A 71,220-nucleotide genomic window follows, 5' to 3' on the forward strand; every position below is an offset into this window, starting at 1 on the left:
AAATTTGTAACTACACAGTCCCCAACTCCTCATCATTATGCAATGCCTGAGTCATATAGTTGTTAATTCATGAACAATCTGGTCTTTTTTACCACAGGTTGCACACTCATGCAGTAACCGAACCATTTATCATAGCAACAAACAGACATTTAAGTGTTCTTCATCCGATTTATAAGCTTCTGCATCCTCACTTCCGCGACACAATGTACATTAATGCATTGGCCCGTCAAATGCTCATCAATGCTGATGGAATTCTTGAAATGACAGTTTTTCCAGGGAAGTTTTCTCTGGAAATGTCAGCTACCATATACAAGGAGTGGGTTTTCCCCCAGCAAGCTTTGCCTGCAGATCTCATCAAGAGGTACATCACATGTCCATACACCAAATAGCAAAGAGTAATATGAATACACTAAATACACTAAATCATTATTTTCTATCTGTTCAGAGGAATGGCTGTGGAGGACTCAAGCCAACCACATGGCATCAAGCTAGTAATAGAGGACTATCCATATGCCGTAGACGGGCTCGAGATTTGGTCTGCAATCAAACATTGGGTGACAGACTATTGCAACTTCTATTACAAGACCGATGAAATGGTCCAGAATGACACAGAATTGCAGTCTTGGTGGAAAGAAGTACGGGAGAAGGGGCACGGAGACAAGAAGGATGAACCATGGTGGCCTCAGATGCAGACTCGTGAAGAACTCATAGATTGTTGCACAATCATAATATGGATAGCTTCAGCACTTCATGCAGCAATAAATTTCGGGCAGTATCCTTATGGAGGATACCCTCCAAACCGTCCATCGATGAGCAGGAGGTTCATGCCCGAGCCCGAAACTTCTGAGTATGAAGAGCTTAAGTCCAACCCTGAGAAGGCTTTCTTGAAGACAATCACCCCTCTGCCACAAAGCATACTTGGTATTGGCTTGATAGAAGCATTGTCATTGCATACATCTGATGAAGTCTTCCTTGGCAAAAGAGCTCCTGAATGGACCACAGATGAAGAACCACTACAAGCATTTGAAAGATTTGGGAAGAAGCTAGAAGAAATTGAACATAAGATTATTAAAATGAACAATGATACAAACTTGAAGAACAGAGTTGGACCTGCCAATATTCCCTACACTTTGCTATGTCCTAGTAGTGAGCTTGGACTTACTGGCCGCGGAATTCCCAACAGTGTTTCAATATAATTCTTATCGGGCAGAGGCCGACTTAGTTAGGTTCTATGGGTTCAAGTGAGTTCATTGCTAACGACAAGAACCATGTATACATATAATAAGATTGCACCTAATAACTCTAACCATGGATTTACCTTTCGGCCAAATAAGAAGCTTTTGAGCAGTCATTTATAACTACTGGGAAGAGACATGCAGCAAACATGAGTGTAATGTTTTGTATTACTATATTCAGAAATCAGAAGGTAAAGAACTGTCTTCGACCTTTGAAGTACTTTAGGATTATATTCCACGCCGAGGATTTGTGCTTGGATATAAATGCTGCTGAACAGCCAGTAAAGAAAAAGTTCAATTTCTATACAATCATAAATCATGAATTTTAAATGAAATTTCGTGTTAAAAGGGACGAAGTATGACAATGACAAACTCCATAGGACCATAGCTATATGTCCACCATTAACTCTCAATGGTTGCAAAAGTACACTCATTTTGTTAAATGACATGAAACTGTTAGTAGAATATCTGATAGTCAATACATCTACATCATTATTCTTAAGTCTTAGAGTTTCATTTATCTTATTTTACGTTTTGCATTTGCAAATACTAGTGCTTATAATACAACACACTACAAATATAGTATAGTTTATTCTTGTTAGCAAAAGATGTAATGTTTTGAGGAAGGAAAAAAAATAGAAAAACAAGAAAGAAAAATATCAAGTAGAAATAAGATTAATCATTTCACAAAATGAATGTAAAAGTCACTCTGGCACTGCATGAGGGTGTTTGATAGAAAATGTTATAACTGTGGTGACAACATCAATTATCAATACCCCATAATTAAGAGCCCGTTCGGATTGGCTTATAAGTTGCCCATAAAATTTACATTTTTTTTTTTGAGTGTTTGGGTGGTTTTTAAAAGTCATTTTATCTTAAAATAAAGCCAAAAAATTAATTGGTCGTTTGACTTAAACATATCTAAAGTTTTAGCTTATAAAGCAAAAAAATAAGTTGATCACCCCAACTTTTTTTTTTTTTTTTTTTTTGGCTTTATAAGCTAAGCCCGTCCAAATAGGCTCTAAGTAATGAAGTTGCAAAACATGGATAGTCAAGAAGATTTTTAAGGTATTTAACACTTGTTTTTTTTACACAAATGATTTCCTGCCTGTAAGTTGTCTAAATCTCGAGATTTCCCAAAATTCATGTAGATCCAATAACTTGCTCAATCACTACCACCAACAGTGTACTGGATCATCTTGGACCTTATCCATGAGGTGTTGAATCCGAGCCGTGAAAATTTAAAAAGAGAAAATAGGTAGAAATATGTTCGGTTTTTCATTTTTATTAAATCCTTATTTTTTCTCTTTTCTTTTGACTAAATCCTTATATATAAACATCGGAAAAGGGCCTAAATTGCTCCTGAATTATTGGATTTGATATAAAATGTCCTCCGTTTATCTATCGGGCTAAAAAAAAAATGCCTCTAATCCCCGTCAACCAAATTTAAAAAAAAAAAAATTGACCTATAAAATCTCTGCACCTTATTTCTAACGATTCCCCTTAAAATAAAATAATAAAATAATTATTTATGACGTGGCCTAATTTGATTACGAATACAAAATCGGCAAATTAAAAAAAAAAAATCCACCCATGACCTATATTTTGACCCAACCCGTGTGAGAAAATCTCTACCACCACCATGTCACAGATCCAATCTGTCTTCTTTTAAAATACGATAGGTCTTCTTCTAACTTGAAGCTTGAAGTTTCGTTAATGGCTTCCCTGGAGTTATTCAGCTTTTTTTCTCAGGTTCTAAGCTCCAATTCTATGGTTATTCATGCTACCAACTTAAAAATAGTATCACCCAATTGATTTAACACCCAAATTTGCTGCACTGATGATTTTGCGATGCATCAGTGGAGTGAAGTTTTCAGTAAATCGGCACTGTTGTTCTAGTCTAATTTTTTGGTTATGGGTTTCATTGTTCTGCTTTTTTCGGTCATGGGTTTCTTTGTATGGTTTTTTTTTTTTTTTTTTTTAGTTCTAGGAATTATCCGATTTGATGAGATTAATTCAATAAATTGGTGATGAAGATGATGAAAGGCATGAGGAAGTTGAAGAACAAGGAAGATTATTGGAAATTCGATTTAGTTTATTGGGACATTTAGGCGGGGCCGGTATCGGTTTTATGTGGATCCTATTTATGGGTTGGGATTTTAATTAATTAGGTTTATTTTAAAATTAGCCAATAGAATCCTACCACGTAATAAATGAATTTTTTAATTATATTTTTAAATAGCGTCATTAGAAATAAGGACATTTATGAGCTAAAGATGGCGAGGGCATTTCTAGCCCGATATGTAAACGAGGGGCATTTTTATATTCTGATAGTTCAAGGACATTTTAGGCCCTTTTCCATATAAACATTTTGTTAATTGCCACTTTTTTAACTTTTGGGTTTTTAAATTTTCGTTTTTTAATATGGGCCCATCAATATATATATAGTAGAAATACGATTTTAAATTTCTTTATTATATTAGTGTTTGCATGGGGTCCACTTTTTTCATGTGGTAGTTTATGTTTTTAAGTTGCCCAATATATATATATCGCTTGTTCAAAATACGATTAATATAACATTGAGGTTCGTATCTAAATCTTTATTTATTAGTGTTTTATCGAACACGTTCGTGTTTAAATGGGGCCCGCGTTTTTTTAACGTTTGTTTTTTCGCATAAAAATAAAAAAATAATTTTTAAGACAGATAGGATTGAAGTGTATGCTACGGAGTCCTTAAGGAAAAACTAAGTTATGGATGGGGCATAACTTTTCCTCGATTTTGGATGGTGCCAGTTAGTTAATACCGATGTTGTTTAATATGGGGCCAGAACTTTTCCTTAATAGCCAAATTTTTTTTTTTTTAGGGGTTGATTAATATGGGGCCCAAATTTTTTTTTTTTTTTTTTTATGGGGGGGTCCACGAACGGACGACTTTTAATTAAAATAACCAATAGTAGTAAATAATAAGATAGGTATTGCTACAACTTGAAGCTTGAAGTTTTAAGCTTCCCGGAGTTATTCGACTTTTTTTTCTCGGGCGATTCTATGGTTATTTATGCTACCAACTTAAAAAAATAGTAGATTGATTTCATTTGTTGCAGCGATGATTTTGCGATGCACGGTGGAGTGAAGTTTTCGGTAAATCGCTTGCTTTGTTGTTCTAGTCTAATTTTTTGGTTATGGGTTTCATTATACTTTTTTTTTTTTTTTTTTTTTATGGGTTTCTTTGTACGGTTTTTTTTTTTTATTTTATTTTTTAGTTGCGGGAATTATTCGATTTGATGAGATTAATTGCATACTTTGATAGATGATGAAAGGCATGAGGACGTTGAAGAACAAAAGATTATTGGAAATTCGTTTTAGTTTATTGGGACATTTAGGCGGGGCCGGTATCGGTTTTATGTGGATTTTCTTAGTTGGGATTTTAATTAAAGTTTGTCTACCACGAAAATAAAGAAAAATAAAATATATGCCTGAGTAAAGTTCGCCCTCCGACATAAGTCTTTAGTTTTTCCTTAGGACCGTATATCTGTGGATACCGCATACTTTAACTCCCCACTCCCGCCTTGCGATTTTTTTTTCTCGCACGAACGAGTTCGAACCCGAAAGCATACGTTATTGTGTCGGGGGCAAAGGCTTAAAGCACAAAAGTACAAATATGAGGGGCAAAATTTAAAGACCACCCCAAAAGATGGGCAATCCGCGCAAAAAAATGTTTATAAAATCCCTTTCCGAAAATTTGATTCACTATAATTTATTCAATTTAAGTTATAGTTAATCTTATCTTTTATATTATTTGTCTTTTCCTATTTTATTGTAGTTATTTTTATATTCATTTTTATGAAAATGACAAAGATGTTTTCTTTCTCAAGCTTGCAAAATAAAATCTCCAAAATATATTTTGGAGAAGGCATCTTAGAAAATTTTTGAAATTTTTAGGGCATGCATTATACTTTTAAGGATTTTTTTTTTTTTTGAAGAAATAGGAAAAGAAGAAAATATTTTATTTCTTTAATTTAGCCAATTTTCATTTTCAAAGGGAAAACATACATTGAAGGCACGAAATGACCCGTGGTGTCTCAAAATTGTCCGGTCTTGAATGTTTGTCCTGCTTAATAAAGTTTTTTAAAAAAATGACCTTAACTTGGAAATCATTTGGAATAACTTTTGCAACCCATCCGGCATAAGCTTTTACCTATAAGGTAGAACTTGTGGTCAATTGAGCAGGCTCACTATATTGATATATCTTGAACTTCTGTCTTATAGACAAAATTAATTTATGTCCACAACTTATATTCGATGGACAACAAAAACTCTGTCTAACTAATTTTCTGAAGCACATGCTATTTTTTTTTTTTTTTTAATTTTACTCCTTCTATTTCAATTTGTTTGTCTTACTTTCCCTTTTAAGCCGTTTAAAAAAATGTCTGTTTCCTTTTTTGGCAATTCCTTAATTCAAGCTTTACACATGACATGTTGAAGACCACACGTCATTTCCAGACATTCTATATTTTTAATTTAAAACCACAAAATTTTATTTTATTTTTACTTTCTTAAACTCCGTGCCAAATCAAAATCAGACAAACAAATTGAAACTCACAGATTATTAAACGGGACCAGAACATCAAGACCCTATTTGCACGAGTTCCCTTCAAAGGTACTGGTCTTTAATTTTTGTCCCCTCAAATTGGTGGTCTTTAATTTTGCCTTTTACCTAATACCCTGGCTGTCCTCGGTTCAAATTCCGGCTCAATTAAAAAAAAAAAGAATTTTGCAAGGTAGAGTCTCGTAGCAAAATTAGGTCTATTCCGGCAAAGTTAGGCCCTAAGGAAGAGTTTTGCAAAATTTTAACTAAATAATTTTTTTTGCCTTAATGCAAATCTCTACCTTAAGGTATAAGACAAAACTTGCCTAATCAGGTAGAGTTTGAGGTAAGACTTTGCCTTGCGAATTCAAACTCTACTTTATGATTTTTTTTTTTTTTTACTTTTTAAATAAGCAAGGGTTCGAATCTGAAATTAAGAAATTTTTAGCAAAGGATAAAATTAAAGACCACCAATTTGAGGGATAAAAATTAAAGACCAGTGCCTTGCGCACAAAAAAATGCCCTTATGGAGGCCCTTTTTGTGAAAACCGCATTGAAGGGGTAGAGTTTGGCCCTGGCCTACCGACCCAAATCTTGCAAGGTAAGTTTCCAATTCGAAAAAACAGAAAAGAAAAACGTTTCCAAAAGGAAAAATAGTTTCAACGCCTCTCTACTATAAATAAAAGCGCAAAAGCGGCGCCAAACGAAACCATCCCAAAAGCAGATGAATTGGAAAACAAAATGACGGATTCTCAGAGCGATTCGAAATTCTTCAGTGTTCGAATTGTTTCTATAGACTATTACATGTCCCCTCCCCTTCCTACCTTCGACATTTGTTACAGCAGTTTCCAAGGTTTTAATTGTGACCACACGCTCCCTTCAATTGGGAACACATTTTTATGATTGTTAATTTTTTTTTTTTTTTTTTTTTGTATGTGTGTGTGAAGCAGGTGGGAGAGTAAATGAGGTGCCTGTCATAAGAGTGTATGGTGCCACTCCAGCTGGCCAGAAAACCTGCTTGCACCTTCATGGAGTATGCCCCAATTTTATCTTCTTGATATTTTTATACTAGAGAAAAAACAAGTGGAGTAATACTACTTTGGTTTTGATATATAAGGACTATTTACATTTTCAAAATTATAGAGCGTTGTCTCGCTTATCCTTCCTTACTAGTAGTCATAGTATTTATCTTTTATTTTCTTGTCCTTCCATTTCTGTTATTATTTACTGTCTCTTGTTCTTCACTTAGCAGACTGTTTCGCTGTAGTTACTGTTCCTTTTTCTTATTTGACCTGCTTTATTCCAAGCCGAGGGTCTATCGGAAACAACCTCTCTACCTCCCAAAGTAGGGGTAAGGTTTGCGTGCACTTTACCCTCCCCAAACCCCACTTGTGGGATTATACTGGGTATGTTGTTGTTACATATTCAAAATTGGGGTAACTATATTTTATTAGTTAGTGAACTTGTCACACGTTGAATTTTGGAAAATAGGGGTAGAGCATAAATTTAAGGACATTACAAGGGTAACCAACATAGATTTATAAGAATTTATAGGGAGAGAAAGAAGGATCTCAGATATATAGACTCAGGTTTTTTTTGTAGAATGACATGTTAGATGAAGATGTGCTAGCTTATTCTATTATAGGATGGGTGAAATACAGGAATGTTATAGGAGCTCTCTGTGACATGAAGGCATGTAGCAAACTTTGACAAGTTTTATGGTTCGTTATGAAACCATAAATGTCAAAAAGCATAATCTGACAAAGGTTGCAAGAAGCATAAATAGAGGACGCTTGAGATGGTTTGTATGTCTTATATAGATCTTGATGTAAGGACAGAAATCCTAGTCCACTAATATTTTTTCTCTCTTTTCCTGTTTTACATTGGCATGAAACATTCTTTGCCACCCTTATGACAAAAAGTTGTTGCCATAGTAATTGAACAAGTTAACACGTTTATACAGAATATTTGCTTTCGATTCTCTGGCTGACCTAACATACATAATGTTGCAGGCTCTGCCTTATTTTTATGTGCCATGCTCGGAGCTCTTGCTCCAATCAGATGAAAAAGGTAATGCACCTTTTAATTTCTCTCTTTTTTGGGGCCCATGGTGTGGAGAGTTAGAGGCAGGTGAAGTGGCATATGTTTGATCTATTGATGCCTTTTATTATAGTTAATCCAAAAGAATTATGTCAATTGGAAAAATACTTACAAAATTTTTAAACGCCTTGAGTTATGTACTTTGATTGATTTTATTGGTTTTTATAGTACGAAAGCGTGGGGTGCATTAGTAGTTCACATGGTCTGTAGACCATAATAAGAACAAGTTAACTTAGAATTGGGCAGGCATAATAAATTTTAGAAGCTTATTAGAGAATTTATTTTCTACTGACGTTGATGTCTCACTCTGTTTCTTCTATTTAATTTTCTGGATTCAAAATCGGTTAGGGAGCGAATGCACGAATGCTCTTGCTCTTGCTCTTGAGAAGGTGCTCAAGGTAAATACGATCTGAGTGGAGTATCTTTTAAGCATTTGATTCTACTAACTTATGCATGGACTTTTCTTAAAATTTCTTTCAGCTTAAAGGAAATGCTGGCTCAAAACGTCAACATGTCCATGGCTGCAGCCTTGTACGAGCAAGGAAATTTTATGGTTATCATTCTTCAGAGGAACTGTTTTTGAAGATCTATCTGTATCCTACAATTTTACCTCATACTAGTGATTTTTGCCGATAATTAATGTAATTACGTAGTAAACAGGCATAGTAAATTTAAAAAATCGGCATGGTCAGATGGTCCCTGCCTCTTCATTTCTCAAGCCTTGAGGTTTGTTAAATAACTCCCTGAATAGTCGTTCAGCCCGCTATGGAATGAAGCATCTTATTTTTTAAGGATGTCGAGGGTAGAGTTATTTGTAGTTTTCTTGTACTCTCTCCATCCCATTCTTAATGTGGTGGATTGATCTTTACTAAGTTTTAAGTGTAACATTTAAGAGTTGGTTGAGAAGATGTAACTCCAAATCTGAAGTACCAAAATAAAAAGCAGGTTAAATAAAATGAGATGTATAATATTTACTTGAGAAACTATTTGGTGTTGTGCTCATGTCTTTTATTATTTTGAGGTTCGCCTAGGAGTTCCTTGACAGAAATATAAGCTATCATCCACAGGATGTCTCACGCGCTGCCAATCTTCTTCTGGTACGTGTAACAAGTTCTATTACTCTAGATATTTAACATAACAGAGGTAGCAGTTGTTCACTTTCAAAAATTTCCTAACATTATGCCGTTGTGATTGTACTACGTAGAACTCTAGACAAGATATATCTTCCCATGATAAGGTGCATGTTAGTAGTTACTATGTAACTCCATGACAGTATTTAAGATGCTAATTAGGTCTATGCAATTGGATTTTTTTTTTTTTTTTTTTGGTGGCTGCCGATACACTTCCATACCAAGAAAGTAGTGGAGAAGGCCCAAGTCTTTCATATTTTCATGAGCATGCAAGAACGAAAGAAGAGCTCACTACCTGTGAGAAAAATACCATCGACATATAGAGGGGGGGGGGGGGGACAACACTCCGTAAATCTTCTGTGTCAAGCCAAACATAAGCTTATGGAATTTTGTCTTGCCTATAGCTCTTTTTCCTTTCTCTTATGTGCCAATAAAATATCAATGAGGTGTTGAACTGCATTGTAACTGAACTTGGTCAATGAATGGCCTCCACTGTACATCTTTAGATCAAATTGTTGAACCATTTTTAGCGGTTTCATGCTTTATCCACCGTTAACTAGAGTTAGCTTTTTTTTTTTTTTTTTTTTTTTTTTTTGCACACTGTGGTGCTTGGACTACACAATAAATAGTTAATCTATTCCTTGGAAAATTAGAATGTGATATATCTGCTAGCTGATGGCGAAGAAACGCCTGTCTTCTCGACACTGAAGTTTCTTTCGCTGTCTTTACTAACTTAGGAATTGGGCAATCATTTTATCTTTTCCTGTTATCATTACAATTTTCTGTTTCTTTTATGCAGGAAGGTGCAGTACTGGATAAGTCATTGCAGCCCCACGAATCTCATATACCTTTCCTTCTTCAATTCTTGGTAATCACTTTTTACTTCATGGATAGTAAACTCCTATGTTACATGCTAAAGTGAAAAGGGGTTAAAAGTTCTTCAGGGGCAGGGGGGAAAGTGTATCTCAAGCATATATTGAAGTTTAGAAGTACTTAAAAGGAGAAAAGATATGTTAAATTTTTCAATTGGGGAATGAATTTATACATCTAGTATTAGCAGCAAGTACATCTAGTGATGATCACTTGTGCATTTAAGCAGTTGACTTCTTATTTGGCTCACCTTTGTGAATATTGGAATCTTTATTCCCTTTTAGTAATTCTTTGTTGTGGAAAGGTCCACGTATCAGATGTCAAACTGAAGGGGCATGTTTCACTTCATCCGTTATTTTTATTTTTATTGTCAACTGCTGATCCTTAAGTTCAGAAATCTAGAGTGATTACTCAAAACTAAGAAAGGGAACTGTAAATCTGTTGTTAACTTTGAAAAAATTAAGTTACTCAAAGCTAAGAAAGCAATTCTGTATTGGTTACGTCCTTGGGAACTGGTTACCGGCTGGTGGCTTCTATATAAACAATTCTGTGACCTTCAACTTCAAATTCCTATTTGAACAACTTTTTATTGTTATTGATCCATTTGATGAAAGCTATTTCCACCTAGACAATTTTAGATATTCCAGGATTGCACGTTCTGTTCTAGTTGATCCCTTGCTATGTCTTCTGATTGAACCTTATTTGAGAAGTGATTAGTATGTTTGGTTGTTTTTGTTTGGCTAATGATTTTTTATTACACAAATTTGTTCTAAACAATTTTGTTGATCTCTCTTTTTCTTTTCTCTTTTGCTTTATTTCTTTTAGATTTTCGTGGTTAACTGAAAATTTCATATCAATATATGCCTTTTATTTACTTGTCTCTGTATATCATGACACTTCACTTTTCCGATTTTTTTTTAGTAGACTCTCATTGTTAATAACTAGTGATGTTGGACATGCGCTAAAGTGTGAAGATATGACATCTTAGTATCTAAATTTTTTCTTAGGTGAATATACTATACTATCTTCACAAGTGCATTAAAAATGCAGCCTTAGTTTCTAAATAGAATTTGAGATGCTTGATTCTCTCTCTAGCCTAGTTATAACATGTTCTTTTACCCTTCATGCATAAAACGTTCAGGTTGACTATAACTTGTATGGGATGGGCCATCTACATGTATCAAAGATGAAGTTCCGCAATCCAGTCCCAGATACTTTCTCCCCAAGGAAGGCTAACTACGTTGACAGAAAAGGGCCTTCTAATATGTCCACTTCCATGACTGCAGAGTTTCAGGTAAAGTGCTTTCTCACTATAGAAGATACATGTGCTGTTAGTTTAATCCGTGCTATAGTAATGGCATATAATATTGGTTACCCGGTGTCACGGGAATTTTCTCTTAGGTTGATTTAGATGGTGAAGCTTGTTTCGATACGCCAATTTGGATATCTTCTACAATTCCGGACAATTGGATGTGGAAATACTCTAGTCAGGCTGATCCTTCAACAGACCCGGATATCCCTAACATTAAGCGACAAAGTATCTCAGAACTTGAAGGAGATGCCATTGTTGACGGTTGGTTGGTTGGTTTTGACTTGACAGACAACTTTTATGTGCATGCACTTTGCTTAAATTATTAAATTCGTTGAATGCTTATGCAGCAATTATGAACCAGCAGTTGAGGTCCTATATGTCCCCTTCACAAACCTGTTCCCAAGAGAAAGTGGTTCAGTCACTAATACCGATTTGGGAGGTTTGTTAATAATCAAGTCTATTTTAGCCTATTCATTTTTCCTAATCATTCTGGTTTATGTTATATCCTACTTTCTTGTATCAGGAGGAGTTTGCAAGGAATGGTGTGCATGAAGTGGGCTTGCCTCCTGATCCTGGTAAACCACTTCGAGATGATGTCTTGAGAACACTTTCACATGGGCTTGGATATGAAGAGATTTTAATGGAATTAAGCAATGATGTGAAGGTTTCTTCTGATATGCTGCAGTCAATCAACTCATCAATGAATGATGGGAACATTGCCAATATTGGACATTGTGGCTCTTTAAATAGTATACGCGAACCATCCAGATGCTCAAGAGAAGGATTATTTCAAGATCATTGTGTGGAAAAAAGGGAGGAAACTGATGCACGTTCCAAGCAATTGTTAGCTGATCAATTGGAAGCAACTGTTTCCGTGGTACCCTCACAGGATGTGAAGGTAAATTAGGCCCCTGGTTGTCGACTCGCTCACTCTGTGCAACATGACTTTTGTTTCAGATGCTGTTACTTTGTTTACTAGGGCTCAAGCTTTGCTTAGATGTGATCTCTGGTTGGACATCCTGCGCATTTTTTTTTTTTTTTTTGCTTTACATTTCTTTAGTCTTCCAAGTAGCCAATTCTTAATTTTCCAGAATCCATATCTGATTCATATTGTTTGTAATTTAGGCTTCAGATCAGGACGCCTTAAGACTTCTAAATTGGCTTGCATCTTCTCAAGCTGCAGAAGACATAAACTCCGATGATGACCTTGCTCGGGAAACCATTTGGAGCCCTTTAATGCCAGCAACAACTATTGATACGGTGTTGGAGAAGGCAAATGTAGCCTATGAGAATGAATCTCAGAAAGAGTGTGAGGACATTCTTGATTCTGTTCACGATTGTTATTTTGAAGAATTTGAGAGGAAGACTTCTCAGTCCATCAGCAATGATCATTCATGCAGAAGTTCATCAAGTATGATGATTCCTCAGCTCGATGGCTCCAATGATGATCCAAACCCCTTTTCGTTTGTTAATGAGTCATCTGAAACACATAAAAAGCTCGGGACATCTTCCCAAGCAGATTCTTGGAATAAGGCTACTTTAGCTACCAGCAATAACCACAAAAAGAGAAAACCAGGATGGTGCTCTTTACCCATTGATTTGGCTCAGAATCTAAGTGATTCACATCCAAATCCAGTTAACACACCTAGCAGTCACATTTGTGACGAAAGAGATAGCAGAGGAACTTCTTCCCACATGAGTTTTAACAAATACCCCAATTTTCTAACGAGAAGTTTGAATGAATCTGCTAATTGTGATGTGGAATCTAGTATGATAGTTGAATGCTCTACACGTGATTTAATGAGGGTAAAAAGATCCTATCAGGCTGAGCCTCCTGAATATGGGAATCAGGTAAAAAAGTTACAACTTGGTTCAAAAGGAAAAGAAGATTCTTTTCTTTATTCAGAATCTAGTCATGATGAGAAAGAGAAAATGCCTCTTGATTCCTTGATATATCGATCAGCAATCACGGATCAACCAAGAGAATGTCATGAGAGGAGCTCATGTCTTGCACTTCAGATGCAGGCTGAGCCTGATGACATCAAAGCTGACAAATTAAATTGCCCTTCATATAGTAAGTTGCGACTTTCATCCAGCTCTCTGCTGGCAAATGCATCAAAAGATGGAGCATTTCTTTCTTCTGAAGGACCTGACATTGAGGTTGTCAGTGCATCTTCAAGTTCGCAGAATTATGGAATGAGTGGTGCATCGACATCACAAGGGATTAAAGTTCTATCCCAGCTTCCTAATGTTGAGAATAAAAAGTCTACCATTTACATGGGAAGCTGTGGATGCTGTAGTCGTGAAAAAGTTGACAGCTGCGTGAAATGTACTAAAATTTCAGATCCTGATCTTTGTACTTCTATATTTCCTCCATATTCTCGGTTCACATCTGAAACTGAAGATAGATTTACTGGTTGTGGGAAATTGCTGCAAAAGAATGTTGTAGGTTTAAGTCAATCTCATGTTGGTCCTAGTCGTTCAATATCTACAGTAACTGGTGTATCTGGTGAAGTTGAGGAACTTATAGGCATGACCTCCATCAAGAAACCTCCTAAGGTGGAGTTCACAGATGAACCTCGACGCAATGCTGAGTCTGCATGTGGTGCCTCTAGTTACCATATGGTGAACAAGAAAAATAAAACAAGGACATGTGCTCAGGATAGACGTTTAGATGAATGTCCCCCTTTCTTTGAGGGGAATTGCCTAGTAGGAGAAAAGATTTGCAATACTAATTGTGGAACAAGCAACTACGTTCATTGTCAAGAAAATGTGTTGGGTGTACCCGTTCACTATCAAAATGATGGGTCTTATTTATACATGTTGACTCCTGTATATTCACCACCACGAAGTGAATGTGTTCGACGATGGCTGTCACTTGATTCCATAGGTTCTTCTAAAATGAATGAAGTTTCAGGCCCACCGGCGTACCTGTCAACAAAGGGTTGCTCTGATAACGTAGCAGAATCACAGGGTTCTCAATCCACCTCTAGAGATCAGCCTTTGATGGATTCTGTGTCTGCTTCAGAACCTAATCCAAATGAACTTCAAGCTAAAGAAAATTATCAGGAAAGGGATAGTGTACGAATCATTCCTGTTCTCCCTGATGCAAGAATAAAACAACAAGATGAAGAGATCATTTTGAAATGTGAACCATCAATGCGTGGCTCTCAAGATCTCTCCCAGATATCCGGTCCTGATAGAAAATCAAGGCTAACTCCCTTAAGTCAAACTGGCTTTCGAGACCCGGCTAGTATTGGTTGTGGACAGCAGTTAACAATATTGAGCATAGAGGTCCAAGCAGAATCCAGGGGTGATCTGAGACCTGATCCTCGATTTGATGCCGTAAGACTTGTTGTTCTCGTTTTTCAGGAAGATGATGATCTTATATCTAATACTCATGTACTTGTACATTGCAATGGTGAATCTGTTCAAAAGGACCTTGATGGAGTATCTGAATGTAAAGTATTAACTTTCTCTGAAGAATGGCAATTATTTGTTCATTTCATAAAGATGATTAATTCTTTTGATCCAGACATATTTATGGGCTGGGATATTCAAGGTGGTTCCCTTGGTTTTCTTGCTGAACGGGCTGCATACCTTGGCATTGGTTTGCTTAACAAAATATCTCGCACTCCATCTGACTCCAATGTAGCTTCAAGAGACTCTGAAGGAGGAAAAATAAGTCATAGTTTTTCTGAAGGTGTTGCTGCTGACCCAATGTTTCATGAAGATGCTGCAATAATTGATGATGAATGGGGCCGAACTCACGCCAGTGGCGTCCATGTAGGGGGTAGAATTGTTCTTAACATTTGGCGGCTGATGCGTGGTGAAGTGAAGTTGAACTTGTACACACTTGAGGCCGTGGCTGAAGCAGTGCTGAGACGGAAATTTCCATTAATTCCTAACAAGGTGTTGACAAATTGGTTTTTAAGTGGTCCTGGACGTGCAAGATACAGATGTATAGAATACGTTCTTGAGAGAGCAAAGCTGAACCTTCAGATCATGAATAATCTTGATGTGGTAAATCGAACATCAGAGCTTGCACGGATTTTTGGCATTGACTTTTTTTCAGTTCTTTCTCGGGGATCACAGTACCGTGTTGAATCAATGTTCCTGAGGCTGGCTCATGCACAAAATTATGTTGCCATTTCTCCTGGAAGCCAACAAGTTGCTTCTCAACCTGCCATGGAATGTATACCCCTTGTCATGGAACCAAAATCTGGATTCTATGCAGACCCTGTTGTCGTCTTGGATTTTCAGTCACTTTATCCATCCATGATAATTGCATATAACCTCTGCTTCTGTACTTGCCTTGGTAAAGTTACTGCTGCGAAAGCTAATATCCTCGGTGTTAGTTCATATTCACCTGATAAAATGGTGATGCATAATTTAAAGGATGAAATGCTGCTCACTCCAAATGGTGTTATGTATGTACCCCCTAGGGTCCGGAAGGGGGTATTACCTCGCTTGTTGGAAGAAATTTTAGATACTAGAATTATGGTTAAAACAGCAATGAAGAAATTGGCTCCTGGACAGCAAGTTCTTCACCGGATATTCAATGCGAGGCAACTAGCTTTGAAGCTAATAGCAAATGTGACCTATGGGTATACAGCTGCTGGATTTAGTGGACGCATGCCCTGTGCTGAGCTCGCTGACAGTATTGTCCAGTGTGCCCGCAGAACATTGGAAAATGCAATTTCATTTGTTAACACAAATGATAGGTGGAACGCTAAAGTTATTTATGGTGATACGGACAGGTATTAGTTTATGCTGACTATCTAATTGAAATGCTTGCCAGGTTTTAAAATCTCAACAAGTAGTAATCAATATCTAATGCTTGCATTGATCTTGAAATGCCACGTTGTTTGAGTTACATGAAATAGCAAGGAGGTGTAATGTAGTGGAAAATAATTAAGAACCATCTAGTTTTATTGAAACATGGATTTATATGAAATGAGTTTATTCATGCACATGCACTTATTGGAGTTGAAGATTCTTTTTTGTCCAATCAGTCTAGTATAAAGTATAATAATTTATTTTCAAGCTCCTCTTGTTTCTCTCCGTCTTCTGTGGCTTCCGACTTTGCGCTTTGTGTGTCTTGACTGTGCTGGGACAGTGTGATCTGTAATATCTCACATGCTTATGATGGATAAGGAACAACAACAACAACAACAACACGCCCAGTATAATCCCACAGGTGGGGTTTGGGGAGGGTAGAGTGTACGCAGACCTTACCTCAACCTTTTGACGGGTAGAGAGGCTGTTTCCGATAGACCCATGGCTCAAAGAGAGATGAAAAAGCATCGGGAATAATAAACAGTAATAATAAGCAGTAATAGCAGCAAGATATGATGGATAAGGAATGGTAGTGGAATTACCTTACCTTGTCAAAAAAAAAAAAAAAGAAGAAGAAGATAAGGAATGGTAGTGGAATTGGTAACTAAGCTAGGACTGCCAGTATTTTTAAAATGTCTATGTGGGAACATAATCAAGTTCTCACTAGCATGTTTTGATTGCATCGTATGAGATATTTCTCGTTTCTACAATCATCTGATCTTGTCTGTGAATGCTACTGGAAAGTGGTGGTTAATCGTTGGCCATCAACTAGTTTTTGAAGTGTCCTGTTTAATACAAAATGAAGTTCTCAATAGCATGTTTTGACTGCATTATATGAGATATTTCTGAGGTTAGAAACATCTGATTTGTCGGTGACTCATTTGGGAGATGGAATCACAGAGAGATGTTTGACTAGAAGTTCAGAAACCAGCTTTTGCTGATTCGTTGGTCAAATCAAATGTAGTTTATTTTTTGCAATATGAAGCATTTAGAGCTTTGTTAGTGTAGGTATTTCATTTGTCTTTGTAGCTTGTCTTTTCTCCTCAAAGGACACATGATAAACAAGCTTACAACCATGCCACAGAGTTGCACCTGTAATGAACCCAAATACTGTACCATTAAAAATGGAAAAACCATGGATTCATTCATTAGACTTGATGTATTGCCTTTGATAATTTAGAGTTCATTTCGCCCAGTATTGTGTTGTTCTCATTCTTCAAGTTTAATCCAAGCTTTTGTTTTCGCAGCATGTTTGTACTCCTCGAAGGACGGTCTGTTGAAGAAGCTTTTCGAATTGGTCATGAAATTGCATCAGAAGTAACTGCAATGAATCCGAATCCAGTCACTTTAAAGATGGAAAAGGTTTACCATTCATGCTTCCTCCTTACTAAGAAACGATATGTTGGTTATAGTTACGAGAACCTTGACCAAAGCAAACCAGTGTTTGATGCTAAAGGTATTGAGACAGTACGAAGAGATACATGTGCGGCTGTGTCCAAGATAATGGAGCGCTCTTTAAGAGTCTTTTTTGAATATAAGGATATTGAGAAGGTAATTTTCATATGCACGGACCTATGTGGCTTCCTTTAGTGTTATTAAATTCATTGAATATTTAAACTGACAAAGTTAGAACATGCTTGAGTAGTGCTGTGGGCTCTATAGCGAGTTCTGCCATGTCAGGACATGTCTCTCTATGCATGATCGTACACATTTCTCAGGCATTTTACAAACCATCTTCTTTGCACGAGGCCTGTCTAAGCAGGGAAAATTTCCCGACTAGTAAATTGCATTATCACAATATTGATAGGCAAAATAAGTCTTGAGCTGATGTATCAACAGTTATTTTATACTGATATGACTGATTTCTATCTAATCTTGGCTAGAACCAGACGGTATTCAAGATTAAGCAGTCTTTTTGGTATGTGTATATGCATGTGATGTGTTCGCCGAATATTTATCCTCAATTCCTATAAATCTCTCATCCTAACCATAGCATTATGCTCCTTTAGCCTTCTAGAGCATGGAGTGTAACTTACATGGATTGTTAAGTCTTGAAGGAAATTCCTTTGGAAGCAATTTATAGAGTCCTCCAGATGAACATCGCTTACCTGCATGCACCTTTTCCAATCGGGGATGATTTGTATTATGGACCCAACTAGTTTGGATTTGGATGTAGCTGATCTTACTTATCTGTATGGTGAATGCTGTTTGTGAATCTAAGTTTGGAAGCTCTAGAACATCATTGCGAGGAAGTATTACAATAGCTCAAGCCAGTTAAATTAGTAAACTACTAGATACTCTGTTCGGCTTGAAACAGTTATTGTCGATGCCATCAAATTGATGTGTACGTTCATGGGAATTCCAAACTATGTAGTATCTTTTAATTCTTTTAAAAGTTCTTTTTTATTTGTGCACAGGTGAAATCCTACTTGGTGCGTCAGTGGAAAAAGATTATATCAGGCAGAGTATCTCTTCAGGATTTTGTCTTTGCAAAAGAGGTACGCTTAGGCACCTATTCTGCACAGGCTTCTTCACTTCCACCAGCAGCAATTGTTGCCACTAAAGCAATGAGGGTCGACCCTAGGGCAGAACCTCGGTATGCAGAGCGAGTGCCTTATGTTGTGGTCCACGGTGAACCTGGTGCCAGGCTGGCTGATGTCGTGGTAGATCCCTTGGATGTGCTTTCACTTGATTCACCGTACAGGTTAAATGACATATATTACATCAAGAAACAGATAATCCCAGCTCTGCAACGAGTATTCGGGCTCGTTCGAGCTGACTTGAATCAGTGGTTTTCAGATATGCCTCGTCCAGAGCGGGAGGCTGCTGGTAAACGTCACACATTTGCTGCAAATGCACACAGAACTAGAATTGATTATTACTATCTGTCAAAACATTGTATCCTATGCGGTGAGCTGATCCAGGCATCTAGTTACGTCTGTCAAAATTGTTCCAGAAATGAAGCTGTAGTTGCTGCTGCATTAACAGGAAGAACTGCAGTATTGGAAAGAAACATCCAACACCTTGCTGCTGTGAGTATTTTAACTCGTCTATGTTTATCTTCTTTGTTATAAAATTGATATTGCTAGATGTTGGTTTAGCACAAATGCATGGCTCCGCAAAATCTGGATTGATAATGATCCTTTCTTCTTCTCCCCTACCTGCTAATTGAGCTTCTCCTTTCTTCCTTTATATACCTATCAATAGAACAATGACTGATCCACTAAACAGAACACTGTTTTTGTGGGAAATTTCCCCCTTGGCACATACACTTTTGCTGCATCGTAGATATTCCAATTTCTTTTTACACTTAATAGCATGTTATTTCCGATATGTATGCTTATGATTATCACATCCTTCTAGATATGTCGGCACTGTGGAGGAGGAGATTGGCTCGTAGAAAGTGGGGTGAAATGCATATCTCTCGCATGCTCTGTTTTCTACGAAAGGAGGAAAATCCAGAAAGAACTGCGATCTCTCTCTGCTGTAACTACCGAAGCAGGTTTTTATCCCAGGTGTATGGTGGAATGGTTCTAACTAATGCCTCTTCTGCGTCAAAGATGAAGTGTGGAAGGGCATTTAGATATCTAAAGAACAATGTCTATACATATGTTGTACCACATTCTGTGAATCTTTTGTAAATATACATATATTTTCTTAGTAGATCTTCCAATAGTCCTATAAATTAAATTAACCCTTGTATACGTATCTGATTTTCGTATTATGGAATGTGTAATCCAAATGTTGTAAAGAAATATTTTATTTTATTTTTTAAAAAATAAAATTGTTCTCGTGTGATGCTAAGTCTTTTTGTGGGAGTATAAATCATATCGAAGAGTTCTTGCGTGATGGCAAATTGATGTTTCAAAATCCCATTCCGCTTCATCATATGATTATCATCGGATAATATTACTCGAGCATGTAGTTGGAACCCCGATGGCAAGGTAGTAGCGTAATTTGTTCAAATTTAAAGGGGCTTTGAAACTCAAAACACGGTCATCTTTAACAAAAACAAAAGAAGAAAATACTTATATTTTCTAGTACCAACAAATAAAACATTATATTACTTTTTTATTTTGAAAGCAAAGGAATAAATACCCCTATGTTTAATTATTTGGTGAGAAACAATCTCTAGAAAAGTTTCCTTTTAAGATAAAATCATATTTATAAGACATTCATCAGTTTAATTGCGTGAATACATGACGCTATAATGATAACAATTTCTAAAATTCCCTCTATAATTTTAGTGATAACATATTTTTATACTGATTTTTTGAAAGGTTAATGCTCTATAATTTTCTTTTCTTTTTTCCGCGGATTGCCCTTTATTTGGGGTGGTCTTTAATTTTTATCCTTCAAATTGGTGGTCTTTAAATTTTACCCCTCGCCTAACACCCCAAGGTTGTGGGTTCGAACTCCAGCTCAATTAAAAAAAAAGACTTTGCAAATCTGCCCAGCAAAATCTTACCTTAAGGCAAAATTTCTGCTGAAGGGCAGAATTTAAAGACCACCATTTTGAGGGGTAAAAATTAAAGACCACCCCAGCGAAAGGCAATCCTGCAAATTGCCCTATAATTTTCATTTGTTTTTGCATTTGAAGATTTTGTAAAGAATCACATCAACCCATCATGATTATAAGTAACATTTTTTCTATCTCAATTTACGTGACACTTTTCTTTTTAGCTTTTCAACCACAAATTTCAAAAAAATTCCTCTCTTTTTTTCCTTTTCTTTTAAACTTCTAATTTAGTCAAATGATGCCACAAATAAATTGGGAGGGAGTAGTAATTTTAAGAGATACATTTTTTTTTTCTTTAATGCTGTTCACTTGCAAGGGTTTAAGGTTTCTCTCCTCTTCCAATGGCAGTGAGGGTTTAACAATTTTCCATCCTCCCAATCCAAACAAAAATGGTTCTTTCTCTTCTTCTCCTCAGACGCTTATCTTCCGTTAAACCAAAACTCTATCTTTTAACGAAAACCTTCTCTTCCTTTTCACCTTCAGATGCTACCCCAAACACCACCACACCCTCTAAACCTTCTTCTTTATCAGCTCGTATGAGTTTCGTATTCGATCAAATCGACGCCATTGAAAAAGAACAAGCCGAAAAAGACCAAACCCTTCAACGTATTCGGGCCTGGCGTGAATCCAAGAAAGCCCAAAATCAAGACCCTGTTGGTTCAAGAACAGGTTTTTCTGATGTGGGGTCCTCACAAATGGAGTTGGAATCAAGAAAGAATGGGTTTTCTGATGTGGGGTCATCTGAAATGGAGTTAGAATCAAGAAAGAATGATGGGTTTGTTGTTGGTGATGGTGATGGTGATGGTGGTGGGTTGATGAGTAAAAAGGTGGAATTGGTGCATCCATGGCCCGAGTGGATCGAGTTAATGGAGCGATTGGTTCAGCAGAATTACTTTGATCATAAGAGAAAAGATGAGGATAAAATGATTGAGGATTTGGGGTTTAATGTAGCTGACGTAGCTGAAGATGAGGGTTTTGATTTTACTAGGGATTGGAAGACTGTTCAGACTGCTATTCTCAATTTTGGCAAAGATCGTTTCGATATATTAAGGTCTGTAAAGAACGAGTTTTTTGGTAGTTTATTGTTCCCATTTTGCTTGCTTGGATTGAACTTTTAGCAATCAGATGAATTCTATTGAGCTGCATCGTACTTATTGCTAAGCCATTTAACTTGCCTAGTTGTGATGCTGAGAAATGATGGTTTTCATTTTTTCCCCCTTAATTCAAGTTTACCTTAGGTAGTTATTTTAGTAACTTAATTGACTTCACTATTGGGGAGTTCTTGCTTTCTTCTTGTATGACTATATTGTGAGAAGTACTTCTAAAGTTTTGATAGATGAATGAGATCCTGAGAGTGTAGTTCATTAACTTGTGCAGTTTCCACTGTTCCTTTTCTTTTTTTCATTTTTAATTAAACATAGTTGGGTGGGGGGGGGAGGGGATGGTGGAGGGGATTACCTGATGGGGAACCGATACGTTACATGCTGGAGGTTAGGCCGCCACCAAAGTGATCCCACAGTGAGTTTTCACTGTTCTTTCAAAAGCATTGATACGGTAATTAACTGAAGTGGATTTTTTTCTTATTGTCCAAAAGGAAGCCTTAGTTCTCTTTTTTTGATTACCATCACCTTTTGTCTGCCCCTCCCTACGGTTGAACTTGGAAGGAATTGAGGTGAGATTCCTCCGAACTAGGGCTCTATGCTCTAGCTGTTTGTTAAAGGACAATTAAAGAGTGCCACGATATTCTATTGACAAACAATAACTCTTGATACATAGAGTGATTAATTTATTTCAGGTCATTGTCGAGACAGGATCTCCAAATTTTGGTTGGTTATGGATGCGCTAGTACAGACAAGAAGGTGGTTTTTTCTTCCAAGTTATTGAGGAAACACGTCCATCTGGATGAAGGAGATGTAAGTTTGGATTCTTTGTTGTAAATATATATTGCATGCCTTATCACAAGTTCTGTTATTGATTCCTTATGGAAATATGGATTCTTCATTCCCACTTCTTGTATTTACTTCTTGTTTGGGATCAATTTATATTCTTGAAGTTTTCTTTCAGAAAGTGATAAACTTTAAACTTAGCAGCACAAGATTTTGATATAGAATGTTTTTCTATTATAGTTCTTACTTCTTAGAAAGCAGTAGGCTCCAGTTGGCACGTTTATTACTATCTAAACAACCTATGGAGTGGTAATATACATGAAAAAAGTATATGTGTTAAGGACATAACTTACTAATCAGTAGTGTTCTTAAATGGTACTATTATGGTAGCATAGTCTTGAATATGAGTCTCTTTGCCTTCCTCCATCAATACATCTCCATATTCTTGGCCCATGTAAAAGAATTTACTCGTACACGAGAGGGATTTATTTTTTTCAAAAGTAATTAACTTTATTAATATGGGAATATTCTGTGTACCAAAATGTTGAGAGCCTACATTAAAAATGGTTCTTAAGAAGCACCGAATCTTCTATACAATAGGAATCCCATGGGTGCACCAAAATGAACTAGAAACAAAAGATTATTCCTCAAATATGCAAGGTCATTTCTGTTTCACCGAAGGCTCTCTATTAACTAAATAAAATTGTTCATTTTTGTAGCAGATTATGCTTTTATATGAGGCGGCTACTCAATTCCACAATATATTAGCTTAAGGTCTGTTAAGAAAAATCAAGTTCTTCACTTGAGTCACATATGAAGATGGTCTCAGATTAGCTGAATTGTTGGTAACGTTTGTCTTGGACTTGGAGTGCTTGAAATTGCATCTGTTAAGCATCTGAAGATAACCACTTCATTAGGCATAACATGGCATGAGCCAGGGTAAAGAGATGAACGTTGTCCTTTTTTATAGTGAATATTCACTATGATGACATGATTTTTTGAGTATACTATGGATCTGGGCATTCGCTATCTTTATTATTCAATAACCAATCCAAGGTATGGCATGATTGTATCAGGTTTGCAGTTCTTGCAATTTAAGGAGTTCTTGTGAAAGGGCATATTTACTTACCAATAAGGAGGATGAAGCAAGGACAATGGATGTCATGCGTGTCCTATTGACTTATGGTTTCGATGCAATTGATGGATCAGTTGCTAATGAGAGCCTTATGAAGAAGAAATCTGTAAAGACTGTTGTACGTAAATTGCTTCACGAAGTAGTCAAGTTGAGTGCTGTTCCAATAGATCCAAATCTTCCACCTCCAGTTTTTAAAAAACCACCTCCGAAGGTGAAGCAGCCACCTCCCCCTCCGAGAAAACGAGTAGGACGTGACGACATTGAGATGAAAAAAGGAGATTGGCTGTGTCCAAAGTAGGTTTCATTTCTTTTCTTCTGCACCAAGTCTGCTATCATACTTCTTTGGAAATCCATAAAAGGGTTTTCAATATTATCAAGTTGTATTTCCTGATCCATTTTAAAACTTTATTTGGACATCTATGCTGTACAAATGTCATTGTTTAGAAAGCAGTCCCAATGGACATCTGTAAAGCATTATATGGCATGATGTGCTTCGACTTGGTCAACTTTTTTCCTTTGGATGGCCCTGAAAGGTCTGCTGTGACCGGTTAATATAGCCAGCACAAAGCAAGGCTTCACCTTGATTAGGGTGAATTGCATGGTGATAAATTGTCTATCATCTTTCTTAGTTCACTCTTGACCCTTATGTCTGTTGACTTGTATTTAGGTTGTTATGACTTATGAACTTAGAGGGTCGGCTGAGAAAATAAATTGAACATAATTTGTCAAATTTAGAGTTGAAACATTGCTAACTACAAGTTACACTGTCAGGTGTGACTTCATGAATTTCGCGAAGAATACCATATGCTTACAATGTGATGCCAACCGGCCGAAGAGACAGCTGCTTCCAGGAGAGTGGGAATGTCCCCAGTATGTCCTCTACCTGCCTTTTCTTATCAAGTCTTTCTATTTTTCTGCTGACATGAGTAAATTGTTGATTCTGAAGCAAAACGTTAAATTAGCCAGGAAATAGTGTTTATTTTTGCTGTATGTATTTAAGCGCCGGAATAGATGCCTAGGTTGAGGCTTGAATCTAGTAGCAGTGGCAAGTTTAACAAGTTCATCTAGATGGGGAGGACAATTAAGAAGCAACTTTTCTGTCTTCTCTTCAATGTCCAATCATTATTCTCCATTGTGCCTAGAACAAGCTGCAAATTCTGTTTATGATTGGATGAATGCCCTGTTAAACTTGTACACTCGTTTACATACTCGTTTATATATTGATTTACCCTTTTTGTGGCAATGACAAAAACAATTATTTCCTTTTATGAATTGGCAGGTGTAATTTCTTGAACTATAGAAGAAATGTGGTATGTTTTCATTGTGAATGCAAGCGCCCACCTGATGACTATATGGTCGCTCAACAGCAGGGAAGGCAACAAGGACCCAGGACACACATGGATAAAATATCTCGCCGCCAGGATGTTTCTAATGCATGGAATTTTGATTTTGATGATGATGAATCAGATGGTGCGGACGTTGCTGCCTTCGAGAATGCAGATTCTCAGAAACGGGATGAAGGTTTTCCCTTAGATAGGCAAGAACAAAGAGATACCTCTAGGAGCAATGAAGATGGTTTCTACAAGAGCAGCAGGCCTTCAAAAGGTTACGAAACTGAATACCCTGCACCTGGGAAACCAGGGGTAGGATTTAACGATTTTGATGATGAAGAAGATGATGTTGACAGCTATGAGATAGACAGTAGTGGAGCAAACAGAAGTTCTAGAATAGATTTCTCGGATATTGAGGTCAACTCGGATTCTGAAGATATTGATAATGTTGATGACACTTTGCCTGTTGGTAGAAGGAACAGTTCCCTTGCAAGTGATGCAGATTTTAGACCAAGGCATCAGAAAGGGGCTTTTCGTGGTTCTGAGGATGCTGAAGTGGATTTTGACACAGATGACGACCTTCCAATTAAAACTAACATGAAATCTAGTCAGGTTTCTTATTCTAAACCAAGATCTAGGAACAAAGGTGCCACGAGTTTTGACTCAGATGACAATTATGGCCTCAGCTCTGACTCCGATGGGGAGGATTTCAGAAGTCAACAGACTAAAGGGAATAAACGGGGATCAAGAAGGGATTTTGGAAGGAGAAGCGGGTCCTCTAGTGAAGATGAGCCCTTCTCCGACTTGGAGAACAACAATGGCAGGTCATTTCACAAAAATAAACAAAGAGGTGGTAAGGCAGGTCAAAATGGCAGATGGGACTCATATGAAGGTCGTGGTGATAGGACAAGAGATAAAAGAACCTCTTTTAAGGATAACATGAGAACTGCCAGAGACTCACGCGGAAGCAGCAGAAGAGGCCAAGATAATGGATATAACGATTATAGAAGCCGTGGACGTGAAGAGTCATCTTATAAACAGCAACGAGGAAGAAATAGTAATTATGGTGATCGATCAGATAGTTACTTAGACGAGGAAAGACATAGGAGGCCTAGAATTAATGTACGATAAGTCTCAACTTATAGCTTATCATTTCAAGAGTTGGTTCGCTGCAGGAATAGCGCTATGGGTCTCCCAAGTGAGGAAATGACATCTTCAGAAGGGCTTTCTGGAAGTCAGAAACAGCACGTCGACTTCTGAATAACCATGATCATGTCAGCTTGGGTGTTAGAAGCTTCTTACCCTAAGAGATGAGCTACAAGTGTTTCCCTGACTGAGTGTATACAAGCTGTAGTATAAACAAATTGATTGGCGAAAGCTTCATACAAATAAGCTAACCGGAAGAAGTAATGATTCCCAGGCGATAACTTGTAGCAACCCTATGCGTGACCGCAAAGGTGCAGTATCTTCAATCTTCTTTGAAGTGTTTCATTTAGTTCAGCTGGTAATAAGATCTATGTGTCGTAACTATAGACGTTTTTCTGTAAACAATAATTTGCTAACTATTGATATTGGTCCCTGTTATTCGTATGCAGAAAGTATCCAACAGAATTACACCTGATTAAGAGATTTCTTAGCTTATCTAGTTGCCTAAATCCTATTTTATTTAAAGAAAGGTCGCAGAAATTTTGAGCTTCTTTTATTTGAATGGTATCGCTTAACTTGTTTACTAAAATGTAAAGACACCACATCATTAAGCTACTTCTACTGATTGGAATTATTACTGAAACCTATGCCTCTGGAGCCTTTACTAATTGCTTAATAGATGGTAATGGTAATTAGCTTGTTCAAACGAAGTTAAGAAAAGCGGTTAACAATTGGAGCCATTTAGAATGAATAGCTTATTGAGTAACTTCTTCTTATGCCTTAATTATAGGCAAAGCAAGGCTAGTAATTTCTATTTCATTAAAGTTGCTAAATCAAGCATCTGCATTGTAAGAGTTGCATAGTCAAGTTACCACTCTAGTACTTTTGGAGGACAAATTTATCCTATTTCAAATAGTTAAGGGGCAATATTTGTTATTCTTCGTACGAGCGGAACTGTAGACTGGAAGGGCGTTTTGGCGATGGCATTTTACAGCTACTTGATTAATGATTAAGGGTAGTTCTGTGCCTTAAATGAACCCGAGGGTCTCGAATAGTCCTTTTTCCAAAAATCTACCCGGATATTCAATGAGAGTTTTTGCTCTGGTAGATGTACATTCGAAGTTTATAGATTCATCTTTCAGAACGGGTATGCGAACTTCTTTTGTAATTTAAAGTTTTCTCTCTTTATATAGTGCTTAATCAAGGGAGGAACATAATAACGAAGCTCTTCCTTTTTATTTTATACTTAGCCATTGCTATATCTTCACTACAACAAAATCAAAGTTCTAGAGACAATACAAACACCAAACAGAAGAACAAGAAAAGCTAAAAATAAAACAGAAATTGAACCTGATTTAAATAACACTATAGAAATAAATTCCTTCTCACTGTAAAAATCCTATTCAAGCAAGCGATGAAACCCAAACAGCAACTGATAACTCTTTCTCCAACTTCCTCCATGAAATGGAAGCAGCAGTATCTCCACGACTTGTCTATCATCAAGCTGCTAAATGTCGCCACAAACATGACAACAAATCCAACTCCCGCGCCCACAAAAAAACATTGCCTTATCTCCTGCTCATCATCATCGTCATCATCTTCAATTTTCCTTTCCGTTTCCTTTTCTCTGGCTAGAGAGCAATCCGTTAGCAATGGTTTCCCACAAAGTTCCGGATTGCCTTCGAAACATGAAGGATCAGTAAAGGTTCCGAATTGGTTTGTTGATGGGATAGGGCCACTAAGGTTGTTATGTGACAAGTTAAGATGGCTCAATGAAGTGATGGATGACATGCTCAATGGGATAGAACCTGAGAGATGGTTAGAGGAAAGGTCTAGTGTCTCCAATAGCTGCATGCTCCCTATGTCCTTTGGAATTCTTCCTGATAATTGGTTCCAAGATAGATTCAGAGTGCCTAAGGCTGAGAGATTAATAATCTCAGTCGGGATTTCTCCGTGAAGGCTGTTGCAGGAAAGATCAATAAGATTCACTTGATCTAAGGTGAAGGTGTATGTCATTTTTGTTCCTTTCTTAACCAACTCCATCTTGGGTGTAAAGACATAGCTGAAACGGTAGTAATTAGGAAGCCACTTGTAAAATTTTACGGACTTAAAAGCTCTCAAACTTCCCAGGCAGGAAGGAATAGAACCTTCCAAATGGTTATGTGAAAGATCAAGAATTTGGAGGCTAGAAAGTTGGCATAGTTGTGGTGGAATACGTCCATCAATCATGTTACCCGTCATTCTAAGCTTTTGCAGAGATAAGAGACTTTCTCCGAACCACACGGGTATGGTGCCATTGATTTTGTTCTCTCCAATATCAAGTGTAAGCAAGCTTTTGCAATTCCTCAATGATTTTGGAAGTTCTCCAAAAAGGTTGTTGCGACTCAATCTTAACCAAAAAAGTGAGGGTGGTGAACACACTGAAGGAGGAATACCACCTGAAAGATTATTCCCCGAAAGATCTATGACATGAAGTTGTTGCAATTCATACCACCAATCAGGGAGCTTTCCGGACAAATGATTGTCTGAAATGTCCAATCTCAAAAGTTTCTTTACCTTTGTTATTGAATATGGTATAGATCCGGTAAAAGCATTTCCAGAAAGATCTAAAACTTGGAGTTTTGTCATCACATGACCAATATTTATGGGAATAGATCCTGAAAACAGGTTGTTTGCAAGATTCATATGTGTCACATCAGGCCAAAGAGGTAACAAACCATTGAAGTGGTTGGAACTTAAGTCCACCACGACACCATATTTGTAACTAGAATAGAAGTCCACTGTCCAGCTTGAATAATATGATTTAAAACTTACTAACCTCGGAAGACTTCCACCAATCTGGTTATCTGATAGATCGAGATACTGCAGTTGTGAGCACAGATTCCAAAGCCAAGGAGGTATTGGATCTGAAATGGAGTCACTGGAGAGAATAACAACCTCAAGTTGCTTTTGAGTTTCAAGCCATGTTGGGAAGTTGGGACCCAAACTGCAACTTCTAAGCTCAATCTCTATGAGGCTAAATGGAGGAACCCAATCATTGGTCAAGTTGACTGCAAAACTTTTTCCACAAGATAGGGATAACTTTTTCAGTTGATGGAGTCTTGCAAAGTGATTTTGTGAAAGGTTGCCTTCCAAAGCATTTGTTGTCAGCCGCAACTCGGTTAATTCAGAAAAATTAAAAATACTCTCAGGTAATGCTCCCTTAAGTTGATTATGTCCCAAGTCCAAAACTTCCAAGCCTGATAGATGCTCAATAGTTGTTGGAATCGTGCTAGATATTGGGTTAAAACAAATAGCAAAGATCCTTAATTTCTTCAAATGTCCTAATGAGTTTGGCAATTGCCCTGTCAACTGGTTATCGCATAGACCTAAGTACAATAGGGTCGTGTTGCTGCAGCTGGACAACCCTTCCACCACTTGACTTATGTCTCCACTAATTTTATTGTGCGATAGATATAACACCTGCAAAATACAGAGTTTACCCCACTCAACATTTGATATTGGACCTTCAATGTTGGTGATTCCTATATCAAGTGTCTCAAGGGTGGTGGCATTAGACAACCATTTAGGCAGAACAGAATCAACAAAGTTATTCCCTGAAAGGTCGAGATGAGAAAGGTTTGTCATATTCCAGTTGGGGAAGGAATAAGGGAGATAGTGAAGACTACTGTTTACCAAAATCAGAGTCACTAAAGATGGCAGCTTATTAAAAGCCTCAAGCCAATTTGTTGCTAAAGAAAGGTCCACAAAAGAAAGATCAACATACTTCAAAGAAGACAGACTGGAAACCCAATTCAAATCTTTGACCCAGCTACTCTCAGCAGTATGGTGAGGAAAGGAATATTGATTAAGGTCTAAATAACGTAAATTGGATAGATTTCCAAATGAAGGAGGAATACCAACAAGAGATGAAAGACTGAGGTTAAGGTACTGTAATTTTTCAAGAGAACCCAAGAAATTGGGAGTGGCAAGTCCTTGGAAGTCATTGCCACCAAGGTCTAAATACTCTAAATGTTGCAAGTCAAGTAAAGCAGGACTTATCTTGCCACCCAAGCATGTTGAATTGCCTGGAATCAAATCTCCCCATTTCTTCCCATAACAATTGTCTGATCTGTCATTGAGATCAAGGCTGATGACATAACCAGTTTGGATGTCACAGTAAACACCTTCCCACGTGCAGCATTCTTTGCCAATCCAAGAAGCCAGTCGATCAGACGGGTCTGTGAGACTTTGCTTAAATCTTAATAGAGCTTTCCTCTCCCCCTTAACACATCTCACTTTGACTTCAGTAGTGTTTGCGAGAGGTAAAGATGCAGTTTTAGTAGCTTCAACTGGAACCAGTATAGGAAAGGATTGAAGAATGAAAACAAGCAGGGTAACTAAAACTTTCCAGTATGCCATTTCAGTTAATCTTATACTAATGGAGATGGCAAGTTTAAGGTATATTGGTTTTTGTTTTCTGGCCTGTTGATATAGAGAGAAACAACCCATAATTGTATTTCATGCAATTAAAAGAGGAAGCTTTTTTCAAAGTCAAGTCATCTGTAGGACTAGTGATAACCAGCTGGAAATGGACGATTAAGACTAGAATTATTTGAGATCATCAATATACCTTAGCTGGAGCCAATAAAGACACATACTGATTAATGACAGTGATTATTAACTCAGATGAAGTATCCGAGTTTGACATTGAAGCTAAACAATATTAATCCTAAAATGTCTTCAAAGTTAATTATGCCTCTGCCATGCATTATGTACCTTGAATTGAAGTATGTAATGCCATAAAAAAAGGTTCCGAAGTAAAATAATGTAGATGAAATTTGAAATTAATATTTTAAAAATTTAACAAGGATGCTCTTTGTGAAGTCAAGCACGTTTGTGGACTAAGTGGCGTCTACTTATTCCCCTATTCCACGACCAACCAAAGTAGATATTTTTTTGTGGCATTCCGTCAAACTCGCTAAAGAAAAAGTGAGGGCCTCTACTATGCAAGCGCATTTCTTTTTAGTAATAATTATGTAAAAACTAGTACTGAAATATAAGAGTATTTAGAAGAGAGAGTAAACATTCTAATGTGTTCTATTCTTATGTAGCTTTTCTGAGTTCCAGTTCAAAATAATTTTTTGTGCTTTGGCATTGTTTATTAGTACTATTGTTTTGACTCTACCAATGAAAAATTAGATTGGAAGGTGCAAAGAATGGTAATATGCTTTACTAAAGATTAAATTTCCGAGAAGAGAAAACTAAATTAATCGACTATTTCTGGAGAAATTTTTCTGTATTTCTTTCCCTTTTTCAGTTCCTCCTCTATTCATTTATAACGCTAATAACAATTAAGAATCTGTTTGATCAAACGTATCATTTATTAATCTATCCTTTTCTACAATCGCTACTTGATGTATGGCCAAAGGTCAATTGGTGTCGTATATCCTGTATATCAATTTCACCACATATCTTTATCTTTATTATTCTTTTCCCAGCTTAAGAGGAAGATGTCAGTTATCTCCCAAGTTCTCCTAATCATCATGCTATTCTGAACTGCATTATGAGTATATAGGGTTGCAATTAGAGCAACTGATCTTACTAATCGTGTGATTTTCTTGATAAAAATTGTTCCACCATGACGTGGTACGTGAAATAAAGTAAAAAGGTTTATCTCACGATTGGTACCTCTTTTGATGAAGTTCGAACTTATAAAGGGAACTCAAACTTCATTAAAATTCTAGGAGCTTGAACTAATAAAAATTGACATTCCATGAATTTATCCTCCAATTTGAATTGCATATGTCAAACTCTTTTTCTGGAGTTTGAACAGTATCAATTTAAACTCCAAACTTTTTCTATGTGTTGTAACTATAGACGTTTTCTGTAAACAATAATTTGCTAACTATTGATATTGGTTTCCCGTTGTTCGTATGCAGAGAGCATCCAACAGAATTACACCTGATTAAGAGATTTCTTAGCTTATCTGATTGCCTAAGTCCTATTTTATTTAAAGAAAGGGCGTAGAAATTTTGAGGTTCTTTTATTTGAATGGTATCAGTTTACTTGTGTTTACTAAAATGTAAAGACACAACATCATTAAGCTACTTTTACTGAGTGGAATTATTACTGAAACCTATGCTTTTGGAGCCTTTATTATTTTGCTTAATAGATGGTAATAGTATTTAACATTTTCAATCGAAGTTAAGGAAAGTGGTTAACAATGTGAGCAATTTAGAATGAATAGCTTGTTGAGTAACTTCTGCCTTTACCTTAGTTATAGGCAAAACAAGGCTAGTAATTTCTATTTCGTTAAAGTCGCTAAATCAAGCGACTGCTTTATAAGAGTTGCATAGTCAGAATACCACTCTAGTACTTTCGGAGGACAAATTGTCCTATTTCAAATAGTTTAGGGGCAAAATGTGTCATTCTTTCGTAGGAGCGGGAACAGCTTAGCGGAGACTGGAGCGGGCATTTTTGAGCTACTTGGCTAATGACGATGGCCTTTTTAAGCTACTTGATTAACGATTAAGGGTAGTTCTGTGCCAAAAAATAAACAAAGGGTCTCGAATAGTTCAGAAGCAAAGGGTCTCGAATAGCTCAGAAGCAAAACTGACCCTTTTCCCAAAACCTTACCGGATATTCTTTGAGTTTATTGAATTGATAGATGTACCTTCAATGTTTATAGATTCACTTCACAGAGCTAAAGGAGGAGTTGCATCTGAAAAAGCATTCATGTTTTAGAACGAGTATGCGAACTTCTTCTATAAAAGCTCAGCCGCACCCATTAGAAATCAAAGCTCTGTTTTGTCTATTTTTCACTCTTTATATAGTGCTTAACCAAGGGAGGAAGATGATCAAAAAGCTCATCCTTTTTATTTAATACGCGGCCATTGCCATATTTTCACTACAACAAAATGAAAGCTCTAGAGACAAGGCAAAGGCCAAACAGAAATAACAACAGAAAATAAAATACAGCAGAAAATCCACCTGCTTTTAAAAACACTTACAGAAATCAATTCCTTCTGACGCTGAAAATCCTCTTCAAGCAAGTCATGAAGGCCAAACAGCACCTGATAATTCTTTCTCCAACATCCTCCATGAAATGGAAGCAGCAGTATCGCCACGACTTGTTTATCATCAAGCTGCTAAATGTCGCCACAAACATGACAACAAATCCCACTCCCGCGCCCGCAAAAAAACATTGCCTTATTTCCTGCTCATCATCATCATCATCTTCAATTTTCCTTTCCGTTTCTTTTTCTCTGGGTAGAGAGCAATCCGTTATCAATGGTTTCCCACAAAGTTCTGGATTGCCTTCGAAACATGAAGGATCAGTAAAGGTTCCAAATTGGTTTGTTGATGGAATAGAGCCACCAAGGTTGTTATGTGACAAGTTTAGATGGCTCAGTGAGGTAATGGAAGCCATGCTCAATGGGATAGAACCTGAGAGATGGTTAGAGGAAAGGTCCAGTGTCTCCAATTGCTGCATGCTCCCTATGTCTTCTGGAATTCTTCCTGATAATTGGTTCCAAGATAAATTCAGAGTGCCCAAGGCTGAGAGATATGTAATTTCGTTTGGGATTTCACCATTAAGATTGTTGCAGGAAAGATCTATAAGATTCACTTGATCTAAGTTAAAGGTGTATGTCATCTTTGTTCCTTTCTTAACCAACTCCATCTTGGGTGTAAAAACATAGCTGAAAAAGTAGTAGTTCGGAAGCCACTTGTAAAACTTCACGGACTTAAGACCTCTCAAGCTTCCCAGGCAGGAAGGAATAGAACCTGTCAAGTTGTTATGTGAAAGATCTAGAATTTGGAGACTAGAGAGATGGCACAGTTGTGGTGGAACACGTCCATCAATCATATTACCAGTCATTCTAAGCTTTTGCATAGTTAATAGACTTTTTCCGAACCAGTCAGGTATGGTGCCACTGATTTTGTTCTCTCCAATATCAAGTGTAAGCAAGCTTTTGCAGTTGCTTAATGATTCTGGAAGTTCTCCGGAAAGGTTATTACGACTCAATCTCAACCAAAAAAGTGCGGGTGGTGAGCATATTGAAGGAGGAATACTACCTGAAAGATTATTCCCTGACAAATCTATGACCTGAAGTTGTTGGAATCCATACCACCAGTCAGGGATCTTTCCAGACAAATGATTGTCTGAAAGGTCCAGTCGCAATAGCTGCATCACTCTTGTTATTGAATATGGTATAGATCCTGTAAACTCATTTCCAGAAAGATCTAAAACCTTGAGTTTTGTCATCACATGACCAATGTTTAAGGGTATAGTTCCACAAAACAAGTTATTTGCAAGATTCAAATGCGTCACACTTGGCCAAAGAGGTAACAAGCCATGTAAGCTGTTGGAACTTAAGTCCACTACGACACCGTTTTGGTAACTTTTTTTCATGTCTTTCGTCCGGCTTTGGAATGTTCGAAAATTTACTAACCTCGGAAGATTTCCACCAATCTGATTATTTTTTAGATCGAGCCATTGCAATTGTGAGGACAGGGTCCAAAGCCAAGGAGGTATAGGATCTGAAATGGAGCCATTGGTGAGAATAACAATCTCAAGTTGCTTTTGAGTTTTCAGCCATGTCGGGAACTTGGGACCCAAACTGCAACTTCTAAGCTCGATTGTTGTGAGGCTAAATGGAGGAAGCCATTCATTACTCAAGTTGACCACAAAACTTCTTCCACAAGATAGGGATAAAACTTCCAGTTGATGGAGTCTTGCAAAGTGATTTTGTGAAAGGTTGCCTTCCAAAGCATTTGTTGTCAACCACAATTCAGTTAATTGAGAAAAACTAAAAATACTCTCAGGTAAGGCTCCCTTCAGTTGATTCCCTCCCAAGTCCAAAATCTCCAACCCCGACAACTGCTTAATAGATGCTGGAATCGTGCCAGATATCAGGTTATAAGAAATACCAAGAGCCCTTAAGTTCTTCAAATGTCCTAATGAATTTGGCAATTGCCCTGTCAATGCGTTTATGTCAAGACGTAAGAACTCTAGGGTCGTGTTCCTGCAGCTGGACAACCCTTCCACCAATCGACTTATGTCTCCTTTAATTTTATTCTGCTTTAGATACAACTCCCGCAGATTACAGAGTTTACCCCACTCAACATTTGATATTGGACCTTCAATGTTGCTGGACTCCATATAAAGTACCTTTATGGTGGTGGCGTTAGTCAACCATTTAGGCAACACAGAATTAACAAAGTTATTCTGTGAAAGGGAGAGATAAGAAAGAGAAGTCGTATTCGGGAATACGAAGGAGTCAGGGAGATAGTGAAGACTACTGTTTAGCAAACACAGAGACACTAAAGATGGCAGATTATTAAAAGCTTCAAGCCAATGTTTCGCCAAAGAGAGGTTCACAAAAGAAAGATCAATGTAGTTCAAAGAAGATAGACCGGAAACCCAATTCAAATCTTTGACCCAGCTACTCTCAAGAGTACCATAAGGATAGGAATATGCATAAAGGTCTAAATAGCGTAGACTCGATAGATTTCCTAATGAAGGAGGAACACCAATAAGAGATGAATAACTGAGGTTAAGATACTGTAAATTTTCAAGAGAACCCAAGAAAGTGGGAGTGGGAAGTCCTTGGAAGTCATTACCACCAAGGTCTAAATACTCCAAGTGTTGCAAGTCGAGTAAAGCAGGACTTATTTTGCCACCCAAGCATGATGAATTGCCAGAATTCAAATTTCCCAATTTCTCCTCATAGCAATTGCCTGATGCATCTTTGAGATCAAGGCTGATGACATTACCAGTTTTTAAGTCACAAGAAACACCTTTCCAGATGCAGCATTCTTTGCCAAACCAAGACGCCAGTCGGTCAGAGGGATCTGTGAGACTTTGCTTGAATCTTAATAGGGCGTTCCTCTCACTCTTAACACATCTCACTTTGAATTCAGTAGTATTTGTGAGAGGTAAAGATGCAGTTTTAGTAGCTTCAACTGGAACAAGTATAGGAAAGGATTCCAGAAAGAAAACAAGCAGGGTAACTAAAACTTTCCAGCATGCCATTTCAGTTAATCTTATAGTAATGGAGATGGCAAGTTTAAAGTATATTGCTTTTTGATTTCAAGCCTGTTTATATCGAGAGAAACACCCATAATTGTACTTGGTGCAATTAAAAAAGGAAACTTTTTTCAAAGTCAAGTCATCTGAAGAACTAGTGATAACTAGCGGGAAATGAACGATAAAGACTAGAATTATTTGAGATCATATGTGATAGAACCTATGGGTTCACACTTTGCTAGTTCACAATCTTAGAGTTTACTAAAACAGTGTAAGGGACCAGGTCCTTAAACTATTTTCACATATAATGACAGGAAGTAAATAAGGCAAGTAATTTTACGTGAAAAACTCATTGCTCAAGGGATTAAAAATCACTACCTACCCCTGTAGTATTTTCAACTTCACTAAAACGAGCAACTTCAGATTACAACCTATTGCAACCTAGGAAATTAAACTCTTAATCCCTAACCCTTACAATACACCCACTGTAAGCACGTTTACAATAACTCTATTGCAAAGCTCCAAGCCTTGACTAACTCTAGCCAATGACTTAACTGATACTTAGTTAACTCTAGCTAAGAAAACAAAGTTACAAATATTGAAATCTGTCCTACTATGATGCTTCTTAACAAGCAGTGTAGGAATACAAATTAAGAACATGAAACAAGATTCAACTATCCTAAGGACTTCAGATGTCTTCAGTGGCAGGAACTGGTCCCTCTGATTGTTGAGATCTTGTTCTTCTGAGCACCTTGAGAAAGGTGGCGGCTACACTTGAGAAAGATATTACTTTTTGGATTTGTAAGTGTTAGGTCAAATAATCCCAACATGTTGTGTATATATGAGACCAAATAGAGAGCATATGAGAAGCATGTGACCATAGATGGCGATTTTTCAAGGGCTTTTAACATACATACAGCATGTCTTCTGCCTTCAGCTCGAACGATTAGTGTAGCAATTTCACAGCTGTTAAAATGTTAAATACCGATACTTCTCATGGGACCTGATAGAGGACCTGGTCCTTGGCTCGTTTATCGAATCATCAAAACTATGAAATGATATGACTCATCAATATGTATACATTATCTGGAGCCAATAAAGACATATAGTGACAGTGATTATTGAAGCTAAACAATATTTATCCTAAAATGTCTTCAAAATTAATTATGCCTCTGTCATGCATTATGTAGTACCTTGAATTTCCGAAGTAAAATAATAGATGAAATTTGAAATTTACATTTTAAAAATTTAACAAGGACGCTTTTTGTGAAGTCAAGCACGTCTGTGGACTAAGTAGCGTCTAATTATTCCCCTATGGCTTATTCCACTACCAACCAAAGTTGATTTTTTGGTGGCATTCCGTCAAACTCGTTAAAGAAAAAGTGAGTGCCTCTACCAATAAATTTCTTTGTTGTGTTGATAGATGATACTATGCAAAAGCATTTCTTTTTATAATAATTATGTAAAAACTAGTACTGAAATATAAAGAGTATTTAGAGGACAGAGTGAACATTAAACATTCTAATGTGTTCTATTATTATGTAACTTTTCTGAGTTCCAGTTCAAAATATTTTTTTGTGCTTCGGCATTGTTTATTAGTACTCCCTCCGTCCTATATTACCTGGTCACTTTCCTTTTTGCACGCTCCTTAAGAAATCATAAATAAAAGATGTATTTTACTACCTTATTCCTATCTCTCTCCAATAAATACATTCGGATCAATATTGACTATTTTCAAGAACATTTAATACTAAGGGTAAGATGAGAAAGATTTAATTAATTTTATCTTGGTTTTGTAAATGAATAAGTAATTTGGGACATATATTTTTAGTAATGTCGCCAAGTAATCAGGGGCGAATCCAGGTATAAAAAATGGGTCACGTGAACACATGGTCACCCGACTAAACTCGGTTTATTATGTATATAATTCGTAAAATATATATAATATTAACTAAAGGAACACATGTTCAAACTAGACCGAATGGAGCACTAGCTAAGTACTATCTTTAATCACTTAAGGTTGTGGGATCAACCCTACTAATTACACTTTTGCATCTTTTTTTTAAAAGAAAATTCTAAAGTGAACTCGTCCTCTTGAAATCCTGGATTCGCCTCTGCAAGTAATATGGGACGGAGGGAGTAGTACAATTGTTTTGACTCTAACAATGAAAAATTAGATTGGAAGGTGCAAAGAATGGTAGTAGGCTTTACCAAAGATTAAATTCCCGAGAAGAGAAAACTAAATTGATCTACTATTTCTGGAGAAATTTTTCTGTATTTCTTTTCCAGTTCCTCCTCTATTCATTTATAACGCTAATAACAATTAGAAATGTTTTTGATCAATGTATCCTTTATTAATCTATTGTACAATCCCTACTTGATCTCAATTTAGCATTGGGTTTCTTTACTTATCAAAACGAAAAAGATGGCCACATTGAGGTTCACATTATTAGAATCGCGGTATTAATGAAATCAAGCACAAATAGTAAAGTTTATGTAAGCTTGTTAGAGCATGCTACTCTGGTCATTCTATAGTAACTAGAGGGCGTATACCCGTGCACAACACTTTGGATTATAGTATATCTATGTGTATGTAGTTATATTTGGATAGTGATAATATATATTTTATATTGCTAATAAACATACATAAGTTTGCACTGTTTTTATGCATATATATATATACACACTATGTTCAAAACACGATTAATATAATATTGTAGTTTATGCTCCATATCCAAAACTTTATTATATTAGTGTTTGCTATGAATACAAAGTTGGCAAAAATTTATTAATACTTTTCAAAAGAGAAGACTTGTTTAAAAGAAAACTATTTTTCTCTCTTTGAGATAAAACAATAGCAATATTTAAGCATCAGTTGATACTTTGAATTTTAATTCGATTAATTTAAAGGTGTAAAATATTCTATTGTTAATGTATGTAGATTGGACCTAAACAATACTTATTATTTTTTATCAAATTTTGATTTGGATAATTCTAATTCAAATTATTAAATTAATTTTACATGTTTAAAATGAAACAAAGTAGAAATTTGATTTTCTATTTAAATGATTTTAAATTTTTGGTAAATATTCTTAGTTTAGCTCATTTTACTTGTCATGTTGTCTTTTGCATGATTTTTTAAGGAAACGTCAATTAGAATTAGAATTTGACTAATTTACCTTATTAATTATTTGATCTCCATTTAATATTATTTTTTCTTTTACGATATTAATCTCTTTTCACATTTATTAGAGTAAGGAAAAAAATGAAAAAGTAATTAAATTCTATCTTATTTTAAAATATAAATATTTTAAGTATATTTATTTTAGTAAACATAACAAATAAATGACATGGCGGAATAGCAAATACAACAGTTAAATATCTAGATTAGATCTCAGGCTAATATAAGAAAAGAAAGGAAATTGTATGTTTTGGCTACTTAACCTTTTGAAGAAAAGCAATAATATGGGGTTCATGTTTTTTTGCTGTACAATAATTTCATTTGCTCCCACTAATGGGTTCATACACATGTGACAATGAATCCACCATTATTGACTTAATGGGAATACTTTGGGAATTACATGAATATTATTTGATTTTTTAATATGGGGTGCACGTTTTTTTTTTGACATTGCTTGTTTTTTTAATATGGAGTCCACTTCTTTTTTTATGAGTTTGGAGATGGTGGGGTCCACTTTTTTTTCCTTTTATTTTTTATTTTTAATATTGCTTGGTGTTTTTAGTATTGGGCCCACCTTATTTATTTTTTTAATATTACTTGGTGTTTTTAGTATAGGGCTCACCTTATTTTTTTTTTATGGTGACTGACGACGAAGCATGCGTGTAAACCCATGCTTTTATATAGTAGTAAAGTAATATGGTGTACCAGTAGAAGACACTGTGTTTGCTGCACTGGCAATATACCAACAATACTTTGTTCTCATATGAGAATGTATTTGTCTGAGTAAACCAGTCAACCAGTTTCGGTTTAACTTGGCTCAAACCGTGTCGAAACCGGAACCGGTTAACCGAATATTTTTTACCGGTCCGATTTCAATTTTTTTGAAACTGGAACCGGACCGGTTAAACTGGTGAAAATTAAAAACATATATATATATATATATATATCCGCCGGGGCCGAGCCTTTCTTGTCCGTTATTGGACCGTTGGCAATGGTCCATTTGCAAAAATGGCCGTTGCCAAACGGCCATATACTCATTTTTTTGCCCCCCCCCCCCCCCCCCCCCCCCAACCCCCCCCAAACTTTTTTTTTTAACACTTTAACCCATCCCCCATCCCCCACCCCCTATATAAACCCTTCTTCATTTTCATTTTAATCCACACCAATTCACTCTTCTCTTTCTCTCAAATCTTAATCTCTCAATTATAGTTACTTTGCAACAATTAGCCACTTTAAATTTCTCTCAAATAAATATTATAAAGTCTTATTATAGTTTCAATTATTAATTTTGCAATTATAATATTGTTGGTGGAGTTAGTGATTTTGCAACAATCCGAAGTAGCTTTGGTGGATTTGCAATTCTAGCCGCCTTCACTTTGTTGGAAATTAATCCGGCAATTTGGTACCTTCGTTCCAACTCTATCTTTATTTTTCGCAATTTAATTTAGCAATTTAATTTATTGCAATTTATTTTCTTGTGATTTATTTGAGTGTGATTTAAATTAATTCTATTTAATAATGGCAAAGAGATTTAGACGTGGTCGGTAGTAGTAGTATTGTTAAGGGTGGGCTTAATGAGGAAACATTTGTGGAAGAAACACCTAATTTAGGTATTGATGTTGGTGGAAATAATTCACTTTTAGGTCAGGCAACGCAACAACATTTTACCGACACTTTAATGAAATTGATGATGATGATGAAACATAAGCCCCGAAAATCCCATATACATGATACATGCACAATCACATACACAAGACAAACCGCCTAGAACTGGTAAGCCAACCGCTAAAATTTGAAAATTTATGACTAAGGATAGGGAAAGCCAAACAGTTAAATGTACCCTATGTGGACAAATATTTGCTTTTAGGTAGTAAGGATGGTGGAACGGGTACACTAAATGGTCATACGAGAAAGAAACATATGGATGTTTGGGAAGAGCAAACGGGTTCAAATGTGGGGGGTATTCAAATGACGATAAACCCACGAATCGGTAGAAATTTTAAGTATGACAAGAAAAAAGAGCGTGTAGAAATAGCTAAAATGGTAGCCTATGATTGTTTACAATTTTCCTTTACTTCGGGTTTGGGGTTTGTTACTTACATTCAAAGTTGTTATAATCCGTTATTTGAGGGTATTCCTAGAAGTACTTGTAGAGCGGATATTATAGATTTGTATAAAAAATATAAATTTTATTTGCGCCATGTATGTAATTCTTTAAATTGTAATGTTTCTCTTACCGCTGATTTAGGTCTTAGTCTTAACAAATTAGATTTTTTTGCTATTACATGTCATTGGGTTGATGACAATTGGATTATGCAAAAAAAAATTATAACTTTTTTATATGATGAAGGAAAAGGTCGTCATGATGGAAATTTTTTAGCGGATTCAATGTCTACTATTATGAGATTTTTTAATATTTATAGAAAAACACTTTGAATTGCTTTAGATAATGCTTCTAATAATACAAAGGCGATTGGTCTTTTAAAAAGAGAATTAAACCCTCCACTAAAAAATATTTTTCATGTGAGATGTAGTTGTCACATTTTAAATTTAATTGTTAAAGATGGTCTTGTGTGTTTTGACGATTCTATTCAAAAAGTTAGAGATGCGGTTGCGTTTTTTTTTTTATAATGCTAATAGGGGAAGACTTAGAGATTTTAAGAATGCTTGTGTGGAAAATAACCTTAGACCTAGGAAAATTCAAGTAGAAATTGAGACTAGGTGGAACTACACTTACATTATGCTACAACAAGCATATGAGTATAGGATTCCCATACAACAAGTTCACAATAAATATAATATTAATAGTGATGATTGGTTAAATTTTACGCATTGGGAAGATGTTAAAGAATGTATTGAACTCTTAGAAAAATTTTATAATGCAACTCTTGCTTTTTCTAAACAATTTTATCCCACGGTAACCGAAATTTTAGCCTACTTAGCGAAAATAGCTAGAGTTTTACAAGAGTATAAATATAAACCCTAAGTATCAAGCGGCTATTTTTGAAATGATAATCAAATTTAAGAAGTATTTTTTTTCCATCCCAACTTTATTTATATTGGGTTCTCTCGTTAAATCCTTGTTTAAAAGTGTCTTATACTAAAGCATTGGTTGGTCAAATTTATACATTTTTAGAAATTGAAGCAGGAGTTCGACCATCTTTAGCTGAAGCCGAACTCGCTATTGATGACGAGTTTAGAATTTTTTTTACTCATTATTCTAATTTGGAAGAACGTGCTACACCCGTTGCTCCACGCCCTACTACTTCTCAAAGTAGCAAAAAGGGCTTGTCGGGTTTATCGCATTTAAAAGTTTTACATTCACAACCAACTCCTTCTTCTAGTGCAAACTTTGATGAATATAACTTTTATTTGATGCAGCCAAATGTGGATATCAAGGAAGCTCGGATGAATTGGACGTCTTAGCATGGTGGAAGAAGTACAAGGCAAGTCATCCGATACTCTCAAGAATAGCTCGAGATATCCTTACGGTTCAAGTATCAACCGTGGCTTCGAGAGCGCATTTAGCCAAGGAAGACAGAAATTGGAGACCATAGACACTCATTATCCGGCTTTAGCTTGCAAGTACTAGTGTGCATTCGCGATTGGATTAGATCGGAGCGACGCAACCAAAACTTAGAAGCGGACGAAGGCGAAGAGGAAAAAATTGAAGATTTGATAGCAAGTGGACCGGACCAAATGGAAGACTTTGAAGATATCTCCATGGGCGAATATGATATGGGGGAAATTAACGAAATGATTCAGAGTTGGTGATTTTATTATTCTACTATTTCTTTACAACTCTTGTATTATTTGCAAGTTAGAAAAAAAATTACAACTTGCAAATAAATGTTATCCAAGAATAAATAAAATATATAGCTCATTGAGCTTTCTTCTATTTACTTGTATTCATATTTTTACTTATATTAAGTTAGTTGAATATACCTAAAATATACTAAGAATATACTTATAATATACATCTACTTAAATTAAAAACTAGAAAGTTATATACTTAAAAAATACTATATATAGTGTATATATATATATATATATATATATATATATATATATATATATATATATTATAAGTATATATTCATATATATTTTAGTTATATATATACTAGGTATATGTATACTATATATATATATATATATATATATATATATATATATATATATATATATATATATATATATATATATATATACACGAATTTATAAACTTAGAAAAAAATTAAGCTATAAATAACTTAAGTTATAATATATAAGTTATAAGTATATAACTATATATAGTATACTTAAACATATATGTATATATATATATATATATATATATATATATATATATATATATATATAAGTTATAAGTATATATAGTATACATATAAAAACATATATATATAACTTAAACATATATCTATATATATATAAATATATAAGTTATATAACCTAAGTATATTGATATATATAATAAGTATATTCTTACTATATTTTAGGTATATGTAGTATAACTTAAGCATATAACTAATATATATATATACACGTATATATTGACACACTATATTTACTGTTGGCATTCGTTAGTCGAAGAATATTTAAACTTTACTTATAAACTTATATAACATATGTAAATATACCTAGTATATACTAATAAATACTATAATATATATATACTATACAAAAAATAAAAAAAAAGGGTTTGAATCGTTTGACCGAATTTAGGTTCGGGTTTTGATTTGAAACCAGAAACCGGAACCGGTGGCCTGTTCCGGTTTTTTAACTGGAAATCGACCGGTTCCGTAACCGGTTACCGGTCCGGTCCGGTTCGAACCGGTTGACAGGTTTAGTCCCGAGTAATGCCTTCTTCAATTCTATGGGCTACTATTCTACAATTTCGGAGATGAAACGGGAATTTAATTCAGTCCATCTTTGTACGTTCATTATATATTACCAAAAATGAGTACAAATAGAAGGATCAGAAGACAATTGGTATCACTGTATGAGTTCCTAAAAGCCGAACATGCAGTTATAATCAAAAGGTCAACTGGTGTTATATATATATATATATATATATATATATATATATATATATATATATATCCTGTATATCAATTTCACCACATATCTTTATCTTGATTCTTCCCAGCATAAGAGGAAGGTCAATTATCTTCCAAGTTCTCCTAATCATTATGCTATCCTGAACTGCATTATGAGTATAAAAGGTTTGCAATTAGAGCAACTGATCTTACTAGTGTCTTTGAGTTATAAGTTGAATTTCTATAAATGTGTCTTGGAGTTCGAACTTATAAAAGTGAACTGAAACTTCATGAAAATTCTTAGAGTTAGAACTAATAAAAATTGAAACTCCATGAATTTTTCCTATAATTTGAATTGCATAGGTCAAACTTCGGAATTTTTATCTGGAGTTTGAACTATATCAATTCTAACTCCAGTAACATTTCCTGATGTCCTTGTATTTCAAGTTACACCAAAGTTTTTTAAAAAATTAGTGTTTTAATCTAGGGGTATGATCATTGAAATACTATTTGTGCATCAAAAAGTGCCTAAAATTTATTTAGTTTTCAAATGGCAGCTAAAACTTCATTAGTCGTTCAAAAAGTTGCTATTTGTCCATTTCTCCCTTGAAAAGCACCTTGATTGTGTGCTTCCTTTCCGTCAAAATTTATTCATCTTTAAGACTAGAACCTTGCGAAATAATAACTGAATTACATGATACATAATTAATTAAAGTAGCGCGCAAGCTATTCTGGACATTAGGTCCAAAGTTATCAAAGAAAAAATTAATCATTTCCTCTTGTATTAGCAATAACTTTTTATTTCACGCCATAACAAATTAAAAAAGTTGCTGTAGGAATTTCCATATGCGGAATTAACTACTGGGAACTACTCTCTCTGTCTCAATTTATTTGATACATTTTTTTTATTATGTCTCCAAAAGAATAATATATATATCCATATTTAAAAATAAATTAACTTAAATTTTTTCCATTTACTCTTAATGAAATAATTTACAGTCACTCAAGTATATTTGTTTTATTTTAGACCACTAATTTTAAAAGTATTTATTCCTTCTTAAATTTTATGTATAGTCAAATTGTATCATATAAATTGAGACAGAGGTAGTATATGATTTAACACTTGATTTCTGCATATTATCTAGAACCGATTTACCTCCACATTTCCGTATTCATTCGTTTCGAATTTTGGTTCTGAAATTGTCTAATAATAATTTCCTTATCCTCAAAATAAAGTAAATAAATCTTCCTTTCTCTATGACACAAAACATATCTAAATTTGTGCGGCTCCTAAGTTTACTTCCCAACCATCACTACTCTACCGGCGCTACCACTCATATCCACCGTACAATGACAACCACCGCCGTTAACCCATCCAACACTCGTTTGGGCTGGATCGGTACTGGAGTAATGGGCCGTTCAATGTGCGCCCACTTAATTAACGCCGGTTACACTCTCACCATCTTTACCCGAACTCCATCCAAAGCCCAAGAACTCATCTCCATGGGAGCCCAATGGGTCGACACACCAAAAGCTGTCGCTTCTCAATCCGACGTCGTTTTCTCTATTGTCGGTTACCCTTCCGATGTTCGCCACGTCATCCTTAACCCTAACTCCGGTGTTCTTTCCGGTCTCCGTCACGGCGGCGTTGTGGTGGATATGACTACTTCTGAACCTTCGTTAGCAGTTGAAATTTACTCCGCCGCCACCGCCGCTGGTTGCTCCGCCGTTGACGCACCGGTTTCCGGCGGCGATCGGGGAGCTAAAAATGCTGCTTTATCGATATTCGCTGGTGGTGAGGAAATGGTTGTTAAAAGGCTTAATCCGTTGTTTAACCTGCTTGGGAAGGTTAATTACATGGGTGCCCCTGGAAAAGGGCAGTTTACGAAATTAGGGAATCAAGTAGTTATTGCTTCATCTATGGTGGGTTTATGTGAGGGGTTAATTTATGCACATAAGGCTGGTTTGGATTTGAGTCATTTTTTGAATGCGATTTCGACGGGTGCTGCTGGGTCGAAATCGTTGGATTTGTATGGGAACAGGATATTAAATAGGGATTTTGAACCTGGATTTTATGTGAATCATTTTGTTAAGGATTTGGGGATATGTTTGAGGGAATGTCAGAATATGGGTTTAGCTTTGCCTGGGTTAGCGTTGGCGCAGCAGCTTTATCTGTCGCTTAAAGCTCATGGTGAGGGCGATTTGGGTACTCAAGCTCTTGTTTTAGCGCTTGAGAGGATTAATAATTTGTCACTTAAATCTGAGGGTTCTCCTGTTGGCAAACTTTAGACCTGTTGTATCTTTGATCCATGGCTAGTATGTATCTGTTTATGAATGTTAATGTTCTTACATTTGTATTCTGTATCCGTTTATCCAGTTATGAATGTTAATGTTCTTGCATATAAAAGAAGGTGAGAGTAATAATCTCTAGTAATTTGATGAGATTTCCAGGACAAAAGATCTCGACTTTTGTCACTGCGCTGAGACTTGAAGTTGTTTGCTACAGTTTCTTTAGTGTTCGCTTCGTCTATTAATGGGGATATTCAAAAGGCACAGATACTTCTTCTGACTCTGGATCTGATTGGGTGCACTTGAACATATGACCCTGTATTTGGGTTGTCCAAACAAGCGCTCTCTGCAAGGCAGCTGAAGAACCTTTTGAGGGCTTTCCTCCAAGGAGGAAGACTAATGGAAAACCAATGATCTAATGTAGTTGTTACAGTGACATTTTTAGCTAAACTTATCATAACATCACATTTTACGTCAATTTGCTTCACTACCGTTCTTGTTCAGTTGCATTGTTGCCATTTTGTTTAAATACTGAAACGTATTATTCATGCTCTAATCTGGTGTTTACGCCAGTATTTTGTTTTGATAAATGATTTCCTACCTCAAGGAAAGTTGATGAGTGGATAGGAAAAGAACTTTATAGTTGAAAGAAAGTTAACAGCATTGCAGGATATCAATTCAAAACCTCATCTCTAAATTTGGGTTGTTGCTTATTTGATTGTCAGCAACTTCACGTCTTGTCTGCCAGGACAAGCAATGCTTCTTGCCATGGCAGCTATTATCAGCAGCCTTTTCCAGGCAAGCGATGCTTCTTGCCTAAGCCTGCACGAAGATAAGAGACATTCTCTGGACCGCCCTGGTATGGTGCCATTGATTTTGTAATCCCCAATATCAAGTGTAAGCAAGCTTTTGTGGTTGCTTAAGTATTTCAACCAAAAAAGTGAAGGTGATGAACATACTGAAGGAGGAATACCACCTGAAAGATAATTCCATGACAAATCTACGACCTGAAATCATACCACCAATCCGGAATCTTTCCAGACAAATGTTTCTGAAAGGTCCAATTTCAATAGCTGCTTCAGTCTAGTTATGGAATATGGTATGAATCCTGTAAAAGTATTTCCAGAGAGATCTATAAACTTTTGAGTTTTGCCATCACGTGACCGATGTTTAAGGGTATAGATCCTGGAAACAAGTTGTTTGCAAGATCCAAATGTCTCAAATTTGGACAAAGAGGTAACAGACCGTGGAAGTGATTGGATTTATTAGTTAGGAATTACATGATCTCAAATATAGTGTTTCTAAAATTAAGAAACACTAGAAACCCCAGGGAGGAACAGAAGGACAAAGGTCATCCTTTTTCATTTACTCCTCCTTTAGTTACTGCAATAAAATCTACTACTATGGAGACAAACGCCACACCTAAAGAACAATAAAATGTATAATTAAGCAGAAACAGTTCCTGGTTTTAATAAATACTTTAGAAACTAATTCCTTCTGACTCTGAAAATCCTGTACAACCAAGCCTTGAAAGCAATACAGCACTTGATAATTCTTTCTCCAACTTCCCCCATGAAATGGAAGCAGCAGTATCCCCACGACTTGTTTATCATCAAGCTGCTAAATGTCGCCACAAACGTTACAACAAATCCTATTCCCGCGCTCACTAAAAACCCCAACAATTCATCCTCATCATCATCATCATCATCATCATCATCTTCTGTTTTCTTATTCATTTCTCTTTGTCTGGGTCGAGAGCAATCTGTAATCAATGGTTTCCCACACAGTTCTGGATTACCTTCAAAACTTGAAGGATTAGTGAAGGTTCCAAATTGGTTTTTTGACGGGATAGGGCCACCAAGGTTGTTATATGACAAGTTAAGATAGCTCAGTGTAGTGATGGAAGCCATGCTCAATGGGATAGAACCTGAGAGATGGTTAGAGGATACGTCCAGTGTCTCCAATTGCTGCATGCTCCCTATGTCCTCTGGAATTCTTCCTGATAATTGGTTCCCAGATAAATTCAGAGTGCCCAAGGCTGAGAGACCTGTAATCTCATTCGGGATTTCTCCATCAAGGTTGTTGAAAGAAAGGTCAATAAGATTCACTTGATCTATGGTAAAAGTGTATGTCATCCTTGTTCCTTTCTTAACCAACTCCATCTTGGGTGTAAAGACATAGCTGAAATGGTAGTAATTGGGATGCCACTTGTAAAATTTCACGGACTTAAGAGCTCTCCAACTTCCCAAGCAGGAAGGGATAGGACCTGTCAAATTGTTATGGGAAAGATCAAGAATTTGAAGGCCAAAAAGTTGGCAAAGTTGGGTTGGAATGCGTCCACCAATCATGTTGTCCATCATGCTAAGCTTTTGCAAAGATAAGAGGCTTTCTCCGAACCACTCAGGTATGGTGCCATTGATTTTATTCTCTCCGATATCAAGTGTAAGCAAGCTTTTGCAACTGCTCAATGATCGTGGAAGTTCTCCAAATAGGTTATTGCGACTCAATCTCAACCAAAAAAGTGAAGGTGGTGAACATATTGAAGGAGGAATATCCCCTGAAAGATTATTTCCTGACAAATCTATGACATGAAGTTGTTGCAAATCATTCCACCAGTCAGGGATCTTTCCAGACAAATGATTGTCTGAAAGGTCCAATCTCATTAGCTGCTTAACTCTTGTTATTGAATATGGTATAGACCCTGTAAAATTATTTCCAGAAAGATCTAGAACTCGGAGTTTTGTCATCACATGACCAACATTTATGGGAATAGATCCTGAAAACAGGTTGTTTGCAAGATTCATATGTGTCACATTTGGCCAAAGAGGTAACAAACCATGGAAGCTATTGGAACTCAAGTCCACCACAACACCATCGTTGTAACTAGAATAGAAGTCCACTGTCCGGCTTTGGGATGATGGAAAGTTTACTAACCTTGGAAGATTTCCACCAATCCCGTTTTCTGATAGATCAAGAAGCTGCAATTGTGAGCACATTGTCCAAAACCAAGGAGGTATAGGATCTGAAATGGAGTCATCGGAAAGAATAACAACCTGAAGTTGCTTTTGAGTTTTCAGCCATGTCGGGAACTGAGGGCCCAAACCACATTTTCTAACCTCGATAGATGTGAGGCTAAATGGAGGAATCCATTCACTACTCAAGTTGACAGCAAACCTTTCTCCACATGATATGGCTAAAAACTTCAACTGATGGAGTTTTGCAAAGTCATTTTCTGAAAGAGTGCCTTCCCAATCATTTGTTGCAAGGAATAACTGAGTTAATTCAGTAAAATTAAATATACTTTCAGGTAAGGCTCCCTTCAGTTGATTTTGTCCCAAATCCAAAATTTCCAACCTTGACAACTGCTTAATAGACGTGGGAATCGAGCCAGATACCTGGTTAAAAGATATACTAATTATCCTTAAGTTCTTCAAATGTCCTAATGAATTTGGAAACTGCCCTGTCAACCGGTTTCCAGGAAGACTTAAGACTTCTATGGTCGTGTTGCTGCAGCTGGACAACCCTTCCACCAATCGGCTAATGTCTCCATTTATTTTATCCTCTGTTAGGTACAACTCCCGCAGATTACAGAGTTTACCCCACTCGACATTTGATATTGGACCTTCAATTTTGGTGAGTCCTATATCAAGTGTCTCAAGGGTGGTGGCATTAGACAACCATTTAGGCAGAACAGAATCGACAAAGTTATTTCCTGAAAGACTGAGAATTGAAAGGTTTGTCATATTCCAGTTGGGGAAGGAGTGAGGGAGACGGTGAAGACTACTGCTTTGCAAACTGAGAGTCACTAAGGATGGCAGCTTATTAACTGACTCAAGCCAATGTGTTGCAGAAGAAAGGTTCACATAAGAAAGATCAAGATACGTTAAAGAAGACAGACTGGAAACCCAATTCAAATCTTTAACACTGCTTTCAACAGTATCATAAGGATAGGAATATGCACGTAGGCTTAAATATTGTAAACTTGATAGATTTCCAAATGAAGGAGGAATACCAACAAGGGATGAATGGCTGAGGTCAAGGTACTGTAATTTTTCAAAAGAACCCAAGAAAGTGGGAGTGGCTAGTCCTTGGAAGTCATTGCCACCAAGGTCTAAATACTCCAAGTGTTGCAAGTCAAGTAATGCAGGACTTATGTTGCCACCCAAGCAAGACAAATTGCCTGAAATCAAATATCCCATTTTCTTCTGATAGCAATTGCCTGATGTATCTTTGAGATCAAGCCTGATGATGTTACCAGTTTGTACGCCACAAAAAACACCTCTCCATTTGCAGCATTCTTTGCCAATCCAAGAAGCCAGTCGATCAGAGGGATCGGTGAGATTTTGCTTGAATCTTAATAGAGCTTTTCTCTCTCTCTCAACACATCTTACTTTGGCTTCAGTGTTGTTTGTGACTGGTACAGATGCAGTATTAGTGGCTTCAGCTGCAACAAGTAGAAGAAAGGATTGAAGAAAGAAAACAACTGCAGCAACTAAAACTTTCCCCCATGCCATTTTGAGATGATCTTATAAGTAGTAATAGAGAAGGTAAGTTTAAAGTAGATTGCTTTTGGTTGTGTGGTGCCTGTTTATATAGAAAAACAACTATAACAGAGGATAAATAATTCAAAGATGTCACTCTCCAAATTTCAAATGGAGGAGTCCTGCCTACCAAGTGGTTCATTCATTGCCTATTTGAGAAGGCACTCGTCTAATTCGGATACATGTCGTAGTGACTCATTCAAGTCTGTAGACTTTTCACAGTAGACCCAAGGGAGTCAGACAATACAAGTTGCTGCATTCAACTAATTATCTTTAACGCAGGGTGAGATGAAAGTCTCACTAGTATTAGTTGAATGACATAAATGCAGTAGTACAAACTTCAATTTGAATTTCTTCTGTATATTCTAAAACTAAACTAGAAGTATGTGATATAATTTGGTTTTTAAAAAGGCTTTTATCAGGCAAGGTTACAATAATTAGTAATGCTTTTTAATAAGCATCGACAGTATAATTATTTTTTTACATAGTTTAACCTATGATATTATGTTAGTTTAACTTATAAATGACCTGATAATGTGAAAGAGTTTGACCATCAGCGCGTTGAATTACGTTCTGATTTATCTTCGCTATTGTCCAAGATAACAGGTAAATTTTACTTTATGCAATTGAAAAGCGGAAAAAAACTTTAAGTCGACCTGTGAAGTTACACGTGCTAACACTAGCAGGAAGATAAGACTGTGTGAGACTGATTATTCAACGCGGATGAAGTACCCAAGGTTGACATTAGAAACTAAAAAATAAATACTCTAATTCCATAGAAAACAAGAAGAAAAGTCAGCTTACAGTAAATGCAAATGTCATCAGCAAGAAAAAGAAAAAGAAAAAAGGACACTGACGTGAACTTTTGTGGAAATAAGCCTCACCACTAGTCTCACGAGTCCAATTGACCCACAAAGTGAGATTTTGAGACAAAATATTCACTAAAAAAAAGTCACAATACAACCTTTTGCACAGTAATTTTCTGCACAAAAGGACTTAATAGTTAACGCAAAATGACTTAACAGTTAACGCAAAATGTTAAACCCTTTTGCGTAAGAAATTCCTAAGCAATAGGTGGTCTTATTTAGCAGCCCACATTTTTTAAATGTTCACTTTTAGCTCACATTTTTTTTTATTTAATATGAATTTTGGATGAAGTTAAGACTCATCCATTTCATAAGTTTAAGTCATCTTTTTTCAAGTTCTTGAAAAAAAAACAACTCCAAAATTCATTAAAAAAAAATGGCCTCTCCTCCTTTAACTTTTAAGGTTTCTTTATTTTGGGATGGAGAGATTCTTTGTGATAAAAATATTGTTCGTAATAATATTAAAACCACAATACCATGTTAAGTTTCCAACTACCTTGGATTACGAAACATTACTCAACGCTATATACAACAGAATGAAAAGTAATCGTGAGTATGGATTATATGTAATAGGCGGATATCCAATATTCATTGCACCGCAAGGTTTAGTGCTTTATGGGGAATGGAATATCATTGATGATGAGTCTTTGAGGGAATATTTGAGGGTGCCGGAAGAATATAGGGGGTTAATCACCCTCAATGTTCTTGAAATGTATATTGAAAAGATACCTCACAGTCGTAGTGAAGTCTTGGCCAGGACTCGTCAGGAAGTCCCTCAAGTCCAGCCTTCTCATGGTAACACTTATACGGACTTGAGTTCTTATGGAGACATTTTGAGTGGTCAAGTGCCGCTGGAAACTCTAAGCCAACAATTTAATCAAAATTACGGGGAAAATTGGTAAATATCCATTTTTTAATTATTATTTTGTGTAGTAGCACATGTTTATTATACGTATGGTAATTGTAATGTTCTTTTGTATCTTTTTAGGGGTTATACACCTGATATGAGTAATATTGAGTAATTCTCTCAGTTCGGTGCAGTTGATTATTATCGGTAGGTATACTTTTTATTAATTAAATAATATAAGTGTTTTGATGTTTAGTATTTATAATACTTGAACTGCCTCTGTAGTGAAAATTATTCACAAAACTCGCCAGTGGTACCAAACGTTAATTTTGATGCAACTCAATATTGATCATTATCGGTAGGTTCATCTCCTTGATATTAAATAATCCATATATATTTTGATGTTGGTATTTAAAATATGTTACCTATTTTTCATGTAGGAAAAGGCCTTTAATAAATGGTGATGATTATCCAAATCATATAAAAACATCACCAAGTGATAGCGATGGTATACCGAATGCAGAGGTATCCGATGATGACGACGTAAATATATCAGATAATGAGGTTGATGTTCATCCTCATAGGCAGGAAAAACAGTAAGTAGAAATGATGCAAAGTCGACCACACCAGCAAGAATTGTTTGCATGAAGCCCAATTCACTAGCACGAACCGATGGCAGAAAGCCCAATTCAATGGCATTCTGATGTGATTCCATATCTTGACAATCTTCAAGGTCGTGTTGATGCCTTTGTCTTCACCAGAGAAGATGATTCAATTCGCCAAAAATTGTGGAAAGAATCGATCGATCTTGTAAATGATGAAGTTCACCTTGCAAAAGGCATGATGTTTGAACCCAAAAAGGCATTGCAAAGGGCCGTCAAAATTTATAGCTTCAAGGAAATAAGGGAGTTTAGGGTTTGATGATTCAACCCGAAAAATATGGAGACTGGTTTGCAGACGACAGTATCAAGGTTGTCAATGGATGCTTGTGGTATTGTTACTCATGATAGTATGTGGATTATCACAAAATTCCACCCACGTCACACTTGTGATATGGAAGAGAATCGAGAAGCTCATTTTAATTTGGATACAAATATGATTGCTTAAGTGTTACTTGTTAACGTTGCCGAAACCCCAAGGTAACCTATTCGACCAAGTTCATTGACATCAATGAAATTATCATTGCTAAATATTATTTGTTTAAACTTGTCTAGGATCCCCATCAAAGATTGCATTAGAAATATTGAGAGAGTATATTGTAAAACGAGAAGCAAGAGAAAGGGATATCTCGGGTGTAGGCGCGCTTTTGAGATGATTTATGGTACATGGGAGGGCTCGTTCCAGCAGTTACCGAGGTAGATGGCAGCTCTATAAAAATTCAATCCTAGTACTGTTGTAGAGTGGAAGCTCGACACCAAACCTTGTATGGCCGGTAATATTTTCAATTTTGTGTTTTTATTGATAATATATTTCATTTGGCGGGATGACAGCCTCCCTTTGCTTACCATCATATCTGCTTAAGGCACATAAAGGCAATTTTTCAAAAAACTTTTAGAAAAAGCGCACTAAACAAATTGATGTGGGTGACTGCAATAGAGCATCAAGAAAAAAAGTTTCTTGTGCAGATCGAGATGAACAAGGCAGTGAAGCCGCAAGCATATGATTGGTTGAAGGCAATCGACGTTGAGAAATGGACATTACATGCAGATGAAGGTAGGAAATGGGGGATGCTAACAACAAATAGCTCGGAGTCATTCAATGGTTTGCTAAAATCTGCACCGGGGTTGCCCGTTGCTGCAATAGTGAGAGTGACTTACAAGAAAGTTGCGGAGCGGTGCGTGGCTAGAACAAGACAAGCGAAAGCCATATTAGCAGATGGTGGGAAATGGATGCCAAATCCTGCAAAAAATGTTCGAGCATCATAGGAAAAAATGTGAGCTACACGAGATGGTAGAGTATAACTATACTGAACATGTGTTTGAAGCCAGGACAGGTTATTACCAAGGTCGGGGAGGCAACGTTCATACCGTTTATGAGATGACGAGAACGTGTAGTTATGGTAAGTGGAAATCATACCACATGTCGTGTTCTCATGCCATTAAGTGTTTTGAGGCAATTGAAAAAAGGGTATCAAATTATGTGGCATCGGAATACAGGGTCAAAAATTATCTTAAAGCGTATGCCGGTTGTTTCTACCCACTTAGCGATCAGGCTTATTGGCCAAACGAGCCATTTTTAATGATTTCTAACAAGGAGTATATCCGTAAAATGTGTGTTAACGTACGAACTCGGATTTCCAATCAAATTGATGTTTCGGATAGGACATACTCTCGAAGGTGCTCGACATGTAAGGAGTGTTGACACCCAATTTTTGCTCATCGTGCTTGAAAATAACGTCTCAGGGATTCCTGATCGCTAAACGACATAAAATACAACTTTTTACACCTTTTTTTTACAAAAAAAAAAAAAAAAAAAAAAAAAAAGTTAACACAATTTATTGATAATTATCCATATTTATGAAAATATTAGAATTTTTATCAATTTATTGTCATTCAAATTAATTTAGATAATCATTACTTTTTCACAGTCATCTGCACAAACACGGAGCAACACTGTAATTTTATTTTAGTAAATAATTAGGTTTTTTTTATTTCTTTACAACACAGTATATTTTTTAAATAACAATCACATATTTATTTACATATTTTAATTGAATATTAATACTTACATTTCTTATATGTTTTTAGTTATGACTTAATACAGTCCGTCATTACAGAAAATTGGAAGAGTTTATCGTAAATACAATTAATTCTAACATTTTTGGTTAACTTATCCGTGATATCAAATCACATCCCTATTCTCACTCCCAAGCAAAAGGGAAACATGTTCCTTTAATTTTGGCTTTTTTTCAAAGCCACTTTTACACATATCTTTTTTTCTTTACCTACACCTTTCTTTTCAAACTTCTCTTGTACTTGCACCTTGAGTTCTGTTTTCCTTCATTTTTCCTAAAAGTCAAAGAAATCCTAATCCTTCTTTCCTTTTGAAGACTTTTGCTTCTAAATTTTTTTCCCTCTTACCTAACTTTGAAGACTTTGTTGATCTTTCTTTTTAAACTCTTTCGTGCCTCTTTCTGTAGAAAAAGAAAAAGAAGAAGACTTTCTCATACTCACAAACATCTCTTTGATTTTGGGAGAAACAATTTCTCCTTTTTATTTGCTCACCACTTCCAACCCAAGCTCAAGGATCTCCCACACCACTACCTTACTGAAGAAAAAATCCTCCATCTCTGATGAACTATGTTGGGTTAATGTACTGTTTTATTTCATTTTGGGTGTTTGTTCATGAATTTTCTACTAATCTTTTGTGAGTTAAAAAACAAATACTCCCTCCGTTTCAATTTATATGAACCCATTTGACTGGATACGACATTTAAGAAAGAGGGAAGACTTTGAAATTTGTTGTTCAAAATAAGCCTTGAAAATTTGTGTGGCTGTAAATCATTCATAAAGTGAATTTATTTCCAAATTAGGAAAGAGGTCATTCATTTTGGCACGGACTAAAAAGAAAATAGATTCAAACAAATTGAAACAGAGGGAGTAATATATTTTGGCCGATGAAGAAATTTCCGTCGAATTTTGTGGCTTCCCTTGCACATAAGACGGATTTTTATTTTAAATCCCATTATATATTTATTATTATTTCTTTAATTCATTTAGGAGAATATTTATCCCTTACTAACATTTTACTAAATCTTATACAGGTATCCGGAGTTACTTCCCAAAGAAGACTCTCGAAGATCTTCTTGGATTTTCTATCTATATTTATTTTTACGTTCTTAAAACTATGCAAAGCATAAAGTAGAGTGAAATTTTCCTTTTTTTCGGGCTGCCGATTGGTGGTATTTATTTATTTATGATCCAGTTATGTGATTACGCATTTTAGGCAAATTAACATACTCTGTTATTATTTTATTTCAAAAACAAAACATTTCCTTAAACTCCTTATTTATATCACATCTTATTTATAGTATTGTACTCATATTTATTAATATTCTTTACATTGCATGTTATTTTTGTTTACTAAAATCATTGTTTTAAATTAACTTTCTTAAGCATTTGTAGGTAACCTTTAAACATGGCAGGGCTGTTGAAAAAATAAAAAGATTATTATATATATATATTTTTTAAGAAAAACCTTTACGCTACCCGAGTCTTCGGTCAACTCCCAATTCTTTTAGTTGATATTACTAGTCACTCGATCGTACCTTTTTTAACTCCCTTGCAAATAATTTTGTTATACTTTATTCATTTTATAATTAAATTCTTTCATTAGCTACTTATTCTTTTTTTTAGATCTACTTTCATTTTAAATGTATATAAAGCGTACAAGCAAGGTGAACATTTATTTCTCTGATATGCCTGGCAGAGATTATTTAATTACTCGCTCGTTTATTAATTGTCGAAACTTATAGAATTTATAGCTATCATGTTTATTTAGAATTTTAATTTAATTGCTTGGCACACTTAAATGATAATTCGGGTGATTTACCTAAATGATAATTCGGGTGATTTACCTCAATATTTAGGTTTTAGAATGTACTCTCATAATTAATTGATTAGGTGTACATACTTAGCTAATTAAATTAGTTAACTCACTTTAAGTTAACCTAAATATTTACCTCAATATTTAGGTTTTAGAATGTACTCTCATAATTAATTGATTAGGTGTACATACTTAGCTAATTAATTGATTAGGTGTACCTTCACCACATTGGGATCAACATTGATTCCTCCTGCCATTCATGTGTCGCTCATATCTTTATTGATTGCAGGATAGCCAAAAAGCTTTGGCTAGACATGGGTATTAACATGGGAAACATTCTCAATACTCCTACCCACCGGTTATAAAACCTCCACAACCTGAACCTGCCCCCTATATATGCTCACCTTACCTGGTCAGAGTTATATCCCTTTATTCTCTGGCACATTTGGTTAAACCGTAATCATAATACTTTCAACAATGATTCTATCAATATCCACATTAACCACATTACTCTACCTCTCGTGCGTCTTTCCCTAATACTAAAATAGAGGTTCAAATAAAATGGCACCCCCCTACCCATGGTTGTACTAAACTTAACATTGATGGAGCTTTTTCCTCTACATCTCATAGAGGAGGCATTGGTGGAGTATTTCGTGATAATTGGTTGTTTGGTTATTCCCAGGCCAGTCATAGTTTAAATTCTACAATGACGGAACTGCAAGCTCTTTGGCAGGGCCTCCAGTTAGCTTTAGACAAAGGCTACACTCCACTTGAAGTAGAAACTGATTCGGCAGAGGTCCTGCATCTGCTAGAAAAATCACAACCTATTTATCACAATATTTTAATGGATTGCAGGTTGCTTTTGAGGAGGTTGGGGAATCCAGTGGTGCGACATAACTTTAGACAAGGGAATCGGCTAGCAGATGCGTTGTCAAAGCAAGGATCCAAACTCATCCCACATAATCCAGTCACTTATCTATCAGTGTGTCCTCCTACCATCAACAACATTTTGCAAGCGGACAAGCATGGAGTGGCAACCTCTAGAATGATATCTATGGTAGCATGTAGTAGTCTAGTCAAACTAGGTAATATTAATGTTTTGTCTATCTCTGATAGCAACTATGTACCAAGTACTATGTATGAAACAAGTTAGTATTAATATAAATATCCGTTTAACCAAAAAAAAAAAAAAATCACTTTAAGTTGCAGAATATTTCTTGTCCATTCCTTGTACCTTTTCATATACTCAAGCTATTTAAGTTCTAGATAACTTTTTAAATTAATTGTTTATATCACATGTTTAAATTATTATTTTTTTCATTCAAAAGCAAATCGTTCGTTGTAAAGTAAATATCCTTATATTATGTTTATTTAAAGCTAAAATTGTTAGTCACTTTAATCGTGCACTTTATTTACTTGTAAATAATCACGCAATACGTATTTTTATACATATACAAGTACTTATACCTTTTACTACGTAAACATTCATGTTAGTTATTCCTTAGTATAAATTATATCAACATTTTTGTACATAATAACCAATTATTTTTACACAACCCTCACCTAATCAAATTAGGTCTAGTCGGGAACCATATTTTGTGGATTCTGAAGGATGCTTTTCCTTTGGAATAATTTGAATCCTTATTTAGAATCTCACTTGCTTTCGTAGATTATTTTAAGTTACATACATTAATAATTTATAGGTATCCTAGTATATCTTAAATGCTAGGTGGCGACTCTGTACATAATCAATCCTTCTAGAGCCCCATAAGTTATACTTTATTTGCCTTGGTAAAAATAGGGTGCAACAAGGAGTTTGGCCATGATAAGCGTTTGTGTAACCTACGGGGCCGTGGTGGTGCAAGTACCTCTGGTGGTCGAAGAACCTCTCGTAGTGAAAGAGCCTCTCGTGGTTAAAGAACCTCATGATTTTATGGATGTATTATAATTCTTCTTGATGTATTCAAATTGTCTTGAATATGAATCTTAAGTTTTTTTTTTTCTTGTAATTAATGATGTATATTTTTTTTAATGAAGCATCTTGAATTAGGCATTATTAAAATGTGAGTTTTTTTAACCGAATGACTTATATAAAAGTTCTTAACCAAAAGATTTATATAAAGTTCATTTATATAAGTGTGTCATATTTTGTGCATTTAAATGTTGTGCAATATAAAAATGTCATATAGAGCGGTCAAAAACGTGCATAGTGTTGTCAAATCAAGGATGTTATTCCGAAAACTCATATTATGTGCATTTAAATGTTGTGCAATATAAGGCGAGCATAGTGTTGTTAAATCAACGATGTCATTCCGAAAATTCATATTTTGCGTATTTAAATATTGCGCAATATAAGTGTCATATAAAGCGGTCAAAAGCGAGCATAGTGTTGTCAAATCAAGGAACCCATTTCGAAAACTCATATTTTGTGCATTTAAATGTTGCGCAATATAAGTGTGTCATATAAAGCGGTCAAAACGAGCATTGTGTTGTCGAATCAAGGAATAGTGTATAACATGAATGACGAACAACTAGCATTCACATTAAACGAGTTATTATGTCAATTTGGAACCAATTTTCTGATATTAGTTCTATTACATGTTTTACCCCAGCAAATATGTTCGAAGCAATGGGTAGGACATGAGAACTAGATGAGGATGATTTTAATTACTCAAATAACCCGAACCACAGATACAATCAAGAATACAATAATACAATGAGAGCTGAGTGGAATTGGCGTGTTAGGGAGGTTGAAATGCTAGAACAAAAATTGAGGGCACTCGGACTCAAACGTCCAAAAAGTCGTGCTACGTCAATGCCTCGTGGTACACCACAAGAGTTCAATTTTGCTCTCAACCGTTTTCGCGAAGAGAACAATCAGATGAAAATACGTTGCCTCAGGGTAGAATTTGGTCAACATGGTTACGTCAGATTCAGATCCAAGTGGGATTCGGACTGTGAGATGTTCGATGAAGATGAATCCCTGTGATCCTATTAATAATTTTTTATAATAAAGTAGATAGGTATAGTCATAATGATGACCCCAAGAGTACTTAGGGGTTTGCAACTATATAAGTAGCCTTTCATTTGTTATTAAACTACAACATATTCAATGTCGAGTAGTAGAAATGTAGATTGGTCGGTATTCCTTCCAAATGATTCGAATAACAGTGGTGATGAAAGCTTAAATCATAGCAGCTATTCCGGTGAATCGAGTTATCTTAATAAAAATGAATTCAAGATAGACGATTTGAAATCCCACCTTTTTATATAGCGTAATGATGATTTTTCCAACGTGAAATATTCAGATCCACGAGAATATTATTGCGAGTTACGTCGAGAATGGGCATACCGGCATGCCAAATCAAAATGTCTTGTTCGTGATTTGGAAAATCTCAACGCTTAAATTCCAACAAGATTCGCAATGACCATGCCTCGAACTGATCCACATTCTTGCGAGGTTGCCGTACAAAGGATTAGAAAAGAAAATAAATGTAATGCTAGAAGTCGTTGCATTTTACATACTAAAGTTGTCGAAGAACAAGCCTCATCAACGGGTAGAGAACTAACATCTACAGAAAAAAGATATGTCTTAAGAAACTCAAAATATTGTTTTGAGAATGATATTGAGGACTTCGATTCTGATGATGATTAGGGATTATTTTGGTTCACTTGCTTAGTTTTAGGGTCATTTACGTTCCGGCCTCATGATTTAATTTATATTTTTAATTTATGATGAAGTCATCAATTTGAAGAAAATTAGTATGTTTTTAATTTGCTTTGATTGTTATAGTCTATTATTAATTTATATAAGCTTCTTAGAGGTAATAATACATAAAAAGTTCAACAATTCATAATTTTAAAGAAAACGAAAATAAATTAGTACATAAAAGGTGTTGATTACATAATACATAAAAATGTGCAACTAGTAAAAACAAAATACATAAAAATAACAAACTAAACCGAAAATACATAAGAAATAATAACTTAATAAACAAAATACATAGAATTTATAAACAATAACAAGATAACACAAATAATCTTTCAAAATTTCAGTTTTTTTTTTTCAAAGCATTTTTCTTGTGTTGAGTGTCTCTAAGGTTAGCCTTGAAAAAAAATCATTTTTTTTTATTCTTTTAGCAAGACCTCCAAAATGTCAATTTTTTCTTGAGCTTCCATAAGCTTAAACTGCAAGTCAAACTTCACGGTATATCTAGTGATACATGAAGTCGCGGTATCTCTATCAAGAGGAGGCTTTTTAAACTTTGTCGTTGCCATTTTATCCACGGGAATGTCATCTTCCCATTGAGAATGTTTGCAACCATTCATATCCTATAAACATGATAAGAAAATCGGTTTTTGAAAGTAAAATATGTAGATAATGTGAAAAAAACCTAAACCCTAAAAACTTGTAAAAGCACTTACTTCGGACACTTTACAGCGCCAAAAATGACGACCCGAATTATCTTGGGTCTTGATGTTCTTAGCTTATAATAATAACCGTATTCACAAACATCTGGTTTTATAGTAAAGTTTGATGTTTCGGAGCTTTGAGACATGATTTTCGGGGGTTAAAGTATATTGAAAGAGTAAAATGAAGGAGGTGAAGAGTGACTTGAAATAATCAAGCATTAGGCTTTATATTAACCCCTATTGCGCAGAAACTCTTTTTGCGCAGAAATTCCTGCACAAAAGGTTGTATGATAACAATTCTTTTTGTTTGTTTTTTTAGTGGATATTTATGCTAAAATCCCACAAAGTGGATTATTTAAGTTGCGGACTCCTACTCTCACAGGCAAAGAAGGACCACTTGAATGGCTACAATGTTGAGACAAATATCTTACTTTTAGCCTTCTTTTTTCTTCTTCTTTTGTCTTCCTCAATGATGGGGAAAAAAAATGGAATGCTCATCTCTGTACAACAAAAATTCTGTAATAGGAACTTCAGCTTTCTCCTCAAGAACTCCTGAGAATATTAACTGTCACACTTTTCCATCAACCTGTTCTTTTCCTTTAACTTCTAAAAACCCCTTTGCTACCCTTTCTTCTTCTACAACTACAGCAAAGTGTTATGGTCAGAATTATGGGGATGAAGAACCCCTTTCTGCTTTTTTGGCATATGATGTTCTTGGTGTTGCTCCTAATTGCTCTGCAGATGAGCTGAAATCTGCTTTCAGGAATAAGGTACTAAAAAATATGCATTTTTGGATAAACCATTCAAGAATCCATGCCCATTTTCCTGTTCTCTGTTACAAAAAGATTAGCTTTTTATACTATTTTGAGCTTTCAAGGTTCATCCGTTCATACTTAAAAATTGATTATGATGGTTATTTTGTTTGGTTTAATAATTGATGGGCACAGGTTAAGAAGTTTCATCCTGATGTAAGGAGAGATGGGGATAGTTCAGATAAGATGATTCGCCGAGTCATTCAAGCCTATGAGGTAAGTAGTCCTAGTTGCTAAGGAATTTAGGAATATTTCGTCCTGAGTAATAAGAAAGTTTGAAGCTGTTTCATAAACCCTTCGAAAAATTGAAGGACTCTTGGTTTACAGAGGAAATGCCAAATCAAAATGCTTTCTTTTGGTTGCTTAAATTTCCATTCTCAAATGATAGCTGACTCCCATCATTTGAAATGAAACCAGATGTTGTCCAACTTCACGAAGTCAGAGATCATCGAAAGGTAAATTGGCGATAAGATTATAATCTTTAATGAATCTAAATCCTGAGATTCCTTTCAATTGGATTTTCTCAACCCAATCCAGTGATCATCACTGCAGCATTTCGTCTTTTTATTTTTCTAGAGTATTGGTCCTTCAGGTAATATTTCTCTGCCATACTCACTGTTTGAGTTCTGCAGGGAATGCTTAGATCCATTTGATCAGCCAGAATGTGAGGCATTCGATCTCTTTGTTAATGAGACTGTTTGTATTGGAAAAGGTAACAACTCGTTTACGACTTGAGAAATTCCATCATGATCACCACTTGAAAATAGAGGTGTTAAAAGAACAGTCTGCTGAATTTATACTCTCTTTTCCCGAGCTCCCAAGAATTGAAAACTACAATAGTTTTTTTTTCCTCAATAAAGTACTTGTAAAACTACAATAGGTAGTAGTTTGCTTCTTGTGAAATCCTGCTTTCAGCTTCTTAAACGCCTGCATTATAGTAATGATATAAGTGTGGCAAAGGCCAAAAGGAGATGAATTAGTCTATAATTGGACCATCAACAACATTTCTGCAGGAGTTTCTATTAATCACATAGCCCATTCATGCAATGGAGCATTTCATATAAATTCCAACCTTTTGCCCATGGACTACCATAAATGTGTACTTGTTTCAAAGATTATCCAAGAATTTCACCTAATCTGACTGAAGTTGATTGCCATATTTCACATAGCTCCTTCGAGTTGGTATATAGTTTAAATATTTCTGCAACCCAAAAGGGAATATCACCTTTTCTGAGAGTCTGAGACTTACTTATCCATACAAGAGAACCACCATGGTTTAAGTTCTGGATATGGGATTTGCTCTTAAAATGTGTTCCCAATTCAGGCATTTCGAAATCCAGAGAACATGGTTTACTTATCCTGATAATAGTTTTCTAATCTCCAAAGATATCAAAGCTCTACTGCAGCGGTTTATTAATAATTTAATTTTCGATTGTGAATCCAGTGATGGCCTCCTTCACCAGTTTCTGTGAAATTATCTTTCAAAAAGCAGCCATAACCTGCAAGTGATTCTTCCTGTAGACTGTTTTTAAGGAAGCACATCTCCTCATTTGTCCAAATCCTTTGAATAATATAGAATTTGCATAGTTCCTGATCTCCCTCTTTTACGATATATGCAGGTTGTCCATTTTCATGCGTTAAGAAAGCACCTCATGCATTCACTTTTTCCTCGTTAATGGGAACTGCACGAGCAACTTCTCAAGGTCATATAGTCTTACTAAATACTGAACTCCTTGTTACTATCATCATAACTTAGTCTGCTAACAGGAAAAGATTCTAGTGAAAATATGATTTTTAGTGAATAAAAGGAGACATAATAGCAAACTGAAAGACAATTACCTAAAATACTTTTGTTTGGCCTATTAAAATAAGGTTTTATCCTCTTCTTTTTCTAGCTATTGAACCAAAAGTTCTATATATTCAGGCCATGGTGAAGATTATCAAGTCCAGCTTGCAGTTGGTCAATGCCCCAGGAGTTGCATACATTATGTTACACCTTCTCAAAGAATAATACTTGAAGAGCTACTTGGCAGGTATTTTTACTGCTTGACTCAACTTTCATCCTGCTTTTGTAAAAATGAAGAAGGCAAACTCTCAAACGGGAAGTATCCCACAAAAGAAGTTTATAGATATATTTACACGGGATAGCATCTTATGTTATAATGCAGTCTGTTCACTTTTTCTTTCCAAGCTGTTGTGGATTATATTTAAATTTTCTTTTTGCTGCTGCTGCCTCCTTTTTTTTTTTTTTTTTCTCCCTTTTTTATTATTACTTTCGTGAAATTCTCTTTTTTGTAGCATCATGAGCAAACCTTATGATACATCAGCAGAAGAAGACTTGCTTTATTCGCTAATCATAAAAGCCCGTTTTGAGAACAATCGCTACCAGAAGCCCAAGAAGCAACCTAAGGCCTCAACCAAACGCGTAGACTGGTTCTAAATCTTGAAAGTCCTCCTAGGAAAGGAGAAACTTGGAAGTTGAACAGATACTACCACTTCAAAGGCTATGTTATGCTAAGTTATGACATGGATGACAGGGAAAATATTTTTCAATTGTATACTGTCAACCTTATGCTGTGTTACCAAAGTCCTTAAAAATAGTCTGCATCTGCAGCATATGAGATGTTGTGGTTATGCGCCACCAAGTGTCAGGAAGAGCAGCTGCAACTGACTGTCTGAATATTGGGTGATATGAGATTTGATATAAATATGGAAAATTACTGATTGAGTTAGGAAAGTTCATCTGTTACATATTTTTCTTTTTACATATCAGTATATTTTCAACTGTTGTAACTTGCCTTATGTTCTTGTTTACATATCTCACTTTTTATGGACAGTTATCTGCGGTTATCTTTTAAATGACCTGATAATATAAAAAAAAAATCCTTTGCACTGTCAATGTATAGAAGTTAAGCTCTTCCCAGAAAGGTACCGGCTTTGTATAACAAGAGAAATATACTGCCTCTGTCTTCAATCCCCTCCCACATTCTAAGTTTGAACGAACCTCAAAAGATCACACCATCTTCAGATTATCATCTCAGAAGTTTCGAGAAGTAACTTTCTCATATCACAAACCACTGATCCACTATCTATAGAATAAAGTGACCAATTTAACTTCTGATGCAGCAAGAAGGAAACATCATAGGATCTGAAGGGCCAAATTTTTTGACCTGACTGCATACGTACCTCCTAATCATTACAATTTACAATACCACATTGCAATAATTTTGAAGCAAGTTCTGTAATCCTAGACAATCCTTTTCTCCAATATTTCATTTTCCAGTAGAGAAAGGGAAAAATTGTAAACACAGCCAGAACACATCAATATAAGTCAAGAAAAACACTGTATCTTAGCGAGGAGCCATGATGCATAATAAAGTAAAACAGAATTTTGCAATAACGATGTTAAGGGCCAGCAGGAGCGTCAAACCATCTTTAGAAAGAAGGTTGAACACAACATTTAGCTTTTATTATAATTTTTTAAATGAATAACTAACTTTCAGAGACCTATCAACAAGAATCACTGTGTAAAGTCATCTCAATGAAACTCTTCTAAGTAGACTAGCATATTCCCTCTATTCTAACTAATGTTCTTTTTCAGTTTACTAAGTTGGTTGGTAAATCCTTCCTACTAGAAGTAACATAGTTGAGGATTTTTCCAGATTACTAACCTTCCAGTAATGTCAGTCCATCCAAGCGTGTTACTAGGTTATTGTAGATAAAAAATAGTTGACTTTTTGTGTAGCCCCAAAAATACAGAAAGCCATACGAAGCTTAAGAATCACTGTGTAAAGTCATCTCAATGAAACTCTTCTAAGTAGACTAGCATATTCCCTCTATTCTAACTAATGTTCTTTTTCAGTTTACTAAGTTGGTTGGTAAATCCTTCCTACTAGAAGTAACATAGTTGAGGATTTTTCCAGATTACTAACCTTCCAGTAATGTCAGTCCATCCAAGCGTGTTACTAGGTTATTGTAGATAAAAAATAGTTGACTTTTTGTGTAGCCCCAAAAATACAGAAAGCCATACGAAGCTTAAGAAAATGGCATAAGCTTTTCAAGATAGGAATTCTTTCAATTCGGAGCTGCAGCTTCTATTTTATTTCCTTGGTCGCCACAGCCCACAGCTTTTATCTTCTGCACAAAAGCATACCATTCATTGAGGAATAGTTTCATTATCTTACAGCTTATGAGAATCTTACGGGGTTCACGAAATGATAGATTGAGACTCCTAGTCTAATTTAACAGACGAGAAACGAAATGATACAGTAAAAGCAAATTTCATCTACATGAAAGCTTTTTATTTACCTTCTTATCGAGGAAGTACCTCAGTTTTACAAATCAAATTATACAACCTTGAAAAAAAATATAGAAGTCGGAAAGGGGGAAAATACTCCTGTTGTACCAAACAAAGGACATCGAGAAAATATCTTCAAATAACGAAGAATCCTTCAAAATCTTAAGCACAAACAATGAATGATCATCAATTCACATTCCCTGAACTGAGAATTGCTTTGATGTGGTTGAAGCTCGTGGTCGCTGTTTGAGTCCACTCATCATCATCCTCATCCCATCAATCTTCTGTACAGATTTTTTGCTCTTTAATGGTGAAGCTAACCTACTTGCCAATCTTGATGGCGAAAATGACCTCATTTTGGAGGGTGAAGAAGCTATCTTGTTTGCCAATCTTGTTGGTGAAAATGACCACCTCAGTTTGGCAGCTGTTGACATCTTTGGGGACCTCTTGCTCAAACTTGTTGCTCTAGTAGGAGACACAGAAATTTGTGGAGGGCTCCTGATTTTCACTTGAAACCTTGGCGGAGACTTCGCCAAAAACTTAGTGCCCAAACTTGATACTCTAGTAGGAGATGCATAAACTTTTGGGGGGCTTCTGATTTTCGCGTGAAGCTTTGAGGCTTTGGGCGGAGACTTTGCCAAGAACTTAGTGCCCAAACTTGTTACTCTAGTAGGAGATGCATAAAGTTTTTGGGGGCTTCTGATTTTCGCTTGAAGCTTTGGGGCCTTGGGCGGGGACTTCACCAAGAACTTATGGGGTGTTTGTCGATTTCTTGCAGTAATGGGAGACTGTGTTTTAGATAATTTCTGCTGCTGTGAAGTTGGAGATGATGAATGGAACAATGGGTTTGGAAAAAGGACAGTCTTTTTCACCCATGGCCTATTCCTTGGGGAAACTCTATTTGCAATGTACTTGCAATTTTCTTTCTCACATTCCCTCTGCTGCAATGGAGAAGAAACCTTGAAGTTTATTCGTGATTTTGCTCGTTGTTTTGATGGTGGTGACCGCATTGTTTGCATGGTTACCTGTTTCTCTCTCTTTCTACGTGATCGGAGCTCGGAGTTTTCAGGGCTTGGCTTCTGGTTTTGCCTCAATGTGAGTGGAGTTTTCGGGTCATCGGATGCTGGTGTTTTCCCCTTGGAACCTACTGCCTCCACTATATCTCTAGCAAATTGACTTGCCTGTTTAATTTCAGCCACTGTCTCTCCCAGAAGCATTGCTGGTAATGACATTCGCCGCCACTCCCCTGCATTTGTCGGCAATTTCCCTGGAGGAGATTTGCGGGAAGTAGCATTCTTGATCCTTTGAAGTTGTACAGAGAATTGAGTTACATGAAGATATTATATTGTAAAAAAGGAAGGTAAAAGATCAGCTAGATTGAATAAGGATATCTTTGTACCTCAAAGATTCTTGTTTGCATCTGAGGCTAGCTTTCAAATAGCCTCTAGTGCTGCGGGGACTGAGAGTTACACCAGAAATCACCTTATTACCACCTGTAACTGTATACTGAAGCTCTTGTAATCGAGCCATACACTTGTCCACCTTCAAACAACATCACCTCAGAAAAATCAGCTAAAATTTTGAAATTATCAACACGTTTTTAGCAAAAGTTATCTTTTTAGAATTCAAATCAAAAGATCTTTAGTAACTGAAGCACCAGAATATAAATTAAAGTTCTGAGTCCTGACAAAGCATAAATAAATTGAGAAAGAATTTTTATTTTTTTGTCAGAAAGAGCAGACACCATGGGAAAGATCAAAGGAACTTAGTATCAGAGACACCACAAAATCAAAATAAATTTACAAATTATCATTCCCATACAGACCATTGAAAATTTTGAAGTCCAAAGATAGACCCTTTATCAGAAACACCAGTTTTAATACAAAACAAGAACTCATTTCTCAGAATTGACAGAATCCAATACTGAAATCAAATGACCTTGCTATCAGAGATTTCAGAAAATACCCCTTTTGAAAGAATTGAGCACTTATAACTCAAGAAAAAAGAACACAATTCACAAAAAGAAAAAATACCCATCACTGATACTTTAATAGAATTTCCTAATCCACTTTAGAAAGTAATAAAACAAGTTAACAGGATCAAAAGATGAAGGAGCGTCATTGATGTGGAGAGGAGTGGGGAAAGAATATCTTTATTTTTTTCTTGGTTGTAATAATGAAGGGCACTTACCTTGTTTAGTGTTTCTCTAAGAAGAATGGGGTTAAGAGGAGGCACCACCATTTTCTTATGCTGCAACTTTGGTGGGGTTCTTGCTACCATCTTTCTTTCACTTCTTAATCCCAACTAAAGAAAATCAAACTGTGGGTCTTTTCTTTCTTCTCTACGCTCCTCAAAACTACCTTTGTCTCCAAAGTGGAAGTCACACTATAGTGTGTTTTGTTTTGGGGTGGGGGTGGGGGGGAGTTGGGGGGGTAGGTGTTGAGTTTGTACACGAAGCAGATAGTAGAAGTATAGAAGGAAAAAGTGTGTCTTGACTTTTGTTGCCAACGGATATTTGGGTCTAACGGTCGAATTCATCGCCCAAAATTAAAGGAAACGGCTAATTTAAGAATAAATATATTTGCTGTTTCTTTATTTTGTAACTCCTGGGCGGATTACTTTATTTGAAATCTTTTTGGGCTACACAAAAATAAAGACTTTTGTAGTGCTTATATGGCCCAATCGTGTGATGGTCCGTTAAACATGGGGGCATACAAATCAATAAATACACGATATGGTTTGGTGTAAATAACGAATGCGAGTAAGTATTTATCGATATTTATTTGTGTGAGCTTCTACAAAGAGAGCCAGTCACAAATGATGTGTTTGTTTCTTTTTTAATTACCCCTCCGAGCCATATGATATTCTTTGCTTTTTAGTCAGTCCCAAAAAGAATAATACTTTTTAATATTTAGTAACAATCAACTTTTAGTTTACCTTTTACCCTTAGTAAAATGATTTCTCACCACACAAATTTCTATAGCTTATTTTAGACTACAAGTTTCAAAAGTCTTCCTTCATTTCTTAAACTTCATGCCAAGTCAAACACCTTCATGTAAAATGGACGGAGGGACCGAGGGAGTACCTGACATTCAGAAGCCTCTAGCTAGACTAATTGAGAGTTGCATGAAAAGCACTCTCCACAAATCTCTTTTGAGCTGACAAAAGTAAATTATTTTAAACTCCAAGGATATGAAAAAAAATAGCGTAAGTGATTTTGATTCATTTCGAGGGACGAGGGTCAACGATGCACAAAAATTGAAGCGGCCTAGAAACAATCACAAGTGGAGCTTCAAGAATTAATTTGACCATTTTGGACAAAAATAATCACAAGTAGAGCTTAGACGAACTTGGTCTACTTTTTGCTTCTCAAGAATTAATTTGACTATTTTAGACAAAATTGGACATGAATAAATTCAACAACTAGAATAAATATAAGGTCATCGAAATTATGTTACAGATACCGCCAGCTAGTTTAGGAACTTTTTATTAATAATATGTTAAAATAAGAAAAGCGTGACTAGACGAATAATTTAAGATGGAAGAAGTATCTTTTGACGCACCATAATAATTATTTCCTCTTTTCGGCAGTGCATCACACACATGAGGATCTCAAAAGTAGCCGCCAAGTACCCTCACATATTTTCTTCTCCTAATCATGAACTAAATTGTGGTAGATTGTGCAAAAGGAGGATTTGAGAAGAAACACTCGCTCGTACTAGATGTTTACACCAAACGAATAGATACACAACTATTTTAATTTGAAGATTACCTTCCACCAAAATAGTCTATCCAAATGGGAAACAAGTATATTGCAAATGGTTCCGTTTTAAGGATGTGAATGAATTAAGCCAGCCAAGTTTTGTTGACCATTTATAACCATAAATATATATCTACTAGGTGACAACAGAATGAGGGTCACCAAAATGCATCATCCGTGAGCAAGATATGCTTTAAGTACCAGAGATATTACAAGGAAAAAAAAAAAAAAAAGGAAAGCAAGAGTACTTTCCATCAGCAACCAACCAGCATCATGAGAAACTACACAGCTATCGACACCTTAATCGCCATTCTGTTAGCTAGATGATATAAAATAGAGCAGCTATACTACCACATAGTTGATGATAATAAGGTTGTGAAAATTTAAAATATAAATAAAGGGAAAATTTGGGGATCCTCTCAATTTACAGACCTTTCTTTCTGAACTCACATCCTGGAAAAAGAGGGGGGAGTCAAAAGCATGAGCCCATCAGGACTCCACAAATTTCAAGACCAATTACAAATGCAACTA

General features: G+C 35.9%; 8 protein-coding genes across 9 annotated transcripts in view; 3 read left to right on the top strand and 5 right to left on the bottom strand.

The window, feature by feature from the left end:
* The first annotated feature begins 6,485 nt into the window (after positions 1-6,485).
* Positions 6,486-26,563, top strand: LOC132064248 (DNA polymerase zeta catalytic subunit). The gene is given in 20 exon segments (XM_059457161.1): positions 6,486-6,673; positions 6,768-6,853; positions 7,833-7,890; positions 8,269-8,318; positions 8,401-8,513; positions 8,975-9,017; positions 9,850-9,918; positions 11,062-11,214; positions 11,322-11,493; positions 11,580-11,671; positions 11,756-12,130; positions 12,358-15,992; positions 17,319-17,622; positions 18,489-19,103; positions 19,435-19,601; positions 20,943-21,641; positions 22,386-22,503; positions 23,553-23,905; positions 24,383-24,481; positions 24,891-26,563. Coding segments are annotated over 20 exon segments (8,496 nt in total). The 5' UTR covers positions 6,486-6,561; the 3' UTR covers positions 26,074-26,563.
* Positions 26,564-27,453: 890 nt separating this feature from the next.
* LOC132062109 (receptor-like protein EIX2) lies at positions 27,454-30,579 on the bottom strand. The gene has a single exon (XM_059454750.1). The coding sequence runs from the start codon at positions 30,577-30,579 to the stop codon at positions 27,454-27,456; it is 3,126 nt and encodes a 1,041-aa protein (XP_059310733.1).
* Positions 30,580-33,085: 2,506 nt separating this feature from the next.
* Positions 33,086-36,106, bottom strand: LOC132062110 (receptor-like protein EIX2). Its single transcript, XM_059454751.1, has one exon. It carries the CDS (start codon positions 36,104-36,106, stop codon positions 33,086-33,088), a length of 3,021 nt encoding a protein of 1,006 aa, XP_059310734.1.
* Positions 36,107-45,486: 9,380 nt separating this feature from the next.
* LOC132064249 (probable 3-hydroxyisobutyrate dehydrogenase-like 1, mitochondrial) lies at positions 45,487-46,763 on the top strand. The gene has a single exon (XM_059457162.1). The coding sequence runs from the start codon at positions 45,577-45,579 to the stop codon at positions 46,606-46,608; it is 1,032 nt and encodes a 343-aa protein (XP_059313145.1). The 5' UTR covers positions 45,487-45,576; the 3' UTR covers positions 46,609-46,763.
* A 555-nt stretch (positions 46,764-47,318) lies between these two features.
* Positions 47,319-51,122, bottom strand: LOC132062111 (receptor-like protein EIX2). The gene is made up of 3 exons (XM_059454752.1): positions 48,407-51,122; positions 47,978-48,030; positions 47,319-47,615 (listed from the first exon to the last, which is right to left on the bottom strand). The coding sequence occupies exons 1-3, from the start codon at positions 51,120-51,122 to the stop codon at positions 47,319-47,321; spliced, it is 3,066 nt and encodes a 1,021-aa protein (XP_059310735.1).
* Positions 51,123-62,196: 11,074 nt separating this feature from the next.
* On the top strand, positions 62,197-65,468 carry LOC132064251 (chaperone protein dnaJ C76, chloroplastic). Its single transcript, XM_059457165.1, has 7 exons — positions 62,197-62,590; positions 62,768-62,848; positions 63,050-63,087; positions 63,265-63,344; positions 64,252-64,335; positions 64,557-64,665; positions 64,931-65,468. The coding sequence occupies exons 1-7, from the start codon at positions 62,306-62,308 to the stop codon at positions 65,070-65,072; spliced, it is 819 nt and encodes a 272-aa protein (XP_059313148.1). The 5' UTR covers positions 62,197-62,305; the 3' UTR covers positions 65,073-65,468.
* A 1,360-nt stretch (positions 65,469-66,828) lies between these two features.
* LOC132064250 (microtubule-binding protein TANGLED) lies at positions 66,829-69,343 on the bottom strand. 2 transcript variants are annotated; one of them, XM_059457163.1, is made up of 3 exons: positions 68,868-69,091; positions 68,329-68,471; positions 66,829-68,231 (listed from the first exon to the last, which is right to left on the bottom strand). In XM_059457163.1, exons 1-3 carry the CDS (start codon positions 68,964-68,966, stop codon positions 67,121-67,123), a joined length of 1,353 nt encoding a protein of 450 aa, XP_059313146.1. In that variant the 5' UTR covers positions 68,967-69,091; the 3' UTR covers positions 66,829-67,120. The 2 variants fall into 2 exon arrangements, with proteins under 2 accessions (XP_059313146.1, XP_059313147.1); XM_059457164.1 differs by lacking the exon at positions 68,868-69,091 and adding an exon at positions 69,120-69,343 and having other exon boundaries at positions 66,834-68,231.
* A 1,570-nt stretch (positions 69,344-70,913) lies between these two features.
* LOC132064252 (sucrose nonfermenting 4-like protein) overlaps positions 70,914-71,220 on the bottom strand; it is a 13,115-nt gene continuing 12,808 nt past the window's right edge. The window contains exon 13 of the mRNA XM_059457166.1: positions 70,914-71,220. This exon is cut by the window's right edge and continues 203 nt beyond it. The gene's annotated coding sequence lies outside the window, so the exon portion shown is untranslated.

This window comes from Lycium ferocissimum, chromosome 7 (assembly GCF_029784015.1).
Source record: "Lycium ferocissimum isolate CSIRO_LF1 chromosome 7, AGI_CSIRO_Lferr_CH_V1, whole genome shotgun sequence".
Taxonomy (NCBI): domain Eukaryota; kingdom Viridiplantae; phylum Streptophyta; class Magnoliopsida; order Solanales; family Solanaceae; genus Lycium; species Lycium ferocissimum.

Bases quoted from the DNA above. Each gene is read 5' to 3' on its own strand.
- LOC132062109 (XM_059454750.1), bottom strand. From the start codon at position 30,579: ATGGGTTGTTTCTCTCTATATCAACAGGCCAGAAAACAAAAACCAATA.
- LOC132062110 (XM_059454751.1), bottom strand. From the start codon at position 36,106: ATGGCATGCTGGAAAGTTTTAGTTACCCTGCTTGTTTTCTTTCTGGAA.
- LOC132064249 (XM_059457162.1), top strand. From the start codon at position 45,577: ATGACACAAAACATATCTAAATTTGTGCGGCTCCTAAGTTTACTTCCC.
- LOC132062111 (XM_059454752.1), bottom strand. From the start codon at position 51,122: ATGGCATGGGGGAAAGTTTTAGTTGCTGCAGTTGTTTTCTTTCTTCAA. The intron at 48,031-48,406 runs GTAATCCAGAAC...ATTGTTCTTTAG, and splicing joins TAATCCTTCAAGTTTTGAAG to GTGTGGCGTTTGTCTCCATA. The intron at 47,616-47,977 runs GTAAATGAAAAA...GTATGATTTCAG, and splicing joins TTGCAGTAACTAAAGGAGGA to GTCGTAGATTTGTCATGGAA.
- LOC132064251 (XM_059457165.1), top strand. From the start codon at position 62,306: ATGGAATGCTCATCTCTGTACAACAAAAATTCTGTAATAGGAACTTCA. The intron at 62,591-62,767 runs GTACTAAAAAAT...TGATGGGCACAG, and splicing joins AATCTGCTTTCAGGAATAAG to GTTAAGAAGTTTCATCCTGA. The intron at 62,849-63,049 runs GTAAGTAGTCCT...AAATGAAACCAG, and splicing joins GAGTCATTCAAGCCTATGAG to ATGTTGTCCAACTTCACGAA.
- LOC132064250 (XM_059457163.1), bottom strand. From the start codon at position 68,966: ATGGGTATTTTTTCTTTTTGTGAATTGTGTTCTTTTTTCTTGAGTTAT. The intron at 68,472-68,867 runs GTCATTTGATTT...TGTTGTTTGAAG, and splicing joins CTGAAATCTCTGATAGCAAG to GTGGACAAGTGTATGGCTCG. The intron at 68,232-68,328 runs GTACAAAGATAT...ACAACTTCAAAG, and splicing joins TGCAAACAAGAATCTTTGAG to GATCAAGAATGCTACTTCCC.